The sequence below is a fragment of the Nelumbo lutea genome, chromosome 1, assembly GCF_056320005.1.
Source record: "Nelumbo lutea isolate HS-2025 chromosome 1, American lotus-T2T, whole genome shotgun sequence".
NCBI lineage: Eukaryota > Viridiplantae > Streptophyta > Magnoliopsida > Proteales > Nelumbonaceae > Nelumbo > Nelumbo lutea.
The window spans coordinates 138,474,716-138,546,804 of record NC_142684.1 but is presented as its reverse complement, the minus strand read 5'-3'; the positions used below and the strand labels follow the sequence as shown (position 1 = coordinate 138,546,804).

General features: G+C 41.4%; 2 protein-coding genes and 1 pseudogene across 16 annotated transcripts in view; all 3 read right to left on the bottom strand.

Moving 5' to 3' along the window:
• The window catches only part of LOC148877876 (uncharacterized), a 3,549-nt gene extending 110 nt beyond the window's left edge, over nt 1-3,439 (bottom strand). The window contains exons 1-5 of one of the 4 annotated variants that reach the window (XM_088945785.1): nt 2,823-3,439; nt 2,334-2,383; nt 2,115-2,189; nt 772-1,402; nt 1-655 (exon numbers count right to left, since the gene is read on the bottom strand). The exon at nt 1-655 is cut by the window's left edge and continues 110 nt beyond it. In XM_088945785.1, coding sequence (XP_088801911.1) covers nt 101-655; nt 772-1,402; nt 2,115-2,189; nt 2,334-2,383; nt 2,823-2,963 — 1,452 coding nt within the window. In that variant the 5' untranslated portion in view covers nt 2,964-3,439 and the 3' untranslated portion in view covers nt 1-100. Of the gene's footprint in view, nt 656-771; nt 1,507-2,114; nt 2,193-2,333; nt 2,384-2,822 lie in introns of those variants that run through there. The other 3 variants (XM_088945782.1, XM_088945788.1, XM_088945792.1) reach the window with 3 other exon arrangements.
• Nucleotides 3,440-23,551: 20,112 nt separating this feature from the next.
• LOC148877874 (katanin p80 WD40 repeat-containing subunit B1 homolog KTN80.1-like) lies at nt 23,552-62,629 on the bottom strand. Of its 12 annotated transcripts, none has more exons than XR_016099421.1 (19): nt 62,262-62,629; nt 61,807-61,937; nt 61,331-61,448; nt 60,741-60,967; nt 60,532-60,634; nt 46,338-46,408; nt 43,593-43,667; nt 43,361-43,504; nt 43,072-43,252; nt 41,960-42,481; nt 40,641-40,697; nt 40,402-40,547; nt 27,790-27,915; nt 27,046-27,120; nt 26,799-26,911; nt 25,916-26,032; nt 25,738-25,806; nt 23,928-24,093; nt 23,552-23,815 (listed from the first exon to the last, which is right to left on the bottom strand). XR_016099421.1 is itself a non-coding variant. In XM_088945754.1 (18 exons), the coding sequence occupies exons 1-18, from the start codon at nt 62,284-62,286 to the stop codon at nt 24,033-24,035; spliced, it is 2,361 nt and encodes a 786-aa protein (XP_088801880.1). In that variant the 5' UTR covers nt 62,287-62,629; the 3' UTR covers nt 23,552-24,032. The 12 variants fall into 12 exon arrangements, 4 of the variants coding, with proteins under 4 accessions (XP_088801880.1, XP_088801886.1, XP_088801891.1 ...); XR_016099423.1 differs by having other exon boundaries at nt 23,552-23,807; XR_016099424.1 differs by having other exon boundaries at nt 42,035-42,481.
• Nucleotides 55,444-57,543, bottom strand: LOC148877875 (pentatricopeptide repeat-containing protein At2g21090 pseudogene; annotated as a pseudogene).
• Nucleotides 62,630-72,089: the final 9,460 nt, after the last annotated feature.

The window sequence follows — 72,089 nt, the reverse complement described above, 5'->3', positions numbered from 1 at the left end:
ATCCAGAGGAAAAAATAAAAACAAAAGAATGAGACGGCTCTTGAATTTCTTGAATTTATACAACAAAAGGACAACACAGAATTTCTTCAAGGCCTGACGATTAGGTTCTACGAGCTTTCTTTCTTCCTTTGGCCTGACTTTCAGGCCGTTTGCGTGAACCTCTCCGTCCAACCTTCCCGGGACGACCGACGCTTTTCTTGGCCACCGCCGACGCCTCCATCTGAGAAGCTGCTTCAGGTGACTTCTTGCCTTCCCTCGAAGGATTCTGAGGGACAGATTTTTCCAAATCGTTGACTTTTCTGATAACTTTTCGGTTGCAAGGACGTATACTTCGAGGCTTTACGGGTGGGTTAAACCTCGGTGCTTCCACCACGTGGAGAGCTGCGTCCGTGTTTGCCGTTGCCGAGCTGCCGGTCTCTCGGCCAGAATCACTGAGGAATTGCCGCTGGAATGTTTTCTTGGCGAGTTCTCGTAAGGCGAGGGCTGATTTGTGTTGCCGGGTATTCTTGGGGTAAAAGACCGCGGCGTTGTTGGCCAGCAGAAGCAAATCTCGGAACAACTCTTTGCTCGACATGATCGAACGGTCGATAATCCTTGTTCCTATCGTGTCGAAATCTAGGTGCTGCCGCACGGTCTGCTTGTATCTCGACCGCCTCTGTTTGAAAAAATGCAAATTTAACTTGTAAAAGGGCATTTCTATAAATCACAAGGGTAGCTCAGTGGTTCCAGCTAAATATTGCTTATTTTTGTTCTTCGTATTCTAGCTCTTACCTGGCTATCGAGCCGGCGCCGGAACATTGAGGCACAGTCATTCTCCACAACAGAGTTAAAGATTCCGATAAGATCAGCAACTCCAACCCCACCGTTACGGTCGTTGCGATCGTTTTCGTCGGTGGGTCTGGCGCTCCCGTTGCAATCTCGGGTCGATTCTTCCTTGTCCGGAACGGCAACAATCACATCGGCGGAGCTCATTACATCGCTCTCCGCAACGCTCCCTTCCTTGACGTGCCTACTAATATTACTACTACATTCCTTCCTCTTCCTCTTCCCTCTTCTCTTTCTCAAGTTCCCTCCTCGGCCGGCCACAACAGTAGTGACCTCTAGTTTATCGACAAAGTTCGACTTCTTGTCTCGGTCCGAATCCTCAACTGACTCTGGCTTAATATCAGCTTGTTGAGCTGACACGGGAGCCGGACCCTTGCATTGAGAGGACCAATTAATGGTGGTCTCCTCTGTGAAGCTACCAGCAGATAGTCCATCCTTGGATGATGTTTCTTTGCCGGAGAAATCGACTCCGTCAGAGGTTCCCAGGGTCGCCGGCGATTCTGTCCGGCATGAGCTGGAATCAGTGTTGCGGCCTTCCCTTTCTGCTTTGAGGTTCTCAAGCTTTGATTCCAGAGAACTGAAACACGATTCCCAACAACCCACGTAAGCAATAGGCTCACAAACCATACGTGATACGTGTCCTCTTCATAACTCATACAGATGAAAGGGGTCCTATCAACACTGAACCGCATTACGATTGTAGATATCAGACAACCAATGGTGATGATGAGCACCACCACGAGGGAATTGAATAGAAAAAGCCCAGCCAGATAAAACGCTAACATGTACGAATTACGATACAACAAGATAAAAGGATTAGGTCCCTATCTTTTGACCGATCAAAAAGTGACTCGACCCGACCCAAAACAACTTGGGCGGATTACAATTTGACTATTTCCAAACCAATATTGACCAGATCGTTGAACCATTAAAATCATTGAACATCTATGCATTTTTATCAAAAAAAAAAAAGCATTGACCTGATCAAAACAAAATGACGCATGTGGTTGAACTATTGATCCATCTGACGCGTGGATCAACCCTAAGGGTTATGGTCCAACTTTTAGCGATCCAACCCGAAATGACCCAGACCAAATCTCATTGCCACTTTGCCAGATTCTACACGTCATCTTCCTCTTTCGTGAACATGGGCGTTTTGGGGTTTTCGAAAAACAGGGGTACTTTCGGTACAAAAGATTATCAAAGCAGAACTTCAACTTTTCTACTTTCTTCTTTTGTGTAGGAAGAAGGGAAAAGTGGAAATTAAGAAAGGACGACCAATTACCGACCAAATGGAGTCTTCAGACTTCTCCAATTCTCGCTTCAGTTCGGCAACGCGTTGCTTTCGAAGCTCTTCGAACCAACTTCTGACGAGGAGAGAGAAAGAAATAAATGCTAACAACAATATTTTCACAATATATTCCTAAAAAGAGCAAAAATTGAGAGGCCAACTAAAATTGGAGTGAGGGGCAAATTGGGAATTCTGTTAAGCAAAAATTGGAACTCACGTGCAACCACAATAACGCTCCTGTAAGTCTTCGTATTTGGCTTTACAAATCTACACAGGAAAGTTATTTTGTTAATCAAAAGTAGTAAAGCATAAATATAAAAGTGATTATTACTATTAATATTTTTTTCTCACAATTTGTGTCATTTAAATACGCTACAACAAATTTTGGAAAAGCAAATTACAATAATAGATTAACAGAGACGGCAAGCAAATTTCTTGTTCCTGACTCTTGTGTTTTGTTTTCAAAAGACGAGAAATTCTTGACTCTTGAATTGCCAAATATTAGAAAAACAAAAAAACGTAAATCGATTCTTGTCGTTGAATTAAGAGAGAGAGAGAGAGAGAGAGAGAGCAATTATTCAAGGGGAATGAGTAAAAATTTCTACATTGTAATTCTCGAAGAAATGAACGAAGAAAACTAAAAATGCTTCCGGCGAGAGATACAACGCCGAAATAACGTCGGCAATAAATTGGCAAGAAAGATAACCTCGGCGGTGAAACTGCAGGAATAGATGATCCGGGCCTGGAGCTCCGCAGCGACGGCGTCCCAGTCTTGGGTCCCGTGTCTAAGAACGGCGCCTCCGAGGAGGAGCTCCTCCCATGTACCCCACCTCATCATCGCCATCATCTCCGTCTCCGAAATCCTATCACAGTCCTTTACCTTCACGCGCACTTTTCTTTTCCTCCCAATCAAACCTCTGTTTCTCCGTTCCTATCAAGAAAAGCCCCGAAAGGGGAAAAAACGCCTAGAAAACCACCTCTGAGACGCTCACGGGAAGAAAGATGGGAGAGATGAAAACCGCTTCTGGAATGGTGTTCGGTGGTATTGGGAATGAAGGAGAAGATCTTAGCGTGGTTTTTTGGATGAAAAGAGGCGGTTTCGGGTTTTCACTCTATTTTTGGGTTTTTAATCAGGTAGACAGATAGGTAGAATGACTAGAAACGTGAGACTCAAAGAAGGGGTTGACGTGTTCTAGTCTGTCGAAAATTTAAAAAAAAAAAAAAACATTAAAGAAGGAATGAATGGAAGGAATACCTAATACTTTTATCGAGACCGGATTTGCTCCACACATGGTGCCTCACACCGACTTTACACGTACATCCCACCAAGCATTGGAACATCTCCTGTAAATAATCCCGTTCTTATGTATTATTATTTACGGAGATTTTCTCAATGAACGGTGGGATGTATGTATGAGGTCGTTGTGAGGCGATTATTTACGGAAATAAACGGTGAGATGTATGTGCGAGGTCGTTGTGGGGCGATTATTTACGGAGATGTTTTCAATAAACGGTGGGATGTATGTATGAGGTCGTTGTGGGGCGATTATTTACGGAGATGCTCTCAATGAACGGTGGAATGTATGTGTGAGGTCGTTGTGAGGCGGAGCAGATCCCAATTTACCTTTATCGCTTTTTTCGCCTGTCGCCTCGTCTTTCTCCCCTTTATATTTCCAATCTACGTAATTTATTAAAACATCTCTTATAATTTCACAATTTATTAAAAATTATTTTACTATTTTATATTTATTAAAATTCTCCTATAATTTGCAAAACTTTCAATATTTTATATTGTTGTGTGGAAAAGGTGAATTAACCACCTATGATGAGTGGAAAATGTTTAACGGAGTGGGCTTATGCTATTTGATTCCGAAAGTTACCCATAGCATTTTATATCGGGCTTTTAAAATGAAATATTGTTTGATTTTCAGACTTATTGCATGATATTTAGTTTCAGGAGAATGAAGGAGAGAGAGAGAGCGCATTACTTCCCAGTTGATTAATTGCAATGTGTCTTCCTTCTTCCAATATTTATTTAGGTAGAATAATTATCGTTGCTTGGTCCCGATCCATTCTTCTTTTACTTCATCATCTGCCAATGTAATTTCAAGAGGGAAGAGGATTCAATTGGAGGCTTGATTAGTTAGGCTAAGTGTCTTCTATTTTTTTTTTTTTAATTCCTTTATCTTCGTTTTCCAGATTTGTTTTTCTATTGTAAATGAATGAAAAAGTAACGAACAACAAAAACAGTAAAAAGCTGTAGAATAATAGATTAAAATGGTTTTTTTTTTTATCTGGGTTTTGTCGATGAGAATGAAAAAAACGTATATAACCTGAATCAAATACTCCTAAATTATAGGAGTATTTTAAGAAATTTATCATTTTTTATAAATTAAATATATCAAATAAATGCTAAGGTCAAAACTGTCATTTTCCACTTCAAAGGCAAATTAAGGGGATGTTTGGAATCGTGGCCATTTTTCAAAAGAAACGATGCCACGCCAGATCCACATAGGCGTTTCAATAAACACCCATGTGTCTCATTGTTTGGTTCAGCCAATTATTAAAAAATCGGGCATGCCTCGAAAATCGGTGAACCGTTTCCCGAACAGTTGGCTGATGTGTATCCTATGTAATGCTTACCTATCAGCACATACATGAAAAATAGTAATGAAAATTACCTTACCAAACAGCATAGTATTACTCACTGCCTACGTGGCAGAAGCGTTTTTTTTTTTTTTTTTTTGTGAAAAATAAGTTTTAGAAGCATGAACATTTTTTCTTTAAAATCAGTCTCAAAAACGCCTATACTTCCAAACACCATAAAAATAAATTCATTGCAAACTATAAGAAGTGTTTTAATAACTACATAAATTATAGGATAGGTTTTAATAAATAAATCACCATTTCAATTTCAACCAACTTTATATTTTTGTTTTCGTGTTTGTCCTTTGCCTTTTGTCCAAATTCCATGAAAGTCCCCATGATTTCTCACGGCATGCTGTTGTTTTCTACCCCTCTTTTTTCCCGAATGTTTTTTCGGATCAGTGGGCTACATTATTAATCTGAACTGTCGGATTAAGAGGATGATAGACGGTGAAGATTTTCTCATATCATATGCATGTATGATTCATCGACTTGACCCACTCACATTAAGTTGGGAATGGAGGAAATAAAAGTACTTTGATTCCGTCGCCCTTACCCCCACCCTTGAGCATTCCTCTCTATAAATATGTAACTCTGCCTTTTTGAGATTATTACAAGAATAGTCAACGGGACGGGAGAGATGGATTGGACCCTGGAAAGTGGAAAATGCCTACTGGGCCTTTCCAGAGAAATCCTAAAAAAATTTGGAATATATGCCGTTTATTTGACAAGTGGAAGAAGGGTTAAAGTGCTGAGGCATGCCAGATGGCAGGAGATGAATGTATACAAAGTAAACACGTGGACCAATTATCCTCTACTCGTGTAATGAAGCTATGGAGACAATTAGGTGGGACCAATCAAATGGGAGAATGTATCTGCTCCTACACGGTGCCTCACACCGACATCACACGCACATCTTACCATGCATTGGACTCACATGGAAATCGGATTGGCGCTTCACACACACATCCTATCATTATTGGGAACATCTTCTGTAATTATTGGTTATTATTCATGAGAGATGTTCCCAATGCATGGTGGATGTGGCTGTGAGGCGCCCATTTGTTGTGAGGAGCAGATCCCATCACTCACACCTGAGGTGCCTATGTGTGAGGAGCAGATTCGGTCTCATCAAATGGTGGGTCCGATTTGTTGGTTTAGGATGGGTCATCTTGGTTGTTGCCTCGTGGCTCTTTCCCAATTCCTGCGTCATAGATTTTTCTTGACTTTTTATTTTTTTTAGAATAAATCTATATAAATATATTAAACTGAAATATGTACGTAAGAAGGCCTAAGGATGAAGGAAATGAAATCTTACAATAATTTTTATCTTTTTTTCAAAGAAATTATAAGAATGCCACTCTCTACCAACTCTCTCTCTCTTTTTGCTTTTTCTTTTTCTTTTTTAATTACAAGAATGTCACTTGATGAAGGGTAATTTGACCCGACCTCGTAGCCTGGGGATATGTGTGCATGACCTGGCACGGTGAACAGCTCAGCCTAACAACACGACCACAACTCGATGGGAGAGACACGCCAAGCTCAACACTGGTCACTCGGCGAGCTGCTTAACTCGCCGAGGACTGACACCTGGCCAATTTTGACTCCCACCAAGTGTGAAAGGTCCTGAGCTCCCCCTAAGGGGCCCAGAGCTCTCCTTTCCCAAAGAGGAGGCACCCTGGCTCGTGGTCAAGTGGCCCGAGCACCTCGGGACAGCACCATCCTCCCTCCCCCCAGTGCAAGCACCTCGGCACCTCGGTACAGGGGCAAACCTGCCCCAGACAGTCTGGCGCATGTTAGCTCGGTAGGCTATGGGGAGCTCTATCTGACATCTGTACCCACCGGACCCGATGGCAGGGCTCTGATTCCTCGCTAGAAGGCGTTCTGTTTGCCCCCTCTGGAAAGCATGACACGTCTATCAAGCCCGTACCTGGTGATGATAGTTTGTGGTGGCAACCTGCGCCTGCCACACCTGCCCTAGCAGTAACGGTAAGGGCGGTGGCGGTTATGCCAGGTATGACCAGGCTACAACATAAAAAGAACTCTAACTCGCATAAGAAAAAGGTCTTGAAGCTTAAGCACTTTGAGCACTCTTACTCCCTACTCTCTCCTTGAGATTTTTCCTTAGTTCTAACTTAGCCATCGGAGTGTTCCCACTGGGATAACTCCTCGAAAACCCTTCACTTTCTCCTTCCTCTCAGGTTTCGTTCTTTCTAATTGGAAGCCAGGTCACAGCCAACTAGGAGTGCCCAGATCGTGCAGCATCATTTGGCGCCATCTGTGGAAACGCTTCGAAAAGCCTCCCTTTAATCTCTACGAAACTTCCCTCTTTTGCTGACCAGCACCATTGACACCCATGGCTTCTTCTAGCAACTCTGAACACCGGAGCACCCCAGAGGAGCGACTCCAACTACCCACCGTTTGCATCGGGTAGTTCACTGTCCCCCTCTCTACGAACGGGATTTCTAACCTGAACGCGCCCGTAACGGTGGTACCCATAACCGTCCCGCCGCCCCCGACAACCGGGACAACCTTTGTTGAACCCACCGTTCTCCCTCCGGTGGCCGGCCAAGGCCAACTCGAAGACTTGATGCAGTGCATGCGGGCCATGCAGGCCCAAATGCAGTAGTTCCAACAACTCCAGCTTCACCAGCAACAAGCGCTGCACCAAGTGTCTCAGTACCAGTACCACCAATAGTTCATTCGCTCCCTCCCCGACATCTGGCGGCGCGGCCAACCAAGCCTCAACGCCGCATCGAACTCCCTTCCCAATATGGAGAAGCTTTGGCATCCACTCATGGAAGGAAGGGAAGACTCCCTACCCCCGCCACGTGGCCCGTAGTCAGATCGGGGGCTTCCCAGCCGGTTAGGCCAATGTCACTCCAACACCTACAATTTGAGCCTTTGCTCGTGGAGAATCGGTTTGAGGTGCTAGCCGATGACTTGGAGCAAGGTCCTTCTGTCCGCAACTACAGGAAGCCATCCCTACCTCCCATTGGGCCCATCGAACTCAGCAATACAGAGGCTAGCAGCATCAATGCCGAGCCAGCCAAGAAGCAGCGAAGGCATCACCGGGCCCACCGAACTACCATCGTCCCCAACCTGCCCGAGCTCAAGGGCAAAATAGAAGTAAGTTCGGGAGAGGTGAGAGCCACCCCGCTTCTCTCTGTCCCCAAAGCTCCTCGCAGTCCCCATGCCCAAAGACTTCAAGCTCCCACCGTTGGACAAATACGATGGGTCTTTCTACCCCAATGACCATGTCGACGCCTTCCAGTCTCAGATGCATTTGGCCAAGGCAAGCGAATCATGCATGTGTGTGGCCTTCTCCACTACGTTCAAAGGGGTGGCCTGCACCTGGTACCGAAACCTCTCACCGGGCTCGGTAAGGAGCTGGGCACAGTTCGTGGAGGTCTTTACCTCCCACTTTGTCACTAGCAAGAGATGCCCGAGGACTCAAGAAAGTCTCCTCAACATAGTCCAGAGGGAGGGGGAGTCCATTCGAAGCTATATCAAGAGGTTTAAAGACGCTTGCCTACACATACCCGACCTGGACCCTGCAGTTCGGCTGACGGCGGCAAAACGAGGTATCACCCACAAAGAATTCAGATGGCACGTGGTCGTTAACCAGCCCAAAATCGTGTCCGAGTTCCTCAGGCTCGCAGATCGGTTCATAGGATCAGAACAGGAGATCAACCAAAAGGGCGAGCACCCCCCCGAAAAAAGAAAGAGGGAACTGGAACCCCTGGCACCTAATGACTACAAGAAGAAGAAGGATCAAACTCGGGGGGCGCAGCCAGTCTAGCCTTTCTGAACTTCGGCAGCAGAAAGGGTGTTTACACCCGTCAACACGAAGCAGGTCGAGATCCTCATGGCGATCAAGGACACCCCATATGTGAAGTCGCCACCTCAGCTCAAGGCCGATCCTAGTGTTAGGAACAAGAACTTGTTGGACAGTTTTGTATGCCCTTAGCTTCAATCAAAATGATGCACTTTATGAGTTTATTGTAAATGAATAAAAGTGCATATTTGATTCATGTTCCCTTGGTAGGTTTTTGTGTAATACCCTTAAACTGGACGCTTAATGAGACTCATGTTAGTTTAGAATGTTCACAGCTAGTGGGTCGGTTTGGGGAGACCTATCTTGATAAGGCTGACACTGTTGTGCCACCAAGTCGGTTGGGGTGGCTTGTCTCAACTGCTAGGGTGAGACCCTAGGCACATACAGTGTAGGATTAATTGAATCTTTGAATTGGACCAGATTTTCAGTATTGCCCTGGACCTTGGAGATTAATGGGCAAAACAAGAAAGTTTCACCCGACCCCTAGACTCGATTATGATACTGCACTAGGTGTCATTTTGAGTTGTCTTTGTTGTACCAATCAGTGAGATCCTTAGCGGGGGTTAAAACCTGAGGATGTTGGGATAGTCCGAGAATTCATCTGAGTGGGTGATCATAGTGACAGGATCAGCCCCTTTGTCGAACAAAGGTAATGATCGGGGATGCACTCTCACTGATGGAAACCAAGACTGTCGGCAACCGATTTCAATCGTTGAGATTTGTTTTGCAAAGTATATTTTATATGAGATGTAAAAGTATATATATTATGGTTTCTAAAATGTTTGCAAAAATATTTTAATTCCTGGGATCCATATAAGTAAAGAGTGCAACACTGTTCCTTGCAGCCGAAAGAGAGGTCCTCTCTTGTCGGGCAGTCTATGATCATTATGTGCTGAGAGGTTAAGTGTAAAACCATTAAGGATAATACCTGATGGGCTAATTTTGCATCTGCCCACAGTCCCTTGGTGTTACAAGGTGGCTTGGCCCAGGGACTACTTAGGGTAAGTGTTGGGCCCATAGAGCCCATTTGATGGGTTTCAGGGGGTGCACTGTCCATAGCAGTGTATTCGGCCAGACCTTGTGACAAAGGCTGGGCCGAACCCATGTGGTTAATGTGTAGATCAATGCTTGGGTCCCACGCCATACAAGGAAGCCCAACTGGGCAGCAGTTAGGAAGGTTAAGTGAGCACATAAGCTTAATGGGCCTAAAGCCCATTTCGAACTGGACTTATTCAATAAGTTAAGTATGGGCGAATTCTGAGATGGATTAGTAGATAGGATAGGGCCTTAACCCTATCTGCTCAAAGAGTCCTGATTTAATTGTGATTTGAATCTGAAAACCTCTTAATAAGATTAGGAGAAGGTTGATCCAATCTGCAGATAAGATAAGAGTTTATCCTTATCACCTAAAGAGATGTGTTGATCCAAATAAGATTTGGATCAACAACTCCTAATTGGATTAGGAATTGATCATTTGGGGTTACAAAGAAGGAGGGGGCGACAACCTTTAGAAAAGACACATAATCAAATCCTCTTGAGAGCTGAAATCACAGAAGAAGGATTTATGCAATCCCTACGAAGATCTTTCTTGCCGCCTCCTTCTTGCAACCGCCTGACATATAGTTCGATCTCCAGTTGTGGGAGAAGTCAAGATTTGATCTTGACATAAGTTCTTTGAGAAAGAATTGATAGGAAGCTGTGCTCATGTGCCGTTCTGCTGTTTCTTGTGAAGGACAGAGTTCTTGGAGAAAGACACTGCTGATTCTGCTCCATCCTACACTGCGCCATCTTCAGTGGGAGCAATCTTTGGATCCTTCCTTGGGCATGAACACCTTCGTTAGGAGATATTATTTCTTCGTATTAGGTACAATCCTCTCCTACTCCTTTTGGTTCAGATCTGGTTCAGTTTATGGTTCAAGATTGATCATTGAAAATATGATTTTCTAAATAGGGAATGCGATTCCTAGTTGAAAGGGGGAGAAAATTTTTTGAAATTCGCCCCTTTATTCTGCAAGATTTGGGCGTCCATACGATGGATCTCTCATCCCTTCAGAACTTGTACTGTAGCTTCCATAGAGATCATGGTCATAGCACTGAAAATTGTAATAACCTCCGCGATGAGATAGAAGAGCTCATCCGTCGCGGATATTTGAGAAATTTTGTACAGCATGGCAATAGTAATAATAAAGCAGGTCGGCACGGGGGGCAAAATAAAGAAATCCCTGAGTCTAACAAACAGGCGGAGCAGCCACAGGAATGGCCTCCAAACGAGAGGCCGGTCCAAGGGACCATCCATGTAATCATTGGGGGATTGATTGTCGCGGGCTGCACCTCGACAGCAGCTCGGTCATCAGCCCGCGAAGCCGCTAGAGAAGAGTTAAACCCCCTGAAGCGGCCAAGGGTGGAAGAGCCGATCTTCTTCATTGAAGATGACGCATGAGGAGTCCACTACCACGACGACGACGTGCTCGTCATCAGGATCAAGGTCAACGACTTCGAAGTCAAACCTGTCTTGGTAGATTCGGGCAACTCGGTAGACATCATTTTCAAGGCAGACTTCGATCAGCTCCAGATCCCGGAGAGTGACCTGAAGCCCACAAGTACTCCACTAGTGGGATTCGACAGCGAGTAGTTTAGGCCGTTAGGGAAAGTCACTGTGCCGGTGGTGGTCGGTACTTGGCCCAATGTGGTAAGGCTCAACCACAAGTTCCTAGTGGTTGCAACCCCCTCTCCATACAACGCGATAGTGGGCCGACCTATCACCCACGTCCTGCGAGCAGTAGTCTCCACCTACCACCTAGCGTTGGAGTGGTGCGGGGCGATCAGCTCATGTCCCGCAAATGCTATGTAGCCGCCCTCAAAGGAAAGGCCAAGGTAGTTGGCGACCTTGAACTGGGATGATCCGCAAAGCAGACCGTGGAGCGTGCTACGCCTATCGAGGAGACCATCCCCATCCTGACTTCGGCAGATGATCCAACTCGAGTACTTCAAATTGGCGCTTCCATCGAGGAGCCCCTGCGGTCTCAACTGGTAAGCTTCTTGCTTGAATACCTAGATATTTTTGCATGGTCGGTGACAGAAATGTCCGGCATAGACCCCAACGTTATCACTTACAGACTTAACATTGATCCTTCAGTTAGGCCCGCTAAACAAAAGAAGCGCAACCTACCCCCAGAACGGTGGAGGGCAGTCGACGAGGAGGTCGAGAAACTCCTTGCAGCTGATTTTATCAGGGAAGTCCATTACCCGAGCTAGGTAGCCAACCCCGTTCTGGTAAAAAAGGCAAATGGTAAGTGGTGCATGTGCGTCAACTACACCGACCTGAACCGGGCTTGCCCTAAAGACTGCTTCCCACTTCCCAGGATCGACTGCCTAGTGGACGCGACCTCAGGGCATGAGTTGCTGAGCTTTAGGTTGTAACCAAATAAAAATGGACCCAGCAGACGGGGAGAATACCACCTTCATAACCGAATTTGGCATGTACTTCTACAAGGTCATGCCCTTCGGGTTGAAGAACGCCGAGGATACTTTTCAGAGACTTGTAAATAAGTTGTTTGAGCCACTTGTTGGCACAAAGGTAGAGTGTTATGTAGATGACATGGTTGTCAAAACCCTGTTTTCACATGAACTAATACAAGATTTGCACTCAATCTTTGAAATCTTGCGTAAATTTAATATGAAATTAAATATGAATAAGTGGGTCTTCGGTGTCACCTCGGGTAAATTCCTAGGGTTCATCGTCAACCGGCAAGGCATTGAAGCCAACCCGGACAAAATTATGGCCATCCTGGAAAAGAGACCACCTCGAAAGCTAAAAGTGGTCCAGAAGTCGAATGGCCGATTGACCACCCTAAGTCGATTTTTATCCAAGTCTGCAGATCGTTGCCTGCCTTTCTTTAAGGCCATAAAAAGCAAAGGCTTTGAATGGACTGAAGAGTGCCAGCTCGCGTTCGACGAGCTCAAAAGTCACCTCGCCAGCATCCCAGTCTTGGTCATGCCTGAAGTGGGCGATGTTTTGGAACTATACCTCTCGGCGAGTGACGAGGCAGTCAGCTTGGCACTAATAAGAGAAGTAGATCGGGTCCAATGACCCATCTATTATGTTAGTAAGATGTTGTAGGGAGCGGAGGCGAGATACCCGAAAGCTTCACCCATACTTCCAAGCTCACGTCGTCATTGTCCTTACCAATAAGCCTTTGAGGCAAGTTTTGCTCAAGCCCGAAGTCTCAGGAAGATTGACAAAGTGGGTCATCGAGCTCAGCGAGTATGAGCTCCAGTATAAGCCGTGAACCACTATCAAGGCCCGAGCTTTGGCAGATTTCATCGTAGAATGTACCTTTAGCTCCGAAGTCCCCAGGCTGGTAGAACGCAAGGTGAAGCGGAATACGAAGCACTGCTAGTTGGGTTGGCCCTGGCAAAAGGAAATGAAAGCCAAGCACATCATCGTCTGTAATGACTCCCAGCTCGTGGCAAATCAATTCCTGGGTGAGTACGAAGCCTACGAACCCACTATGGTAGCATACTTAGCCTAAGTGAGAAAAACTCTACTCAACTTCCAGTCACATTTCATCTAGTAAATCCCATGATCAGAGAACGCTGAGGTTGATACCCTATCACGATTAGCCAGCACGGGGGACAATACCATGAGGACTGTGTATATAGAAAATCTACCTCGGCCTAGCATTCTCAAGGGGGCAGAGGAGGTTGCTCCTGTCGTTCAAGTAGAGTCGAGCTGGATTGACCCATTAACGAGCTTTCTGCTACATGGGGCCCTCCCTGTAGACCGTAATGCTGCCAGAAGGGTAGAGCGCCAGGCAGCCAAATACGTCGTAATAGACAGACGGCTATACCGAAGATCCTACACACTCCCCTACCTGCGCTGCCTACAACCATCGGAAGTCGAGCTCGTCCTCTACGACACTCATGAAGGCTTGTGCGGTGGACACTTGGGGGGTAGGGCCCTCGCTCAGAAAGCACTATGATAAGGGTATTACTGGCCAACCATGAAAGCATATGCAACTGAGCTTGTTAAAAAATGTGATAAGTGCCAGAAGCATACTAACATCCACCACCGGCCTGCTGCCAATCTGAAATACCTCAATAGCCCATGGCCATTTGCACAATGGGGGATCGACCTACTCAGGCCATTCCCACCAGCAACAGGGCAAAGAAGGTTCCTAGTGGTGGCAGTGGAATATTTCACAAAATGGGTCGAAGCCGAACCTCTCACGACAATCACAGCTCGGAACGTGCAAGAACTTCTTTTGGAAGAACATAGTGTGCCGCTTCGGATTACCCCGGGTACTGATCTCCGATAATGGAAAGCAGTTCGAGGACATCAAGTTCCAGAACTGGTGTCGAGACATGGGAATTCAGCAGAACTTCACTTTAGTGGGTGCACCCTCAGGCGAATGGCCAAACAGAAGATACGAACAAGGCAACTCTTCGAGGACTGAAAGCGCACCGAGCTAAGGGACTGTGGACGGATGAGCTGCCCAGTGTACTTTGGGCCTACCGTACCACGGAAAGGACTGCCATGGGAGAAACTCCCTTTACCCTTACATAACGGTACCAAAGCAATCATCCCAGCCGAAATTGAAGTTCCCTCGCTAAGATCAGAAGCATACAAAGATAGAGCAAACGAGGATGAGCTACATACCAACCTCAACCTGCTAGATGAAGTGTGGGACCTAGCATATTGGGACTGCAGCCTACCAACAAAGGATAGCTCGGTACTATAACGCCAAGGTCAAAAAGCGAACTCTCCGCGTTGGTGGCTTGGTTCTCCGCAAGGTTATGGTGCATGAGCCCGGTGTTGGCAAGCTCGGTCCGAACTGGGAAGGGTCCTACCGAGTAAAGCAAGTACTCGGGGAAGGAACATACGGAACTCGAAACCCTAGAAGGGAAACAAGTACCTCGGGAGTGGAATATCGTCAACCTAAGACTATACTACCCGTGAACCACTGAATTGAGTGAACCACGAGCCACTCCCTTCTAGCCCTTAGGGCCAATTTGCCAAACTAGCGACAACCTCGGCAGCACGAAGTCCAGTCACTCCCCCAGAAGGGACAAACTCCAGCAAAATAGTTTAGAGTGACCACGAGTCACTATCTCCAACCTAAGGGTCAACACGCTTGATTAAATGAAGACCAAAGGGCTTAGCATGCCGAAAAACCAAAGGCGTCTCAAAGAACAGACTCTCTGACTACTAGCCTACCTTGGTATACGCTACTAGAGGTAAACGCCAACCTAAATAGCCAAACAGGCAGGTCGAGTACGTGCCTTACTATGCCTACCTCGGCGTACGTCGCTAAAACATGATGACCACCCCTACTAAGTGCAGGAAGACAGTCAAGGTGACAACGGTAAAACGTTGCTCACCTCGGGAATCGAATTTACTAACTCAATAGCTCGGATAAAGCAAACACTCCGGCAGAAATAAATCACACAAGTGCTTAACAGAATATACATATACACTTTCATTGCATGAGTGTAATTTCATTACAAAATCCCGAATACAAAGAAATAAGAAAGGAAAATACAAGTAACACACAACTACTTGGAAGGCCTATCAGCCTTACTCAGGGCCTCTTCAGGGGCCCCCTCTGAGGTGTTAGCTGGGTTGGTAGTATCAGCCTCCTCGCTGCCGCCCTCATCGTCGGAGTCTGGGTCCTCCGCGGCCTGACGGGCCATATCGTCGGTGATTTTATAAGTGGTGAAGGCACTCACATCAAGGTGTGTGCCTCATCCACCACCTGCCGAGCTTGAACCCCCTACGGTAGGCCTGTGACATCACGTCGTCAAACCTAGACAACTTGACATAGTCGCAGCCCCCCTACTTCTTTCCAGGCTGATATAGGGATTCATGATGCTCTCCTCCTCCTCCGCAATCCCTGAGCTGGATGCCGCCGTATCTACGATGCAATGGGCCAATCCTTCGAGAACTTTGGTAGTAGCCTCGGCGGGATGTGGGACCTCGGCGACAGCCCCGGTGGGATTTGGGACTTCAGCGGCAGCACCGACTGGCTCAATGATCGACTTTGCCGCCGCTTCAGGCCCCCGAGGTGGTAAGTCCCCCTCCAAATCTATCATGGGAGGGGCATTAGGGAGCTTGGGCCCCAAAGGGAGATCAGGTTCAGGGGTATGGGTCCTTGAGGGTTCCACATGCGCTTTCTTGGCAGCCCACTTCTTCCTCTTCTTCATCTGACGGAGGAGCCTCGGACCTATAATCCTCTCTTCCTCCATGGGACCTGCAACAGAGCTCGGCGTTAGTAAAATTCGAAGACACTAGGCTGATTGAACAAAATGCTAAAGTGGAAATTGACCTACCTGGGCTCAAACCGACTTGAATGAGATTTTCTTCAGCAATGTAGTCCTTGTGATCGAACCCAGCCTGAGCCCATGAATGAGAGGTCTCCCACGTCTTCCGGTTCAGAGCAATGCTGGGAGCTTGAGTGGCCACTCTCTAGTTGGTAAGGAATGGCCACTTTGTGTTGCTCCGAACTACAAAGTAGTCCCACCTCCAGGCTGGGACCTTGCTTGGGAACTTGTGTAGCATTTTGAAAACCCGGGTGAGGGGACAAGTAGTAGGTCTACTCGTACTCGGGTGGAGCGCTTGAGGCACTCTTTTTTATTAACAAGATGGAGTAGAGAATATCTGCGTCTAGAGAGAAGTTTTGTTCGGAACAGAGGGAGATAGTCTCGACCAGGTTCCGAATAGAATTGGGGTGGAGTTGGTCCAACGTGATGCTGAAGCGCCTCAACACCTCGGAAATAAGGTGGTGGAGTGGGAGACGAAACCCACCAACTAGTTGTTCCTTGAAGATCAAGATCTCATTTGGATTGTGCTCCCAAGGGAAGTTGTCGTTAGGAAGACTGTACGAGTACTCCTAGGATAGGTTAAACTGATGGATGAGGTGCTGAAGCCTCTCCTGCGTCATGACAAATGGACCGAACTGGTCCGACACCTGACCTCGATGAGAGGTAGATGCCAGTTTGCCTGAAGTCACCTGAGCCTCGTGAGAAGGACGGGCGGCGACAGGGTCACCCTGACCCGAGGTACCCACCTCGGGTTCGTCTAAAAGACTATCCTCGCTAGACATCAAAGGGAATGAACTGGGAAAGAAAGAGAGAGAAAGGGAAGCTCGGGGACTCACCAGGAAAATGACGCAAGCGGACTAGAAGACCCGAGCTGAAGACCCCAGACGCGAGCTCACGGTAGATGAAAGGTACTTAGTGGCGAAAGAAAGTGACCAAGGTCCCCTAGTATTTAGCCAATGGGCCCGGGCGCCTATAGCCAGGATCGAAGCGATCTGACGGTCCTCAAGAAAATCGGCTACGAGACTCCCAAGGAAAAATCAGTTTAGCGCATTTTTTCGCATTCACGAAGTCTAGATCACGTGGCATCCGTGCGTAAGCTGTACGCGACCCAGGTTTTCTCTTTGAACGAACCGGATGCCAGATCGGTTCGGCCAACGAGTTGCCCAACAGGGTGGCATGAAGACTAAGCCAAATCCACCCAGCGCGTCATGAACTCTCCGCGCTGGGTCACCACCCCCAGCACGGGGAGTGGGGGGCAATTGATGAAGGGTAATTTGGCCTGACCTCGTAGCCCAGGGACACGTGTGCATGACCTAGCATAGTGAACAGCTTAGCCTGGCAACACGACCGCAACTCGACGGGAGAGACACACCAAGGCCAACGCTGGCCACTCGGCGAGTTAAGCAACTCGCCGAGGACTGACGCCTGGCCAATTTTGACTCCCACCAAGTGTGGAAGGTCCCGAGCTCCCCCTAAGGGGCCCGGAGCTCTCCTTTCCCAAAGAGGAGGCACCCTGGCTCATGGTCAAGTGGCCCGAGCACCTCGGGACAACACCATCCTCCCTCCCCCCAGTGCAAGTACCTCGGCACCTCGGTACAGGGACAAACTTGCCCCAGACAGTCTGGCGTGCGTTAGCTCGGTAGGCTGCGGGGAGCCCTGTCTGACATCTGTACCCATCGGACTCAATGGTAGGGCTCTGATTCCTCGCCAAGCGGCGTTCAGTTTGCCCCTTCTGGAAAGCATGACACATCTGTCAAGCCTGTACCTAGTGATGACAATTTGTGGCGGCAACCTACGTTTACCACACCTGCCCTGGTAGTAACGGTAAGGGCGATGGCGGTTATGCCAGGTATGACCAGGCTCCAACATAAAAAGAACTCTAACTCACACAAGAAAAAGGTATTGAAGATTAAGCACTTTGAGCACTCTTACTCCCTACTCTCTCCTTGAGATTTTCCTCAGTTCTAACTTAGCCATCGGAGTGTTCCCACCGGGATAACTCCCTGGGAACTCTTCACTTTCTCCTTCCTCTCAGGTGCCGTTCTTTCCAGTTAGAAGCCAGGTCACAGCCAACTAGGAGTGCCCAGATCGTGCAGCATCACCACTCTCTCCTACCAACTCTCTCTCTCTCTCTCTCTCTCTCTCTCTCTCTCTCTCTCTCTCTCTCTCTCTCCCCCTTATAAATTATAATAATGCCACTCTCTCTCCAACTGAGGGAAACCTCAGCTCAGCTGCTAGGGGACTTGCAATCAAAGGTAGTTGAGTTTGAGTCAAACTGAGTAGAGCTCAAACTTTTGAGCTTAAGCTCAAGTCTCTAATTTGAATCGAGCTCAAGCTCTAGCTAGACGACACATCGACCATTTAGGGAGACCTCGGCTCGGCACCTTGATCACTAAGGGAGATCTTGGCTCAGCACTTCAATAACTAAGGGAGACCTCAGCTCGACACCTTATCGACTAAGGGAGACCTTAGCTCGACACCTCGCCTAGTAGGAAAACCTCAACTCGACACTTCAGTAGATGAGGGAGACCTCGATTTGGCACCTCGACAATTGAAGGAGACCTTGGCTTGGAACCTCGGTTGCTTGAGAGACCTACAATCAAAGGTAGTCGAGCTCGAACTTCTAAGCTTTTGACTCGATCCAAGCTCGAGCTTGAGCTCAATTCTCTAATTCGATTTGAGCTTGAGCCTGATAGTATATGAGTGAGCCTCTGCAACTTGGGCCCCCTCCGCTAGTTATTAGATTAAAGGAACAAAAATGGCAAACCAAATTACGACATGTGGTGAGTAGACAACGGATGCCACATAAACAACCAATATGTTCCATGTGTCACTTGAATAAGCCACACACCATGGCTCACAATCCACCTCAGAAATCTGAAATTACAGCCCCCTCCTAGTCCACTTGTAGACCCCCCTATAAACTGCATCTTGCTCGTGAATTTTGCATCAATCCACGGGCATGATTCAGTCCACCCCTAGAAATCCTAGCTTTATCCTAGGGGTGGACTGATTTATAAAAACCCTTTTCTAAGGGATTTTTAGCCTACACTCTACCTCAGAATTCTGATTTGCAGCCCCCTCCTAGTCTACTAGTAGCCCCCTTCTATAAACCACATCCTACCCATGAATTTGGCATCAATCCACGGGCAGGATTCAGTCCACCCCTAAAAAAAATCCTAGCTCCACCTAGGGGTGGACTAAACCATAACCCCCCCCCCTGCCTTTTTTTTTTTAAATCCACAGACTCTTATCACATCTTTGCACTTATCCACTAGTGTGTATATATACTAGTGGGGCCCATGTGATGTATGGAAAAAAGATGTTAAGACTGCTTCATGGGCTACACAATGCAGAGGTTCATTTCTCAAACCCATAACTAATAATTATGAAAATTATTAATTCTAATTATTTATTTGAATAATTAAAAATTTTATAATTGAACTTTCACTAAATTAAATTATCAAATCTAGTAATTTTTAGTAAGAAATTAGAAAAAATATTAAAGATCATTGATATGAATAAAGTAATTCTCAAAAATTTCTGTATTTATGAATAATTAATTACTAAAAATGTCAGAATAAATTGATATTTTAATTATTGTAATTAACATAATTTTCTGGAAATAATTATTGTCAATTTTATATAATAATAGTAATTTTAATTAATTTCATACAATAATAAAAAATTAATTAAAATGTCGAATATTTTCATTAACATCTTCATATAGTAATATCAGTAAATTACTGCAACAACAATTTAGTAATTTGGATTAAGGGATTTATTTTAATTAATTTTATTTATGATGACTATCCCCTCTTGTGTAGCTCATTACCCAAAAAATGTGGTGTCTTAACTACACATAGATCTACAACATACATGAATCAGAGATTCAATTAACCATATAAGAAGCAAAACAATACATGTTTCAATTTACAAAAACCTAGCAATATACAAAAAAAAAAAAAACAAAAACAAAAACAAAAACAAACAAACAAACAAGCACTTAGTTGCAATGATACTTCAAATGTTCAATATTCAAGGAAAAATATAATGGAGTGGAAATGTTTAGGTAAGCATCCATTTTTTTTTGGTTATATAAGATATTAAAATGATAGCAATCTTCAAATAAGCCCTTCTGAAATGTACCCCCCAAAAATATAAGCAACTCCAACTTATGATTTAGATTTTTTTTTTTGGTAAAGTACTTATGATTTAGATTCAACTAACCAAATAAGAAGAAACAGTACCTGTTTCAATATACGAATAGCCCAGCAATATACAAAAAAAAAAAAAAAAAAAAACTTAATCACAATGGCATTCAAGGAAAAATATAATGGAGTGGAAATTTTAAGGTAAGCATTCACCCATTTGTTAAAAAAGGTACATTAAGCAAATCTTAATAACCAAAATATAAAACGTCACAGGAAAGTGACGATGGCATATAAAATGGCAATGCATTTTTAGTTTTATTAAATTGTTTTTAATTTTTATTTAATTGTTATTAATTTTTGTTATTTCTAAATAGAATTTATGGGAATTTAAATTAATAATAATAATTAAATCTAAACGTAATAATTTTGTTAATTATTTCTTAATTTTTATATTACAAATTTATAGTAGTATTTATTGTTATCTCAATCTTCTAATCTTTGCACACAACTTCTACCCACAAACTTTGAATTTGGGGATTAATATCCAAAGTCCAAAAACGCCAAGAAAATAGAATGGTGAACCAAACTTAACCTTTTGTTCCATCAATTAAATCAGTAAATGAGAGGCATCTTAAATAAGACTTGTCTCGAATTCATAATTCACATATTTACACCAACAAAAAGTTTAGGAGAATACTACCATAACCAATTGCTTAAAAGCGAAAAATTATGGAACCTACATGATAATTCCACAGCCGTGTCTCTCTCAATCCTCAGTTTTGGTTGGCTCTCCAAGGAGCTCAACGTCAAGTGGTAGAGATATATAGTATTTGGCTCTCGTTTGTGGGATGTGGTAACTGAAATTTCACATGGTACACATAGGACAGGTGTTCTTTCTTTGGTACAAGACCTACCTCTGCTCTAGCAAATTGGCTAGTTCTCAGTCCCACATTTTGTTTTCAATGGATCCAACTCCACATGAAAACACGAATCTAATTTCGGGTAAGGGTCAAAATTTTGTTACATATTGTATCGGAGCCTTTTCAATATAACCCTATAGAGAGTGTTTCGGGTTGGCGAGTGGTTCAGAAGGTAGACCGGTCCCTTTAAACGAGTTTCAAAAAAAAAGAAACATAAAAAATAATATCGATACAGGCCGATATGCCCTACCGATATTGATAGCTTTTTTTACTTCTTTCAAAACCGGTTCAAGGGGGCCGGTTTAGGGCTCCTCCACCCCCTGAACAGATCAGACCCCTGATACACCCACTGTAAGAGCATATAGGAGAGGTCCCGGAATGATACATATTAGCCAATATGTAACAGTTTTTGAATCCTTGTTTGAACCTTGGTTTCGGGTTCAATTTTAGCCTGGACCGCTTTTTATGAAAAAAATGTTAATTTTTTCAAAAAATCGCTGACCCAAGTAATCATATTGCTAAACCGTTCGACCTAGACAACGGTTTGAGGTTGAAATCAAATTCAAAATTTGAAAAAGACAGATTCCTCTCAGTCTCATACAGAAAAGCTAACCGATTATAATGTCAATCAACTTACCTCTCTCTCTCCCCGAAAAACTGTGGCTGTTGGGGGCCAACAGCATAGATTGTCGAGAGCATTTTTTAAAATGTCACGTTACCATGAGAGTGGGTAAATTAGTAATTGCCCTTATTTTATTTTGACCAAAAACAAAGACATGGGTGCGTGTGTAGGTGAAAGAGCCCAGCCTAAAAACACTGTCAACTGGCCTGTTGCCCCAAAGCAGCCAAAGTTATCCCCCTATTTCTAGGTAGGTACCTATCATCAAGTATCAACCTCTCAAGTCTCTTTTTCTGACACCTCTCTCTAAACATCAGTTCCACTGTTATTACACATTACAATATGCATGCATAATATCAGGTATATTTTTCAGACATTTGGTGTTACAGGTATATCCGTTTGACCCATTAACAAATGACAGTGTGCTAAATGGCTATTTTCACATGATCAAATTTGTTGTTTTTGTTTATAACAGCAAAAACCTTTTCATCATCTCTTCTACACATGCCCTTATGCTAGGGCTGTTTGGTGGGAAGCACAAATTGGAATCAATCCAGACGCAATGGTGATGCAACCTCACAGAGTGGCTCAGGTCTTTGTAATTTCAAATGACCAAGCAAGAAATCTCTTCTTACTTTGGAAATTCTGTGTAATGGTTTACATAATATGGCAAGCACGCAACAAGAAATTTTTTGATGGAGTTGATAACAATCTAATGGCAAGGGGTATGCAAGCACAATGCATCAACATGATTGGAATAGGGAATTGTACTACTCTTCACATAGATGGCTCATTTGACCCAAACACAGGTGCTGCAGGACAAGCTTTCGTTCTTCAAGACACCGATTGAAACCTCACAATAGCAGAAGGCAGAATTTGTTAGGCCGTAAAAAGTTATGATGCAGAGCTTCGTGCCTTAACTAGTGGTCTAGAAGCAGCCTCAACAGCCAATATAATTGATATAACAATATATTCTGATTGTCAAAAACTTGTTAATCTCTTCACAATTCACACCAGACCAAGTTCATGGGTAGAACAGATTCACTGGGCTCACATCCGGAATCTGCTGATTAGTTTCCAATCCTTATTGCTTATTCATGTAAATAGACAGTTAAATTCAATGGCCCATCTTTTTGCTTGTAAGGGTAAAGTCACTCAAGCATGTAGAAGCATATCATTCTACTACCCAAAATCATGTAAAATTATTTTCTAATCAATGAAGCTGTTTTTCTTGTGCAAAAAAAAAAAAGAAAGTATATCCGTTTGACTCAACTAGTTAAACCGCTAACCTGAACATCGGTGGCTATGGTGGTTCCATTTCTGAGTCAATTTTTAAAATATTGGAGAAAACTTTTGCTAATTGGAAAGTTGTCAAGAACGCTCTCAGACATGACAGGTTAACCCGAGACTGGATCTGCTCCTCACACGGGCGCCACACACCCACATCCTACCATGCATTGAGAACATCTCCTATACTTATTATTCACGGTGGATGTGCCTGTGAGGCGCCCCTGTGAGGAGCAAATCCCGTCTCAGTTAACCCATTGATGCCCTTATTTGTCTTTTTAATTAAAATGGGGGAATTTACGCTTTTACCCCACACCCATGGTAACGTATCATGCCTGAGAACATTCTCAACAGCCTAGGCTGCCCCATCAACAGCCAAAGTTTTTCCTGTGAAGCTAATACATTTACTATCTACTCCTTGTAAGTCAGATTTATTTCTCTCCTATTGACCATTCAAATAATTATGTAGTTTGTTAATTTTTCCAGAGTCAAAGACCTAATAGAGGTCCTAAAATTGACCTAAAAGTTGGATCCTACCAAGTGAAGCAGAGCAAAAAGAAAGGGGATTTTAAATCCAAAATCAAAACCGTACAATTGATAAATTAGGAAAAAAAAGAAAAAGAAAAGGAAAAACCATGAAAAGAGAGGCGGTTCAAAAAATTGAATATGTAATTTCAATTGAAGATTACAACTGTGACTAACAAAACTTACTACTTTGAATAACATGCAAAACTCATACACAATTACATACAAATAATGCCCGCGATACATGTCATCAACCCTAGTAATAATAGCAGGAGTTGCATCTCACGGTCAGGCAATCAAAATTTTTGGGAATCACCGCATGATGAAACATTGAGCGCAACAGTGAGTGAAACTGGCAATGATTCGAGCTTCACCTCTTGAGCTGTATTGCTTGGTTACCAGAAACAACAGGAGGCAGTAGAAGAGATTTGAAAACAGAATGTCAAAATTTCAGAACTCCCGGACAAACACCAAGAAATATAGCATTCACAAGAACTAATACCTGTGGGTGGAATAGAGTGACTTTTATGTTTATCCTGTTAAATGGTTTAAGATGAACAATCTTATCAGTCCGCAGGTTCGAATCAGTTGGCATAGCAAGATGAAGTTACAGTTCTTGAAGAACTAGATGCAATTCTTCAGCACACTTGGCAATCAACCCTCCCCTCCTAAACCAAAAGCAGAACATGGAAATGTTAAGCTTCTGCATTCAATTTTATTTTGCAGCTAGGTAATCTTGGAACAACATATTTAAACAGGCCATTCAATCAATAAGATATAAAACCAAATGTCATCAAGCATTTAGGAAACTAGAAGTAACATGCAGACAACTTGCTTCAAAACTTTATTATTTATTATTAAAACCCCAGACCTTCGCCAATGAGCTGCTTGCTGATAGTTTATCATAACTGAAACACCCAAAGATTAGATGATGTAGAAAACATTTTGTTCCCTTTATGCATTATGAAGTACTACTGCTAATATCACAGACAAAGAAAATCCATTTGACATAATACGATGATAAAACATGGAAACTGCACCTAACTGTGACGATCAGGGTTTAAAATTTCGACATATTTCCTAATATTTCCAATTCCATGGTACTGAATAATAATATATTACTGGAATCAACATATTCCTCAGTGGAAACTACTAGCATGATGTTGAGTATAGAAGGTGGTGTTGTGACATGAGGAATTGGTAACAGTATTGTAGATATGCAGAGCAATGGTATTATCACACACCTAAGGGAAATGATGGGCCACTTTGAGCCATATTGGTTTTTTTTATGTGACGTTAAATCTTAGTTTTTGTTTGTGAAATAGATTATTTTGTTGATATATTAGAATTGTCTGCATATTTTGAGTATGAATTTTGCTTCAGCTAACTTTATCATGTAATTTTAACTCTTAAAAGTGCATAGAACGGCCTTGTAGTGTATTATTTTGTCTAAAAACCACAATTTTTTGTTAGAAGGTCTAACCACCATAGTTTTTCTTTGTTTTGTTTGTTTGGAACAACATAATAATCTAAAGGGGTGTATTTATGCTTCTTTTATCATTTCATAAGATATCATTGTATATTTTTGCATATTTCACAATGATTTCAACATGTCTATAATTTTTATAATTCTTCAATACGACATTTCTGACATACTTCTTACATTTCAATGACTAAAATTTTCACCAACAGAGAAATTTTAAACCTTGAGTATGACTAAGCTTTACATGCCATAGTGATGCACGAAGGTGTGCCACTATAAATATTAATTCATAATAAGCACAAAAAGGCAAGGGCATAAATAGGAACAATGAAAATAAAGTAACAAAAATGGTGGTATATTAATTTAAAAAATATTAGAAGTTGTAATAAAAAACAAAAAAAATCCAGGGTCCAGGCATCAAACAAGTAAAGTTGTCTCCCTGTAATATTACAACCAATGGAATCTAAACCAATAAAAAAAACATAAAAGCTGGTAAAGAAATAAATCATCCAATCGCTATCTCAGACCCCCAAAACCCTGGATAGCTAGGATCAACATTAAGTAAACCTTAGGATCTTGATAAAGGATTCAAGATAAATTTTGATATCAGTACCACATTTGCAAAATTCTAAAAATATACTTCTTACAAAACAAACTTGAAATTTGATCATTTTTGAAAGATCAGCTCAAGACCAAAGCCTTTCTGCCCTTCCAGCTTATCCAACAAGTAGCAAGTTGTTCCACCAACCAATGCAACATTTATGCAGGCATTTCATCAATTAAATTCACACCTTTACAAAGTTAACACTTAAAAGAAAAGTACGCTTACCTAGTCACTGTAGGAAGAACTTGCTTGATCTTCTGCAACTGCAAAAAGCACTGCTTGCAACATTCCCGTCTGTTCCCATTTGTTCAGATTCAGATATAGGAAATGGAAACCAAACTGGTAGAAAACCAGAAAGGGAACAAAAGAAGGTCAGTGAGGGAGAAAAAATAAAGAAAGGCACCTGTGCTCTGCTTGAATATCAACCCCAACAGATGGAGAGGCTGACAGGGTTGAGCGGATTACTGGCCCAAATACGGTGACAAGCTTAAGCAGCATTTCCAATGAGACACTTGTGTACCTGTTCATTTATGAAATAATGTCAGCACAACCCTCTCATGAAATTTGCTAGTTAAGTCCCAGAGAAATAGGGTGCAACACTCTAGTTTCATAGTCCTAATTATGCTAAGGTCTTTCTATCATACTTCCATCTAAGGCTCCTAATTATGCAACACTCTCATGAATGTGTGTCTTTGTTATTGCATGTTCAAACAAAAAATGTAGAGGTGCCTATAAATTTAAAGGTGTAACTTTTTGTTGTTTTCAAATTATAGCCCCTCTCAATTTGTAATATGCAAGCTTGCACATGTGTCTTTACTAACAAAAGTAAATAAACAAAATATCAGAAATTAAGAATATAAACTATATGCATAATTATTTTGTCCTTTTTGGATGTACAGCTAATTTTTACTCTGTTTGTAGAAGAACCATTAGCCGCGTTCTTTGGAGCTCTGCACTACAACCTTTGAGCCCATGGGTTAAAATACTAGACAATGAAATTTCCTATTCAGATATTTCCTTTACCACACTCCACATTCTTTTCTTCCTCTAGTAGCCGATTCCTTATATACAAGAGATAAGCAACACTGGGTTTATCATAAAACCTGTGGACATTTCAAACTATATCCATTTTTAAAGATATTTTCGTTCTTCTTTCCTCTGCAGTCTTGACAAACAGCCTATTGCATTTTATTCAACACTTCTCTTCATATGTCTAAGATCACAACTTGACAAGTCTTCCAAAGTTCAAGGCCAAGATTTCTCATAATGAATTTATTCATGTTTACCTATCTGTCATGCTATCCAGTAAGCTTGTAAGCACAGGTAACAAACAAGAGAAGAGATCCAATGTAACACTCTCCATTTTTTCCATGAGAGCACTTGTAACATCAGCTTGCACCTATACCATGGACCAGATGATCACGAATTAACATTTGCAACAGAGAAGAGGTAGTAAAATAAAACCACTAGTTTCCACTTCGACTGTCAAACTAGAAATAAACAACAACCAAGTAACTCAAATAGAACACTTACAGAATGATCAGGCAACTTCCTCATTGCATTTATGGCACCCTTAATGTCCTTCCTTTCCCAAAAATGCCGTACAACCTGCAAATTTGGGTCAGAATAAGTGCCCCCAAGACCCTAACAAGGCAACAACACATTTAAGCAGAAATGTTGCTAAAATATATTTTTATAACGCATATGATGGAAACATTAAAAATATTGAAAAACGAGGGAGTCTCACCAAAAACCAATATGCTTGACTAACTGCATATTCTAATGAGAGACAGAATTTCAGCACCATGTTTAAGGTTATCTGTGCATAAATATAGCTTGAGCAATATATTATATAAATGTCTTGATGTGTCAAAATATAAGGTCATTCATGCTCATTTTTGGACACTTGGACCCCAAGTTGTAGAGTGAAGAACGTAATAGGTTTTCTTCCTCTTGACATGTGGTACAGAAGTGAACCACAATGTATGTAGAGGCAGTTGCAGCCAAATATAAGGAGATCTATTATCAAACTAAATGTTGAGCAGGGCCATTTAAAGGCAGTTTTCATACATTACTGCTCTCTAAAGACACTCCACACACTGGAGCTTTGCCTACATCAGAAATTTTGTGCAACATCCCTGACATGCATATCCACATTCAACTTGCATACCAATCACTACAAGTAAGAACAAGGATGCAGGGACAGACAATAAACTAATACCATCCATTTCATGGAAGTCATATCCCAGAAGCATTTTTGCAGGAAAGAGATGATACCTGCAATTTGGTCAGACGAGATCTGAGTGTACTTAAAAATATCTCATGATTTAGCATTAGAGCTTCAGCAACATCATTGTCATTTCCAGATGTAGACTCCCTTCCAGAGGTTCGAGATTCTCCCTTCTGTTCATAAAAAATATGATGAATCAGTGGGTTATTTTGAAAAATACAATCCACATATATGAACATTCTCCCCCTCCCCCAAACAAGAAACAAGAAACTATACGCAGACGCTAGGGACTTATAGAATCCATGAAAAGCCTGATGCAAGAATTGCATTTACCAATCAATGAAACTAAATTGGCCAAAGACAATGACTTACAAGTTACGAAAGACAACTTGAAGCAATCATCATGAAAGGCTAAAAAGGAAAGTTATTGGAACAAAGACTACTCCCTTTGACAAAGATGTAAATCAGTCCTCAAATATTAGGTGTAAATTTGAAGATTAGAGGGAAAAAAAAAAGAAGAGAAGTAAGAGCAGCAGTACAAGAGAAGATGGAGAAAAGAGAAGGAAGAAGAAGAAGATTCAAATTATCTTCCCTTTCTCCTCTAATCTTTTTTATTAAGAATTAATGTTAGAGTAATGACAAGTATGCCCTTAAGTGGGCGGCCAGCTAGGCAGTAACATAAAGAGATTAAACAAAATGAAATAACAGGCCCATTAGCCAACAAGAAAAGAAAAGATATTACAAGAGAAGATACTAGGACCCATTCGGCCCAATCTCTTTACACTCCCCCTCAAGCTGAGCATAGATGTCAATCATGCCCAGCTTGCTTATGTAGTGTGTCATTTTCCCTCTTGAAACTCCCTTGGTCAAGATATCAGCCAATTGTTCGTCTGATGTGATGAATGGCAAACAAACTTCTCCCGAGGAAACTCTTTCCCTTATAAAATGTCTATCAACCTCAATGTGCTTAGTTCTGCCATGTTGAACAGGATTATGTGCAATGTTGATAGCTGCTTGGTTGTCACAATAGAGCATCATTGGCTTCTCGTAGTCAACCCCCAATTCTTCTAAAAGGGATCATAGCCACAGTCTTACTCCTCCATGACACAATGTTCCCAGCGACTAGAGCACAATAACCTGAGGTGGATCTCCTATCATCAATACATCCTACACAATCAGCATCAGTAAAAGCTTCCAGCTTCATGTGTCCATGTTTGGCAAATAGAATACCTTTCCCTGGAGTACCTTTCAAGTAACACAGAACCCTTTTTGCAACAGCTAAATGAGTATCTCTAGGAGAATGCATAAATTGAATAATAACACTTACTGCATAGGAAATATCTAGCCGAGTCATGCAAAGATATAACAACTTCCCAAGCAGTCTCTGAAACACCCACTTATCAGATAAAAGCTCACCATCTGTAGCAGAAAGCTTATGATTGGGATCAATAGGAGTGGAGATTGGTTTAGCTCCAAATTTACCAGTCTCAGCAAGGAGGTCAAGGACATATTTACGCTAAGAAATAAATATACATCCTTAGATCTAGCAACTTCGGTGCCCAAAAATACCGAAGATCTCCCAAATCCTTGAGATCAAATTCAGAGTTGAGAAATCTTTTTAGTTTACTGACCTCTTGAGTGTCATTACCCGTGACCACAATATCATCAACATAAACCATCAAGGTCACCAGAGAGTCATTTCTCTTCAAGAACAATGTATGATCAGATTGAGTTTGTGTATAACCAAAGGAGACAAGAGCAGTCCTGAACCTCTCAAACCAAGCCTGAGGAGACTGTTTGAGACCATAAATAGATTTCTGCAGTTTACACACCTTGCCTTGCATTTCCTTCCCATACACCCCTGGAGGCAAAGACATATAGACCTCTTCATGTAGGTCTCCATTCAAGAAGGCATTTTTAACATCAAATTGGTGTAGGGGCCAATCAAGAGTAGCGGCTAGAGATAACAAAACCCTGATTGAGGTCATCTTAGCTACAGGAGCAAATGTCTCAAGATAGTCAATACCATACATCTGAGTGTAGCCCTTAGCAACCAGCCTAGCCTTAAACCTCTCAATAGATCCATCAGAGTGATATTTAATGGTAATCACCCATTTACAACCCACTGGTTCCTTCCCTTCAAGCAGGTCAACAATATCCCAGGTATGGTTCTTATGCAAAGCATCCAGTTCAGCCATCATAGCATCCCTCCATTCAGGTTTAGATAAGGCTTCTGGTACGGACCTGGGTATCACATGGGAAGAAACAGAAGCAAGAAAATAGTAGTAGGAAGGAGAGAGAAGGCTGTAAGACATGTGTTTGGAGATACAATGGGTGGCCGTACACTTCCGCTTGCCCTTGCGGAGAGCAGTAGGAAGGTCAAGGTCTAGGAAAGATGGGTCAGAAGAAGGCTGACCTGTTATCTCAGTAATGATGGGAGGAGCAAGAGGCTCTTCTGTAGGAGTGGAAACAACTTGCCCATGTCTGAATCTGTGCCTTTGGTACCACCATTGGAGAAAGGATGAGGAGGAATTATAGGAGAATGACATGGAGGAGGAGGAATAGGAATATCGAAGGTAGGTCCAATGGGAGAAGTAGACACCTCATGATAGGACTCAAGAGGAATGGGAAGAAGAACAGTTGGAGACGTAGCAAAGGGCTCTTCAGATTTCTCCCACTCAGGAGAAATGCTAAAGAAAGGAGTCAACTCAACAAATGTGACATCCCGAGATACAAAGCAAGTGTCACTAACTGGATCAAAACAGCAACATCCCTTCTGTGTGGAAGTATAACCCAGAAAAACACATTTACGAGCCTTAGGTTCAAACTTGTGCCTTTGATGACTATGAATATGCACATAGCAAGTGCACCCAAAAACACGAAGAGGAAGAGAAAAGATATCCTCATCCGGGAAGAGAAGGCTCCCAGGAGGGCATACGGTTGATCAAAAAAGTAGCAGTAAGAACAACATCTCCCCAAAATTTTATAGAAACATGGGATGCAAACAAGAGGGATCTGGCAACTTCAACCACATGTCTGTTCTTCCTTTCCGCCACCCCGTTCTGTTGTGGAGTGTAGGAACAAGAACTTTGATGAATAACCCCAAAAGTTTCAAGATAGGCGAAGAGGGTTTTCTCAAAATACTCCTTAGCATTATCAGAACGGAATATTTTGATCCAAGTGTTAAACTAGATCAGGATGAGTTCATGAAATTTTTGCACAATAGCTGGTACTTCACCCCTGGATTTCATGAGATAAATCCAAGTGTAACGAGAGTAGTCATCAATAAAAAGGATAAAGTACCTGTAACCCCCCATAGTTGGCAAATGATATGGCCCCCACACGTCAAAGTGAACAATATGAAAAGGAGAAAGAGATCTTTTATTGGTTACTGAATAAGAATGTCTACAATGCTTTGCCAGTTCACACGACTCACAATGAAGACTCGATAAAGACACTCCCTTAAACATATATGGAAAAAAATGACTCAAAGCAAAAAAAGACAAATGACCAAACCGAAAGTGACATAACAAGACTTTGTTAACAGACTCTAACAAAACTGACTCTAAGGCAACTCCATGAGGTGGTCCAAAAACTCTATATGGTCAGTGTCCAGCAAGTATATTTTGTTTGCCTCATGGCCACTCCCAATCATCCTCTAAGATTGCAGGTCCTAAAAAACACAATGAGTGGGAAAAAAGGTTATGCTACAATTCATAGGTTTAGTTAAGCTGCTAACAGATAAAAGGTTTGTGTTAAGTTTAGAGACATGAAGGACAGAGGATAAATAAAAGGTGTCAAAGGTCTTTATATCTACTTTACCAGAGATGGGAGCAAGAGACCCATCAGCAAGGGATATTTTCTCTTTGTCAGAGAGAATGTGGTATGAGCAAAAGAGATTAGACAGGCTGGTCATATAGTCTGATGCACTGGAATAAATAATCCAAGGGATTTTATGATTACTTGAAACTGAAGCATGATTTGCAGAAGCACGAATACCTGAGTGAGCAAATGCAAATGAAGATGATGTGTTGTTATTGGAAGAGTGAGATGAAGAAACAGTAGCTTCGAAGTGATTTTTCACTTCATTGCTGCCAACTGCTCAATGGTTGATTTTTCACTCTCCTTATTTCCTCATTCAGGTAATGTAGCAACATTAGTTGTCTTAGGCTTTCCTACCTGACTGCCCTTCTTAGAGTTGTTGTTATTCTTAAACCTATCAAGAAGAAGCTTAGGATGAAGCTTCCAGCAAGTGTCCTTTGTATGCCTCGGTTTCTTGCAATATTCACATATCAGCTCCTTTTTCTCAGTAGGACCCTTTGGCTTTATTCCAGCATGTGCAAAGTGTTTTGTAGGTGGACTCTGCAACTGAACCTGCCACCTACTCTCCTCACTTCTTATCATAGCATATGATGTCAAACTCATCTCTGGCCAGGATATTTTGCCTAATGATGTCAAACTCAGGGTTGAGTCCAGTGAGAAATTCAAACACCCTATTTCTCTCCACCAACTTCCTATACATTTCAGCATCATTCTTACTCTCCCATACAACCGTCTCCATAACATCAATTTCTTGCCATAGAGGTTTCAGTATAGAGTAGTAGATTGCTACATTCTTCTCCCCCTGTCCTAGGTTCATCACATCACTTCTCAACTTATAGACTCTGGCTACATTCAACTTCTGTGAATAGGTCTCAGTAACATTGTCCCATATCTCCTTAGCCGAAGACATCCAGAGATAATGTTGACTTATATGAGGTTGCATAGAATTGACCAACCATCCTATGATATTATAATTATCTTGCATCCATCTCTCAAATTCAGGGTCTGTCTCTTCGGGTTTCACTTTACTACGTGTGAGATACTCGAGTTTTCCTCTATTATAGAATGGGTCCTAGTATCTTCTCTTGTAATATCTTTTCTTTTCCTATTGGCTAATGGGCCTGTTATTTCTTTTTGTTTAATCTCTTTATGTTACTGCCTAGCTGGCCACCCACTTAAGGGCATACTTGTCATTACTCTAACATTAATTCTTAATATAAAAAGGATTAGAGGAGAAAGGGAAGATAATTCAAATCTTCTTCTTCCTTCTCTTTTCGCCATCTTCTTCTCTTGTACTGCTGCTCTTACTTCTCTTCTTCCTTTTTTCCCTCTAATCTTCAAATTTACACCTAATATTTGAGGACTGATTTACATCTTGGTATCAGAGCAGGTCTATTTCTTCATTTTTTTTGTCTTCTTCCTCTTTTCCCATACACCCTTAGATTAAGAGAGTGTATGGAGAGATAGGTTCTCTATAGTTCAGAGGATCTCTGGCCTAGTTGGTAGAGGGCTTGGAGAGTTTAAATCTGGCTGGATATTGCCAAGAAGTGTTATTCTGTTGCTGCCCAAAACCCTAGCCGATTAGAGATTTTCGAAGGTACAGGTAAAGGTGAAGCTTTGGGTGTGGCGCTCTGTGCTTGGAAGGTGTCTTTTGACTCCTAAAGGAGGGCGGTTCAGGTTTGGAAGAGATTGGGAAGCTCTGGTAGGAGCGGCTACATCTTCTCTCTTCCTCCCCAACAGTTGGACGGAATAAAACCCTAGTTTTCAAGCATATGGGTTTTGGTTTGACTTCAAGTAAGTTTATATAGACAAAATTTCTGGTTCTTTGATTTTCGTTTGATTAATGGAGCCATACGGAAGTAGTTCAAGCAAGTGCTGGTTTCCGGCCTTGGCTTGGTAGATTCCGTTTTGACTGGTGTGACCACAATCAAGCTAGATGGGCCAAATTATCTTGCTTCGGCCCAGTCTCTTTACAGACAAGATTATATAAAAGAACTTCACAAGACCATTGCACTCTACACATTATGCCCCCAAAAAATCCTATTGATTATATAAAAGCACTAAATCATAATATTATCAATTAAATTGGTTGAAAACTGTGGATATCTTTGATGACTTCTCCTTTGATGATTTGTGGAGAAATTGGCTAGTAATAGCTAACACTTCAACAAAGAATGATAGAATTCTGTTAGAATGGATTCCGCCGTTGGAAGGTGTCATCAAGCTGAACTTTGATGGAAGCAGCCAAGGCAACCCCAGGCCTTCGGGTATAGGGGGTATCCTGAGAAATAAGGACAGCAACATAATTTCCCTACTCTCAGGACCGATGGGAGTGGGGAATTCCACAAGGGCAGAAATCCTTGCTGCAGTACAAAGAATTCATATCGCCAACCAACTTGGGGTGGAGCATCTCCTAGTTGAAAGGGACTCTCAGGTGGTAACTAGGTGGCTCCTAAACTTGGATACCACCATTTGGGGCTACAAAGATCTCATCAAAAAAGTAAAGTGGTTAACCAGCAATATGAGAGTTGAGGTAAAATGGGTTAGTAGGTCTGCTAATTCTTTGGCTAATGCTTTAGCCAAACAGGGGGTTTCTAGGGAAGATCTTTTTTGTGCTTCTATGTAAGTTGTTATTAATTTGGAAATCTGTACTTAACTAGCCCGGAGAGGTTGCAACTCGTACCTTTCCTTGAGGACTGTAGGTGTTCAAGACTGCTATCAGTCTTGATCACTAAGAAGTTTCAGATTCGATGAGAAGAGAAAGTGAAGAAGTAGAAGAAAGAGTGGTGAGAGAGCAGTAGAACACAGATTTTGAGGAAAATAACAAAATGTCAATCATTCTGCCGCCGTCACTTTAATTTATTATATATATATATATGTTTGCTAGTTACATGAAAGGACATATCCGCCCTTGGTGTTTACATCATAACTACTAACATATAACAAACAATATAAAACTGAAAAATAAATAGCAACTAGGAATAACAGAATAACAAATTGACCACAACTGTGACTAAATACATTCTACCCTACGGACACAGTGGGACCACAGCTGTGGGGCCCACATCAATGTTCTCTACACTCCCCCTCAAGTTGGGAGTATATGTTCATCATTCCCAACTTGGATAGATCCGCTTCTATCTTCTTTCTTGATACAGCTTTAGTGAGGATGTCTGCTAGTTGCATACTGGATGTGATGTAAGGGAGGCATACTTCATGAGATGAGACCCTCTCTCGTACAAAGTGGCGGCCAACTTCAATGTGTTTGGTTCTATCATACTGTACTGGATTATGTGCTATATTAATGGCGATTTGATTATCACAGTACAGTATCAGAGGCTTCTCATACTCAATACCCAACTCCTCAAGTAGAGATCTTAGCCATAGGATTTCAGCCACTCCGTTGGCCATGGACTTGTATTATGCTTCAGCACTTGACCGGGAGACAACACTTTGTTTCTTACTTCTCCAGGAGACAAGATTTCCTCCCACAAGGGCACAATATCCTGAGGTAGACCTTCTTTCATCAACACTCCCAGCCCAATCAGCATTCGTATAGACCTCCACCTTCATGTGATTGTTGTTCTTGAATAGTATACCCCTACCTGGGCATCTCTTCAAGTAGGCTAAGATTCTTTCTACCACAAGAAGATGTGTGGTTCTAGGAGAATGCATGTACTAACTGACAACACTAACATCATAAATAATATCTGGCTGAGTGAGGCAGAGATATAGGAGCTTTCCAACCAATTGTTGGAACATAACTTTGTCTTCAAGAAGCTCCCCACTCTCGGCACTAATCTTGTGGTTCTGTTTAATTGGTGTATCTGCAGGCTTGACACCTAATTTTCTAGTTTCTGCCAACAGGTTTATGACATATTTCCTCTGAGAAATAAAGATCCCATGTTTGGATCTAGCAACCTCAATACCCAAAAAATACCGGAGTACACCAAGGTCCTTCACCTCAAATTCTTGATGAAGAAGCTGTTTAAGAGACTCAATCTCATGGCCATCATTCCCTGTGACCACAATATCATCAACATATACTACCAGTAGTGTCAAAGAGAACTCCACCCTCTTGATGAATAGGGTATGATCTGACTAGGCATGTACATAACCAAACTTCACAAGAGCTAGTCTGAATCTATCGAACCAAACCCTAGGTGACTGTTTCAAACCATACAAAGCCTTGTTGAGCCAGCAGACCTTCTTACCTATTTCTACATCATAGAATCCAGGAGGCAAACGCATGTAAACTTCTTCCTGTAGATCTCCATTCAGAAAGGCATTTTCCACGTCCATTTGGTATAAAGGCCAAGTGTGACTTGCTGCAAGGGACAATAGGACTCAAATAGTAGTCATCATGGCTACCGGTGCAAAGGTCTCCAAGTAATCTATGCCATAAATTTGTGTAAATCCTCTTGCAACTAACCGAGCTTTATACCTGTCAATAGATCCATCTGCATTATGCTTCACCGTAAATACCCATCTGCATCCAAGTGGTTTCTTCATTTGGGCAAATCAACTACCTCCCAGGTGTTGTTTTTCAACAGGGCATCCATCTCAACTTGCATTGCATCTTTCAATTCAGGGACGGATAGGGCTTCTTGCACTATTCTTGGAATAGAGACATTGGAAATGAAACTAAGGTAGGACCTATAGGTAGGAAATAGGCGATCATAGGATAAAAAATGGGAAATACAATGGGTTGTGGATGTGGTACAACGTCGTTTCCCTTTACGGACTGCAATCGAAAGGTCAAGATCATTTGTAGGGGAAGCTTCTATGGGCTCTGGGACTGTAGTATCTGGACCTGGAGCTGCAGATGAGATTAGAGTTGGCCTAGACTGCTGATGATCATGATCAGCGACCTGCTTGCACCGCCTGTGATAAACCCGTAATTCCTGATCCCTCTGACTACCCTCACCATTGCAGCTCTCCCTCAACTCCTGATTCCTCTTATTACCCTCACCATTGCAGCTCTCATCACCCAATGGAATAGATAAAGGAACTGCCCCACTCTCACTGCTCTCCCCCTAAAGACAAGAACTCAAACCCCCACTCTCACTGCTCTCCCCCTGAGGGGAAACCCGAGGATAATAGGGTGTCCCCTCAAAGAAAGTGACATCCATGGAGACAAACTTCCTCCCGGAGACAGGATCATAGCAGCAATAACCCTTTTGAGTTTGTGCATAACCAAGGAAGATGCATTTGGAGGCTTTGGGTTCGAACTTGGAGTGACGGGGTCCGAGAAGCTGAACAAAGCAAGTACAACCGAATGTCTTAAGAGGAATAGAAAACAAGTCCTCACGTGGGTGTAGGAGGGAAAAAGAAGATCGCATATCAAGGACCCTGGAAGGAACCCGATTAATAAGGTATACTGACGTGAGGATAGCATCACCCTAGAAGCGAATAGGAACATTGGAAGTAAACATGAGGCTTCTAGCCACTTCCAAAATGTGCCTATTCTTCCTTTCGGCAACTCCATTCTGCTGAGGTGTATGAGGGCAAGAGCTCTGGTGGATAACCCCATGATGAAGAAGATAAGATGTCAATGATTTAGCAAAGTATTCATTTGCGTTATCAGATCTGAGAACTTTGATCTTGGCATCAAACTGGGTTAGGATCATTTGGTGAAAATTTTGGGTTAGGGAAGGTACCTCATCTCGTGAACGCATGAGATAAACCCAAGAAAAATGGGTATGGTTATCAACAAATAACAAAAAATATCTGTACCCACCCATGGAAGGGATATGATAAGGCCCCCAAACGTCAGTATGCACAATATCAAAAGAATTATCACTCCTTTTATTACTCAATAAATAAGGCTTTCTACAATGCTTAGCAAACTCACAACTTTCACATTGTAACTGAGACAACTTAATAGACTCAAATAAAGCAAGAAACAGACTCTGTAAATATCGAAAAGACAAATGACCTAATCGGTTATGCCAAAGCATAACCGGACTCACACTCTAAGAAACAAAAGACATCTTCTCAACTAACTCTCCCTGACAGAACCGCTCCCCGAGCAGATAGATCCCATTCGCCTCACGGCCAATCCCAATCACCTTCTGCGTCTCCAAGTCCTGAAAAACACATCAGTCAGGGAAGAAGGTTACTGAGCAGTTCATATGCTTGGTAATACTACTGACTGAAAGAAGGTTAGTATCAAGCTTAGGAACATGCAAGACAGATGATAGGGAGATAGTATCTGAAAGCTTGATGTCACCCTTCCCAGAAATAGGAACCAGGGAGCCATCAGCAATAGATAACCTATCCCTACCAGAAGACAAATGGTAAATAGTAAACAATGAAGGCAAACTAGTCATGTGATCAGATGCACCTACGTCTATTACCCAACAAGGCTCAGTAGTACCTAGAGCTGAGGCATGATAGGCTGAAGCTCGAGTACCTGAATGGGCGAAGGCAGATGTGGCAGGGGCTGATGGAGGCTGCGGTGGCTGAGCTGAATTTCCAACTTCCTTTTCTAGTTGTATTAGGGCAGCCTGAACTGCAGCTAAGGTCTCCAAAGATGTTCCTTTTGTCCCAGATGAGGATGCTAAATCAGTGTTCACGGCTAGATGAGCAGTGCCCTTCTTGTTTCTCAACTTCACAGGAACCAAGTGAGGATGCAGTTTCCAACATGTCTCTTTTGTATGTTTGGGCTTCTTACAATGTTCACATACCACATCCTTCTTGTCTTCCTTCCTCCTGTCCTTTTCTGAATCACCCCCTGATTTGGGTGTAACCGCTACAAAGGCTGGTGTGGGCGGCTAAGGTTGCATCATAACCTTCCTTCTGGTCTCTTCACTGTGTACAAATGAGTATGCCTGAGAGAGAGAGTTACACTGTCTCTAGTCAAAATCTGTTGCCGGACAATATCATAATCTGAATTTAAGCCTGCCAAAAACTCAAATACCCGGTTTGTCTCAACCTGCTTTCTATATATCTGTGCATCTTTGGGACTCTCCCACTCAAGAGTCTCTAAGTGATCAATCTCACGCCACAGGGACTGTAAGGTAGAGAAATATACTGAAACCGGTCTCTCTCCTTGTCTAAGATTTTTCACTTCACATTTCAATTCATATGCTCTGGCAACATTAAGGGGTTGGGAATAAGTTTCTTTCATAACATCCCATATCTCCTTGGCTGTCTTTGCCCACAAATAATTCTGGCTAATATGAGGCTACATAGAATTATACAGCCATGTCATAACCAAGTAGTTTTCTAGCATCCACTTGGTATATGTCGGGTCTCCCTTGGGAGGTTTTTTCATGTCTCCCAAGGGGTACCCTAATTTACCTCTTTCACCAATAGCCGTCATGGCTGATTGGGCCCATTCCAAATAGTTTGATCCATCAAATTTTACGGTCGTAATCTGACCACCCATCTCAGAAACACTACCATAACTGATGTTCCCAAGGCTGCCTTTTGCCTGATTTTTAAACTCCATTTCTGTCAAGTCTCAAAACAACACTTGAACTACCAATCTCAATCAAAACAGTATAGGCCTGATCTGTATTCTCAGTGTATGTGCACAAAATTGAGATAATTCTGATCTGAAACCAACTAGCCAACACAGCAGTAGCTGTCCGTAGAGCTCTAAACCCTTAGGACTCTGAGAACAGCTTAAAAAAAATGTGATATGCTTGCAGTAGGGTTTAATCAGTCCTTAAGTAAGCAATTCAGTTGCACAACCCAAACAAAACTGTATAGATAGGCTTGCAGTAGGGTTAATAAGAAACCCTAGAATCTGATCAGACCTACCAATAAACTTAAGGGTAGCTCTAGGTAGATCACAGGGTTCAGTCAAACACTAGGGCTTGCTGCAAGATCACTTTCAAGCTCTAGAGTAGAGAGAAACACAGTTGAGACAGTTCGGTCTAGGGTTTGCTGTAAAACCCTAGTGAATCGAAGAGAGAAAAACCTAGAATGGTTCGGCCTTCCCCTCCAGATAGGTCCAACCTATCTTTTCTTATAGAACTTCTCTTAGAAAGTAAACAACTTACAAGGAAAATTTGTTCGTTGCCTTCTAGGGTTACCCGAACCCTAGTCTTCTCTGATCCTTCCTGACCACCAACACTCTGCAACCCTAGCAAGTTTCCAATAGCTGCTAGCACCTCTGGCGATCTCCAAGAATCAGTCTGCGAACTCCTCCTTTTCAGCTTCCAGTCCTAGGAGATACTCATGTGGTCGGCTAGTATTAGGCTCACATGAGAAACCCTAACTTGGCTTTGATACCATGTAGGTGTTCAAGACTGCTATCAGTCTTGATCACTAAGAAGTTTCAAATTCGATGAGAAGAAAAAGTGAAGAAGAAGTGGAAGAAAGAGTGGTGAGAGAGCAGTAGAACACAGATTTTGAGGAAAAGAACAGAATGTCAATCATTCTGCCGCCACCACTTTAATTTAATATATATATGTTATGCTAGTTACATGAAAGGACATATCTGCCCTTGGTGTTTACATCATAACTGCTAACACATAACAAACAATATAGAACTGAAAAATAAATAGCAACTAGGAATAACAGAATAACAAATTGACCACAGCTGTGACTAGATACATTCTACCCTACGGACAGAGTGGGACCACATCTGTGGGGCCCACATCAATGTTCTCTACAAGGACTTTGTACTATTGTCTGTTGCTGTTTTATAAAATCATTTCAATTATCAAAAAAATAATAATATTATCAGTTAAATATCTACTGGTACATCATTATCTAGTATCGACCTCTTGAAGGTTGAGCATCAAGTATTTCTACTTAAGGTACAAATGGTGCTGGTTGAAGAAGTTAAGCAGTTAAATCCTATAAAAGTAAAACAATCATACCGCACTGGGAGGTAGAGTATCAGTTTCAGGTATCATGTTAGAGGCCGGAGTCGCTGGACTAGTTGTTGGAGCATCAATGTTAGTACACCTCTCTCTCCTTTCAAATCTCTCAACCAGAGAACGTGTCCTTCCTGGTACAACAGCCACTGCCAAAGTAGAAAACTGAACAACTCAACTACCATTCAGAGCATTTTTTTCCACAAAAAGGGGGGAAAACAACTAGAATTTAACGGCCAAACCTCCATTAACAAACTTCACAGAATTTACTCCTTTGTCATAACTGAGTGCATCATCACCTGAAAAATTAAGTAATTTTGAGATACAACTCGAGCTTTTTGAGCTACCAAAAGTAATCCTCCTCAAAATTTCAGCAAAAACTATGTAGTTGCATCCCTTATAAAAGGTTCCCAAACAGAATGGCACTTGGATGGACAAACATGAAACATGACATAAATGTTTAGGAACAAAGATATAAATGCTAACATCACGGGATTGACCACCATAAAGCCCTTAAAAAAAGATATCACATCTCCATAAACCCCTGTAGTTGCACAAAAAACCATGTTCATTTTGTCATTGTGTGATTTAAGGGCTCCATGACACACAAGGGTCATGATGCTGGCATTACTCAAAACAACATACTAAATTAAAAGAACGTTCATCTTCAGCAAGGACTCCAGTTGCTTCCTTTTTGTGACCTCCCGAAATGGACCAACTCAAATTGAACTTTGATGGAAGTAGAATGGGAACCCAGTCAGATGAGATATTGGTGTTGTGATCAAAGAAGGAATGAGTCGATATCGGCAGTATATTCTGGCCCAATAGAAGGAGACTCTTTATAGGCAGAATTATCAGCCTATCTTTTGGCTTAAAGCTTGCTGTATATCTAAACCACACAGGCATCTTGGTGGAAGGAAACTCACACATAACAGTGGAATGTTTAAGACAACAATCCAGGACTGTGGAGGTACAGGAATCTGGTTCTGTTAAGGGATATCAAGAGTTTAATGAGGGAATTAGGAGCTATCATTGGGTGGACACCAAAGGAAACAAACAATTTGGCTGATTCACTAGCCAAACAAGGGGTGAACACAACTGATATATTTTGGGGGACTAGTAAACAGTGTACAAACAAACTAGCAAGTATAAAAAAGGTATAACTGGGTTAGTAGCAGGGACCAGGGGGTACCAGGTTGAGGGGCGCTCAGCAAATCACTTGTACATAACACATTCTTTTCCACAATTCAATAAAGTCAACAATTACCAATCAAAAACACAAAGCTCATGTAACAATGTAAAACAGAACAAACTGGTTTTAATTAAAATAAGAGAAACTTCAATAGGAATTCCATTGTGTGTACTGGTAGCTATCTCGCTAAAGTTTATATTTCTTATAATAACAAGCACAATCTAGTAACTAGTAAATAAAATATATAAATATATAAAAGTAAAAGACTGCATTTTATTTATGTATTTCGGTGACAGACACAAGCAGAGAGAGATAATAAAAATAGCAATGAAATAATGGTAATATGGCACTCAGGTAAAATGACTTTACAGTTTTCATTTTTGGAGGACAATGGAGGCTCCGGTGTTAGAATCTTTTCAAACTTCTTTGCTACATGCCTGATACCTGAGGGTTTCACTTCACAGGTTTCTGTATCTTCATCTTCTGTAACAAGTTTTGAATGGTCGTTTGGATCATCTAAACCACTTTTCTTGCTTCTGCAATAATCAGATTCGACTTCCAGCGGCAACCTCTCCATATCACATTTACTATTTGATAGCCTGCGAATGTGAGATGGCTTGGGTAACATACCAGGTGTGCTTCTTTCACTAATGACAGATTCTCTTCTGGAATTGGTAACATTTTCTCCACTTGGACTGTTTCTAGGTACAACAACAGGAACTGTGAAAGGTCTACTAGTCACTTGGCTACCAGTTCTACCTTTCACCTCCACTGGAGGACTCTTCTTCAGAGTTGACAGATAACGGTTTTCATCAGAATCCACGGGGAGTGCCACCTTTGAAGAATTGATTGATCCAAGTCGTTGTAGACTCCTCTGAATGCCATTACTTGCTTTTCAATGGAACACCAATATAGAGACCAAGTAAGGAAAAAAAGTCATATAAAGAGAACCATGCATCAGAAAACAAGGATCAAATATTTAGTATTTATGGTATTGATTTGCTCAAAAGAATGAAGAGCATTGAAACTATACTCAATGTGGCTATCTTAGAAAAGGTGTATCCAACACAACCCAAAATTTTCCATATGTATGGCAATTTTGTGGTAAAATCTTGGGCTGACAAGCATGATAATGTGGGTTTGAATCTGAGAGTAGCCACTTTGTGCAAGAGATGCTAGAGGTTGGGTCTGTACCAAGTCTACCCCACCCAAGACCCCAAAATGCCAGTACCAACATTGAAAAATGGCCCTTGTGGCATTTTTATAAGTAGGAGGGGAATTAAATTCCCAACTCCCTTGAAAATCTGATTCTTCTAACCCCCTTGAAGTTTATTAAACTGACAAGATGTGCAGGATTAGCAGCTCTCCCCCTTTTACCCTCCTCATTGCATGCAAATTAGAATTTGTGAGACAAGGAACACAGAACCTATGATCTTATGAGCCCAACCCACTTATTTACAACTTTTGCAAAATTGACTTACAATCCACATATATATTCTTTATCTCTTTGCTGTCATAATCCTGTGGCATGCTCAGCACTCCCGCATTAGACTTTATACTACTCCCTGATTTTTGTACAGAATGGTTTTCTTGAAGGTCAAATTTCTGCTCCATATGACTATGCGACCGGGGTACGACCCCAACTCCATATGGCCCAATGAGCTGAAGAATGCAACCATTAAAATCTTGAGTTACTAAAATTATGTTTGTGTTATATATCGAAAAGGACACACTTGATCAAATTGGCATGGAAGAAAAAGCAAAAAGTACCGAAGTATCCGCAACCCACACTCCGACACTATTTCGATGGTGTGAGCAGCCCAAGAGTTTTCCATCATGAATACAGAGGTCAGCCAGTGTAGACCATCCCATGTCAACAGCATTATGACATATTATGGGCTCCCACGAAAAAACCTTGAGTTAGAGAAAACAAAGACAATGTCATCAATCACTCATTCCCAGTTACATCCTCAGAAAATTACATTTATGAACAGATACATGCCTTCAAACCATCTTCCAGTCCACAAAACAGGGTCCTTCCATCAGGATGGAAGATCATAGAGCGAACCCCTGTAGCCTGGGAATGAAACAAAGCCAATCTGTTAGAAATTTAATGAAACTTGACAATAGTCTATATTCAACTCTCTATATATTTTTTATCTATGTAACCAAGAATACAGTGTAATTTTACCGAGTAAATAGAGGAAATAAACAATGGATCACAGTATATAAGAAAAAGGGTGCTAGGCAAATCTGGGCAACATTGGGGCGCCTAGTCGCCTAGGCAATAAAAAATTTATAATATAAAGAAATAACTTTTTGGTTGGTTTCCTATTTTACATACCATTCAGCATGCATATTAATTGAAACAATATAGCAAGTTTCTTCATTAAGAACATTAAAATTCCTCTAAAAATGTGGAAAATTATCATATCTAAAAGAGCTGTTTCATATTAATTAGCAGCTAAAGAAGGTTATCAACTTTATAAGGTAAAAATTCAAGATGATAAAGTTAGATAGAAAGAAGCAAGGATAGAGTTGCTACCTTATTTAATTGATGAAAGGGAGAGAGAGAGAGAGAGAATAAAAAACCCTCTCTATTCTTCTATTCATTCTTTCTTTTTCTCTTCTCAAAACCATTTGATCTTTTAAATTTCAATAATAAAACATTAAAACAAAATGTGTGTGTATATAAACATACTGTATAGTAGAATGTATTAATACAAATATTAACAAGATTCAGCAATATAAATTATATTACAAATTTACAATAACGTGTCCGCCTTGTCATTTTGTCACCTAGGGCGGGCGCCTAGTTGCTATAACTCAAGGCATTTAGGCAAGGCACCCAGTCAAGGGTGCCTAGGCAACGCCTTGACAACTATGGAAAGAACATAAAAAATCTGCAAAAACGATAAAAAATAAAATACATGTATTACTACCTCATAGTTCCAAAGGGAAATTCTTTATTGCCAATTGCATAAAATATTCTAATTGTTAATGTAATGGTAATTGTGATTATTCTCATGTTTCTTTACCTTTTCACTCTTTTAATATGCCTTTTGCTAGTAGGCATTTATGTCATACACTCTATTTTATTCACAGTCCAACCTCATGAATAGGGCAGTAAATGGTATCTGTTAGTCTGAATTTGAATTCAAATCCAATCCAGTTAAGGTGATCTTAAATGAATCCATTTATAATTGGATCAGACATGGATCCACCCCTATCCAATCCAACATGATCAGATCTATATCTTCATAAAATTAATATGTGTCTATTAGTAAAGTTGGTCTAATTGTTGTATGATTATTAAAGTCACTGTTTCGAGTCTCATAAGTTATTTTCGAGTCATTTTGTTCATGATATAGAATATCGAAGTCATGGTCAGTTTTTTTATTTATTATATACAATATTCTTATAATTTTTAGTTAAATTTATAAATGGTATTCAATATCTGAAACCAATCCAAGTTCAATCTTTCTCCGATATATAAGATTTTATTTGAATCGTGAGGTTAATAGACCAAATTTGGATCTAGATGTCTCAGGTTCAATCTGATCCATTCGCATCCCTATTAATGAAATCCATATTGTTTAGAATAGGCCACAGGGAGAAGGATAAAGCACCTCACTTCAACAACTCAAGTTAAACTGCAGATCCTTACAATTTAGTATCTTCTTTATAGTCTCAATCCCTATAATAATCAAGACAAGAACTTGGGCCTGAGCTTTGAAACAAAAGTTGTGGCATATAAAGCACCATGGGCTAATAGGAGTGCAAGTAAGATATGATACACATCCCTATCCATGTTCTTGAACTCAAGAAATGGAAAGTCATATCCAAATACTGTGTTTTTACCCATATCTGAGCATCCTACCTAGAGTGTCCAAATACTTTAGCACTATCGGAAGCTTATTTGTTTAGATTCACAACAAAAGCCAGTATGCATGGCATGGGTATGAGTTGCTACTTGCTAGATTTACGTGAAAACATCAACACCCACACATCTATAGTGGTATATACACGGAACTGCAAGTAATATCCTCAAGTGAATGACACCAACAAGCTTTAAAGAGCATCAACAATAAGCAATCTACATTGGGTCACACTGAGTCAATGTAGATATATTTAGCAAGATAAAATTTGTAAGGTGTAAGATCAAGTAATAATTAGATAGAAATAGAGAATAAGATTCAAATATTACTCTGGCCAGTCAGGCCTGTCCAAGTGGTCTAACCTCTAAATCCAATTCATCCTGTAGTATGGGATGTAAGGTCAATTGGAGTTGCAGGCCATTGGATTAGGCCACAAGCACCTTTTGCTTAAACATGTACTTCTGTATAATTCTTTTGGTTGAGGCAATAAACACTTTTTGGTTAAGCACTGTACTTTTATATAATTTTCATTCCTTTCTGCATAATGGAACACAAAGTAATCAGGAGGACATGAACCCAGGTCACTAGGATGGCATGTGAAAACATGCCTTCCTAGTGACCTGGACAAGGGTTACAACCCATTATCCAATATTCATCCCAGATACCAGGGGTCTTGGGAGGGGTAGAGTGGATACAGTCCCTAACTTTTGACATTTTTTGCACAAAGTGGCTGCTCTTAAACTCAAACCCACATTCTCACACTTGCCAGTCCAAGATTTTTCCACTAAACCAAGAAATGGTCCTGGCGAAGAGACTTCAATAATTAACATTTTAAGGAAGACTGGAAGCACAACAAACAGTTTGTTTACCTCTGGTCCTGCAGATCCAATCAGTTCGAATGTTTCTAGATCCCAGAATTTTACTGTCCTGTCTGCAGAACCTGTAAAAGTAAATCTTATATTAACCCTAATCATTTCAACAAAGGAATGAAACTTGCTACTTGCAACTACATTATATGAGGCATAAGTTATTTCAAGCCAGTTTATTGACCATTTGTAACACATACAATTCAAGAAGGGAAAGAATGGGTTTCCATGTACAGAACAGAACAATAAAAATGAACTACCCACTAGGCTGCATCTTATCAACCACAGTTGTCTGAAATTGAAATACTTCTGTATTAACTTGGTTGTCAACTCAACTCAATGAAGATTTATCTGAATAAAGTTTTGCAAAACCTACACTGTAAATACTTATGCACTCTTGGTTATAACAAATAGACATCAGTGTCTATGCATGACTAAGTGACTGTCTTTTTTTATCTACAACTGTATGTTTTATTGACATTAAAATATATGGTAAGCAAATGCAATCGGTATAGTCAGTATATGTACAACAGATACAGCCCGCTGCTGCTCTCCTAGTTCCAGGAGGAGCTGAAACTCCACCAACAAAGCTTATTTCATCCCAGAGGATACTTCCTCCACGTCATTGATTGCAATTAACTCCTTTAATTAGCTAAAGAATCAGCATGTAAGTCAGCAAGTCTTGGAATCCATCTAAAAATAGATTCTAAGGTACATGTTAGTGATCTCACTTATCTAATCTATGGCCCTTTGACTCCTTCATTTCTCCTTTTAACCAAGCAGTATTGACCTGTGAGTCCCTTTCTACATTTTTTAGTTTTCCTATACCTGTTGGACTAAGTGGATTTGTTTATATGCATTTATATGTATCTACACAAGAATAGTGTGTATCACTTATTTCATCTCTTTCAACCAGTGAGTGGTTTGGGCAAAAAACAGGAATCAAGGATCATGCTATTACATTTGACATGGCAATGTCCTGACATGTACTTATGGGAAGCTAAGCCTTGATTGCAAGGAAAAAAGGCATCCTCTTAGAGTCTTTGAGAAATAAAAGGAAAGGAGAGGAAGGAAACTCAGGCCTAAAAAGTTGGCATTGGGCCTAATAAGCTCATAAAAAAACCCAAAAGGTCAGTTAGAAGACAACTAGAAGACTACTCTCAAAAAACTGATAAGAAAAGTTTTTGATTGGAATCCTTTAACTTTTTGAACATTACAAAAAAAAGGACAGGAACTGAAAGTTACCAAACATCAAAATTCAAATAACTTCATGATCATTTTTCTGTAAACAAAAAGCATAAGATTTTGTGTGACTGAGTCTGGAAACTTATGGACCGGACCAACCACTTCATTTAATTTTTTTTATCAGCAACACAGAAAAGATTCATTAATTAGAAAAATCAAGTACAACAAGAAGTTGTGGGTGGACGAGCAATCCACACTGTCCCACTAAATACATCACAGCCCAAAGCAAACCGAAAAGACAATCCCTTTAATTTTTTTTTTTTTATCAATAACAGATAAACAGGCTTAACTCTCTCCGGGAAGATAACAAAAAAGAAAAACTTACAGAACAGCCCAAAACATTTGATCCCTTCCCACCCCCTGCTTTGCCAAAGCATCAGTAAATGCATTTGCTGTTCTCTTGACCCACTGAAACTTGATTTCCAGTCCTCTAGTTAGCCACTTAATCTCCCTCCTCTCATTAGCATATTTCCAAAGTCCACTACCTTCTTGTAACCAACTTAAGACCAGCTTTGAGTCCCCTTCAACGACTAACTTTTGTATATTCAGTTCCTTAGACTTCCTTATACCCTCCAGTACTGCATAGACCTCAGCTTTGAGAGAGTCTCCAAACCCAATGGAACCTGAATTCAAAGCAAGCACCTTCCCATCCTCATCTCTGAAAACCCCTCCTACACCTGATAGACCTGGATTTCCTTCACTACTTCAATCGAAGTTTAGCTTTGCAAGTCCACTTCCTGGTGGTGACCACACAGGACAAATTAAAGAATGAGCAGGAGCAGAATTTGCCACCTCCAGCCAGCTATTCAGCAACATATCCGTAGAAATATCAACAAACAGGTCCAAGGATTTCAGCCAATGTACCATCCTCACTGTTACTACTTCAATAAGGCATTCTTTACTTCTTTCAATTTCAAAGAAAATTCTGGTGTTCCTTTCCTCCCAAAGAGTCCAACAAACAGCAGCCCTCACACATCTCCACATTATCCTTCCCCTTTTGTTTGGCCAACCAAAGAATGAGGGGCTAAACAAACTTCGAATGTTTGGCAGTGGGGTCCACCTGCAACCAAAAGAGGAAAGAAACCATTTCCAAAGATCAGTAGCAAAGGGGCAAGAAACTAATAAGTGGTAGAAGCTTTCACCATTAGCTTGCAAAGAATGCACCAATTCAGAGACAAGCACCTAAAAGGCCTTTTTCTTTGGAGTACGTAACATGTATTACATCTTCCGAGGAAGGCTTCCCAACAAAAGGCTCCAACCCTTGGAGGAATCGGTTTACCCCAAACATCCTTAACTGAAAAGTTTTGTACAAATGGACTGGATGAAGGCAGTACGAACTTGAAGAAAGAGGCACAAGAGAAGGTTCTAGGAGTTAGGGTCCACAGTCTCTTATCCCTCTCAAAGGGATCCAACACCACCCGGTCTAAGATCTGAACTAGACTCATGGCATTTTCAACCTCTACATCCGTTAAGCCTCTTCTAAGCCCTAGATCCCAATCAAACCCAAAATTAGACTGAGAAGGAACTAGAAAACTAGACACAACCTTGCCCTTAAATCGGGAGAGTGAAAACAAGCAAGGGAAGTGGTCTTTCAAAGGTATCTCACCCACCCAAATGTGTTCCCAAAACTTTACTTGATTCCCAGAGCAGAGGTCATACCTGATGTGCTGCAAAAATGAAGGAAGAATGGCATGTATGGATTTCCAAGGACAGGCACCAACAGACCTTGCCAAAGTCCCAGTGTCCCAGCCATCACCTGCTTGACCGTGAATACTTAAAATTACCCTTGTCCACAGTTTATTCCTCTCACCTCCCAACCTCCGCAGCCATTTCCCCAACAAGGCTTCATTTTTCCTCCGAATATTACCTAAACCTAACCCTCCGTCAACCCTACTCCTAGAGACTAGATCCCAATTCACCTAGTGATCCTTCCTCTCCTCCCTTGGTTCCCACAAGAAGTCTCTCATTAACTTCTCCAAACTCCTACTTATCTTCACTAGGATCCTAAAAACCAATAAGTAATACACAGGCAAACTAGCTAGTGTAGACTTGATCAAAGTAATTCTACCACCCAGAGATAAATAGTTCTTCTTCCAAGAGGCTAGCTTCTTAGCAAATCTATCAATTACGGGGGCTCCAAAAGCTCTCTTTCCTCGGGTTATCCCCTAAGGGCATCCCCAAATAGTTTAGCGGCCATTGAGACACCGTACAACCCAAAGCTTCAGCCCTCTCCAATATAACTCTTTCTTCCACATATTGATCCCCACCACACAGCTCTTATCGAAGTTCACCTTCATATTTGACATTTGTTCAAACACTTGAATCACCAACTTCAAGTTTTTGGCCCATTTCACATCCTCCCCCTCACAAAATAGAATTGTATCATCAACAAACTGTAAGTGGGTGATAGGAATGTTGTCTTTTCCAACTCTCCAACCCCTCACAAGACTTCTTGAATATGCTTTCTCAATTAGCCTCCCCAACACTTCAGTGATTAAGGTGAAAAGAAATGGAGAGATGGGGTCCCCTTGTCTAATTCCCCTAATAGTCGGGAAGTGATCCACTACCTTTCCATTTACCAGGATGGAGTAAATGACAAGTCTCTATACAACCCAGGATCCATTTACACCATTTCTCCCCAAAACCAAAGACATCTAACACTTGCATCAAAAAAGACCAATCAACCATTTCGTAAGCCTTCTCTAAATCCAACTTGCACACAATCCCTTTCCTCCTTGTTCTCCGCTTATCCTCCACACACTCATTGGCAATTAGAATTTGATCCACAATCTGCCTATTTCAAACAAAAGCCCCTTGATTCTATGAGATTAGCTCCGGAAACACCTCTCTAATTCAGACAAGACCTTCGCAATGATTTTATACAAGCTATTAACCAAACTAATGTCTCTAAAGTCTCTTGGATGACTTGCTCCCACTTTCTTTGGGACCAAAGCAATAAAAGTTGAGTTCAACCCCAGATTTATTACTCCCCTCTGGGAAAATTCAGAAAACACTTTAAGGATATCCTCCTTTAATATCTCCCAACAATCTTGGTAAAAAGCCATGGTAAAGCCATCCGGTCCTGGTGCTTTAGCTCGATCCATTGAAAAAACCGCTTCCCTTATTTCCTCCAACTCAAAATTTCTTTCAAGCCACATCTTCTCCTCGAACAATTTTGGCCAATCTAACCCTTCCACCCAGATTCTCTAGTTTAAAGGCCTTCTAAATAAAGACTTAAATTCTCCACAAAGGCCCTAGCAATCTCATCCTGTTGAGATATTGACACCCCATCTATCTCCAAGATTTTCCCTTCTTCTACCATCGGCCATTGCATGAAAAATTTTGGTGTTTTTATCACCTTCTTTCACCCACTTATGTCTAGACTTTTGCCTCCAGCTGACTTCCTCCTTGAATAGGATGTCTTCTAGTTGCTTCCTGAGCTTCCATCGTTCTTGTTTGTCTCTCACTTCAAAATTGCCTCCCCTTTCTTTGGCATATAACTCCTCAATCTAATTGATCACTTCAATTTTTCTCTCTTCTATCCTTCCAAACTATAGAATATTCCACTCTTTAATCTTCCTTTTTAACTCCTTCAACTTCCAATGAAATTTCATCCCCTCCCAAATAGCACTTGGGTTAGCGTCATTCCACCAATTTTCCACCAACTCAATAAACCCAGGGTGAGATAGCCACATGTTCTCAAATATGAAAGGAGTGGGCCCTCTAGTACCGAGATCCTCACTCGTTAAGGTAATAGGCCAATGATCTGATGTTACCCTAGGCAATGCTCTAGAAATAATAGTCCCCCAGTGCTCCTCCCAATCTGTTGTGAATAAAAATCTATCCGACTTAGAGCATATAGGGTTCTCTTGGAGATTGGACCAAGTAAATAGACCATGTAGCAGAGGAACCTCTTTCAACTCAAAACTGTTTATGAAGCTGTTAAACCTTCTCATGCTAGTGCTACCACCTCTCCTCACCCTATTAGTCTCCTATGTGAATCTAATGACATTGAAATCTCCTCCTAAACACCAAGGGCCTTCCCAAAGTCCTCCAATGTCTCCTAATTCCTCCCAAAATTCACTTCTTTCTCTATAACCAGTTGGACCATACACATTAGTTGATACCCACTCAAATCCATCTACCTTGTGTCTTAACTTGATAGAATCAGTAAACTTCCCAATCAACTTCTCCACTCCCTCAAAAACCTCTTCTTTCCACATTGTCACTAAACCTCCTGACCTTCCCCACAAAGGACAAAAAGCCCAATTGATGCCCCTTACTTTCCACACCGATCTAGCCCATCTCCTATCAAACTCCATCAGCTTAGACTCCTGAATCAGCCCCAAATCTGGATTCTCTTTTCTTAGTACTTCTTTTATTAAAGGCCTTTTCCTAGCCCCCTTAACCCCCTAACATTCCAACTGAGAATCTTCATCATCACTTTCTAAAAAAACCCTTACCTGTCCTCTTTTCAATTGGTTCCTTTTTCTTCTGTCCTTTCTCTCACTGAACTCCTTATCTTCTTCTACATCTCGCTTTAGCCTGTCTGACTCACTCAACTTCCTCTTCCTTGGTTTTGTCTTTACCTTTCCTTTCCTCAAAAATACCTTCAACTCATTTGGATCCTTTATTTTACAGCTCATTTGCTCAACAAACCGTGCAACCGAGTCCTCCTTACAATTTTTTTTTATCAATAACACTTTCATTAATTCATCGGTAGAAAATTTACAAGTGGAAGACCCCCGATCCCTGATTGTCCCGGGTTTCCCCTATTGCATCCATCAAAGTTTAACTTCAAGAATCCACTAGGTGGGGGGTCCAAGCCACACTCATTACTGACTTGATCTGCGTGCAACTTGCAATTTCACCCCACTTCCTCAACATGTCATCCACAGTGTAATCTGTGAATATTTCCAGAGATTTCAGCCATTGTTCCGCCCTAACCTGTATGATAGCCCTCAAATCTATTGTCCCTCTCTGAGTTTCTAAGAATATCCTGGAGTTCCTTTCTTCCCACAGTGTCCAACATACTGCAGCCCTTAGTCCTCTCCACATTGTCCTTCCCCTTTTTAATCGCCACCTGAAGAAGGAGGGAGCAAAAAGGCCCTACATGTCTGATGGGGGATTCCAGCTGCATCCAAATAAGGAGAAAGCCCAATCCCACAATGACCTCGCGAAGTGGCACGACACCATTAGGTGAAAACCAGTCTCCCCATCTGCTTTACACAGAACACACCACTGAGGTGACAAGCAAGTATTTGGTCTCTTCTTTTGGAGTAAATCACCAAAGTTGATTCTTTCCAGATAGGCTTCCCAACAAAAACTACCAACCCTAGGAGGTATAGCTCTGCACCAAACCTCACCAATAGAAAAAGGGGACAGGGTAGGACTGGTGGACTGACTTAAGACTTTGAAGAACAAAGCACAAGAGAAAATGCCATTGGGGTTAGGTGTCCAAATTCTAGAATCCGCCCTAGTGGGGTCTAAGACTACGTTATCAAGAAGTGCAAGAAGGCTCGAAATACAATCGAAGTCTGAATCCCTCAAATCCCTTCTTAGACCCAAGTTCCACCCAATCCCAGAAGTGGAAGAGGGCAGGGTGGTGAAAGACGAGATCGGCTCATTTTTCAAATCAGAAAGAGCGTACAAAGACAGAAATCGATCCTTTAGAGGGGCGCTCCCCACCCAGGTTGGTTCCCAAAATTTTATGGAGTTACCGGAATTCAAGTCATACCTGATATCAGGAATGAAAACTGGAAGCAAGTCATGAATAACTTTCCAAGGAGAGTTGCTTGTGATCCGAGCTCTAATTCCAGCATCCCATCCGTTGTGCTCTAGTCCATGAATACTTGCCACTATTCTAGCCCATAGCTTCTCCTTCTCCATAGGAAACCTCCACAGCCACTTCCCCAGCAGAGTCATATTCCTTCTCCTAATACTCCCAAGCCCCAAACCACCACACAACTTACTCCTGCACACTATTTTCCAACTAACTCTATGATCCCTCTTCTCTTCTCCCGGCTCCCACAGGAAATTTCTCATTAACTTCTCTAATCTGTTAGCAATCTTCACTGGGATTTTAAACACCGACATGAAGAAGATGGGTAAGTTATCAAGTGTGGCCTTAATTAATGTAATTCTCCCGCCAAGAGAGGTAATTCTTTTTCCAGGATACCAATCTTTTTTCAAACCTTTCCATCACCGGGTTCCAGAAGCTCTCTCTCTTGGGATTATCACCTAATGGTAATCCTAAATAGTTCAGAGGCCACCCCGTGACTTCACACCCCAGCACTTCAGCACTCTCCCTGATCTCTCCCTCCTCCAAATTCACCCCTACTACACAGCTTTTCCCAAGGTTAACCTTCAAATTGGACAGTTGCTCAAACAGTTGTATCACCGACTTTAAATTATTGATAAACGTCATATTACCACCTTCACAAAACAGAATTGTGTCATCAGCAAACTGTAAATGTGTGAGGGGGGTTTCCATCCTCCCAACCCTCCAGCCTCTAATGAGCCCCCTAGAATCTGCTCAGTGAATCAATTTCCCCAAAACCTCCGCAATTAAAATGAACAAGAAAGGAGAAAGGGGGTCTCCTTGTCTTATACCCCTACTGGCTGGAAATAAATCTACCACTGTCCCGTTCACTAGCACTGAATAATGATAATTCCGGACACAGCCCATGATCCACTTACACCATCTAGCCCCAAACCCGAATTTGGTTAAAACTTTCCTCAAGAACTCCCAGTCCACCAAGTCATAAGCCTTTTCCAAGTCCAACTTACAGACCACTCCCTTCTTCTTATCCCTCTTAAAGTTCTCCACACTCTCATTAGTAGTTAAAATCTGGTCTATAATTTGTCTTCCACTCACAAAAGCTCCTTGATAGTGTTCAATGATATCCAGCATTACCTTTTTCAGCCTCAAAAACAACACTTTTACAATGATCTTGTACAAGCTATTCACCAATTTCATCACCTAGTGTTCAATGATATCCTCCTTATCAATTTCGTTTGCACCTACTAACTAGAACATAGCCCAAAACGTAGATTGTCTTTGAACTCCTTGCTTAGCTAAACCATCAGTCATGTTGTTAGTTGATCTTCTAATCCATCTTATTTGAATCACCACGTCTTTGGTAAGCCAGGTAGACTGGACTGAGAGGAAGAATTTATGGGTGAATGTGGGCCTTGGATGGTGGGCCTCTGATGATGGAGACCACAAAATTCAGGAAAGACTAAGGACTATTAAAGGCCCATGGGATCCACTGATCACCTCTTTCTTCATTGCCCAAAAACAAGGAAAATCTGGTTCTATTTCCTTAATCCTTTTTTTCTATTGGAAACGGTTACTTTCATTAAGACAATTAAACACAAATATAACTATCAACCACCTAATTATACCCAAACTCACAAACTTTGTGATTGCACCCACCCAATTACTAGCTTAGAATCCCTTCTACCTCGATTTGATGAAGCCCCATCTGCTTAGCCAGCCTCAAGCCTTGTAGTACAGCCAACACTTCCACTCTTAGTGAATCCCACACTCCTATTGGCCCAGAAAATAAAGCAATTAGTCTGCCCTCTGCATTGCTTAGAACTCCACCTATTCCAGAAGGGCCCGGGTTGCCTAAAGAGTTTCCATCAAAGTTCAGTTTTACCCTTTGGACAGTAGGAGTCCAAATATCCTGAGATTCAGCCTTCAAAGAAGTAGACTATATTCCAACCTCTTAAGATGTCATAAACTGAGAAGTTTATGGTGGAGCAGTGGTCTTGGAAGCAGGGGGAATTTTTTTTCGCACATGATAACCAAATTTAATTTTCATTAAGAAAGGGTATCTAAAAGTATCTCGCTATTGAGACCAACTCCTACAGCATGACCTTCCATAAAGGAGAGCCTATAACCTGCCAGGAACAAGCAAAATGGTACAGCCTCTGTGCTACTTCTTCAGTACGCTCCTTGCTGAGTTAAGAAATAATAACAGAATCAGAATCTTGTAGTCTCATGTAATAGAAGTATCTTCTTCCATCTGACCAGCTAATTGTTCCAAAATTGAGTATATTTCATCTTTCAAGGGGTGTGATCGATCTGATACACTGAATGTGTGCATTCTATTCTCAATTTCTATCCAACTGATGGCTCGTTCTTTTCTCACCTGTCTCTCATTCATGAGGTGTCTCACCTTCTCTACTGACTCCCACCTCCCAACTGCAGCATATATGTTTGAAAGCAACACATATCCTGCAGATGATTGAGGCTCCAACACATATCCTTCTCTACTGACTCCAACTCTGCTGCTTGCCTTCCTAAATCTATATTTCCATGAATCCTACAAAACCAAGTAGTGCATTCCAAACTCTGCCATCGGGTTTGCAAGGCATGTTCTCAAGCAGATCCAACACCTCATCAAAACGTCCTGCACGGCCCAAAAGATCAATCAAGCATGCATAGTGCTCTTGGTTTGGAACATTACCACCATCATAGGTCATGCAGTTAAAATAGCCAATTCCTTCTTGCACGAGACCTGAATGACAACATGCATCGAGAATGACAACCGAGGTGATCTCATCTGGATTTGTCCCTGCTTGCACCATGTTGTGCAACACTTGTATAGCCTCTTCTCCACAGCCATGCTGTGCCAAGGCCGAGATCATCGTGTTCCATAGCACAGTGTCTTGCTTATTACCCATGAGATCAAAAACCCGTAAACTAAGCTCCAAACTTCCACATTTTGAATACATATCAATGAGTGAACTGACAACTATCGTATTAGGCTTGAAACCAGTCCTTACCATAAAGGCATGGATTTGTTTCCCATGCCTGAGTGAAGAAATACTTGCACTAGCACAAAGACAACTACTGAAAGTGAACTGATCCGGTCTAATGCACATAGTCATCGTTTTCCTGAAGAGCTCAAGTGCCACATGGCCCATACCACTCCAAGCATAGCCAGAAAGCAAAGCTGTCCATGACACAGGATTTTTCTCTGGCATCTCATCAAACAATTTTGTAGCTGATTCAAGATCCCCCAATTTGGCATACCCTGAAACCAAAGTTGTCCAAGCAAGCACATCCCTTGTAGGCATGTCATTGAATAATTTTCTAGCATCACCAATCACCCCACATCTGGCATAAGCATCAACAATACAGCTCGAGAGAACCACATTTGAAAGGAACCCAACAACTAAAACCTGGCTGTGTACCTGCCTAGTCAGAGACAAATTCTCCAACTTCACACATGCAGTCAAAACACCAGCTAAGCTGAAGTGATTGAACCCAAGTGAAAAACGACGTAACTGAGCATAAAACCTCAAAGCTTCACCGCAAAATCCATGTTGGGCCAATTAAATTATCAGGGTGTTTCAAGACACAACATCCCTTTCAGGCATTCTGTCAAATAATCTCCTTGCTGGCTTGAGCATTCTGAGCTTCGCATAGCCAGCGAGCATATTGTTCCAAGAGTACAAATTTCTTACCCGCATTTTGTCGAAAACCCGGTGGGCTTCGAGGTCATTGCCGGATTTAAAGTACATATTAATTAAATGACTCGACAAGAACGTTTTCGGGTTCTTGAGGCCGGTCAACTTTAAATGGACGTGAATCCATTTTCCTTCTCTGAGAGATCTAGAGCTCGCACACTGTTGAAGGAGAAAAGCAATCGTCCTATGGTCTAAGCAGAGACCAAGGCGGGATAGGAGCTCTAAGGACACGACTGCTTCTTTGAGCTTCCCTTGCGAGCAGAGATCGATGAGGCGTTGGACGACACAGGGACGGTTGGATTTCTTCTTTCGGGTCCAACTGATTGAGAGTGCGATTTGGGGAGGGGAGAGAGGGCATTGCAGAAGATCATGTGAGGTGTCATCATCTATGAATCCGGTTCAAAGTTGCCAAGTTTTGGACGCTCCACCCTGGGCACCACCGCCAGCCGGCTGTGACAGAACACGAAGTTGACCCACCATTCATCGAGTGGACCTGATTGACAGTGTCTGATCTGCTTATAGCCATCGACATAGTCCACGTGCAATTGGTAGGCCCCATTTCACCTTGGGAAGGGTTTTGACGATTTTTCTGTGAGACCCAGCAGGGGAAAATTTTACTGGTGCACAATCTATGGACTCTGCAGATTTGAAAACACAACCAGATCTTTTGAAGATTTACTCTTCCACATTATTTTCTTGGGCAATCTATGGACTCTGCAGAACTGATTCTGTAAGTTTGGTATCAGAACTGATTCTAAATTTTGATGGAAGTGATTTGGGAAACCCTGGAGTTGCTGGGATTGGCAGAGTTTTTAGAGGAAGTAAAGAAAGCATTAAGTGGGCATTTAGTGGCCCAATCGGGGTTGCTGATTCACCAAAAGCAGAAATCTTGGCTGCACTCACAGGTCTTCGAATTGCTAAAGAAAAAGGCTGGTCTGTTCTAACTTTGATTGTGTTTGGTATGGCTTCCATTTATTCGATAAACAGTGCCAGCTCATCGCCATGTAGGCGTTTGTCCCAAATTGTTATTTGGTGGGCCAGTTTATCTGATAAACGTTTGTATCGCTTTACGTGCAAGCCAACCATTGAGGGAAACTTCATTTTAACGTTTCCCCTAACACAAAGGTGTTTATTTACTGTTCTGCTTATGTGGCGCCTAGCTGTCAACAAACACTAGAAAAATGTTTATCAACCAATTTTTCTCGGTTTTGAAGACAAATCAAGTACAAATGTTTATTTAATAAACAGAAGCCATACCAAACATCCCCTTTAAAAGGAGACTTTGCAAACACAATAAGATGGTTAGGGGAGGAGGGGCCCTTGGAGACTAGCCCATTACCCATCTGAGGCCAGAGACATATTGAACACCTTGACTGTAAATCTAATCTGGATTCCCAGAGAACTGAATACTACAGCTGATGGTTTAGCTAAATCAGGTACCTTTAGGGAAAATCTGTATAGTGAAAGAAGTCTGCCTCTGTAATTTCTTTTTGCTGGTTTTGTTGTAGTCTGTACATCTCCTCATGTTCTTTTCCTTTTATCAATACAATCAATTAACTCTTATTTCAAAAAAAAAAAAAAACAAATTAAAGGCCCATGGGCCACATGGACTTAAGAAACAGTCAAGCTGAAACTTAGACAACAAGGCACCCATGAAGGGTTGCCTTACTTAAGTGCCAAGCTATTTGTATATGAAATACCATTATATTCTTTATTTTTTGAGATTATAATACCAAATAGACATAACTAAATTAAGTTATTAATTTTGAAGGTTTATATTTTTTTGGGGGGAAAGTGAGAAAGAAATTGTATTACTGGTGAGGGAGAGGGTTCTTGGCCACTCTGTAGAAAACAGAGTTAGTTGGGTGTTATTTTCTTATTTGTTGTCTTGAACCCTTGAAGACTTCAAAACCTAAGCCGATAAAGCAACTAAGCAAGTAAGAACATAAATTGTTGTCCAATCAATACATTCTTCTTCTGTATTTTAGATGATTGCTATATTTTTTTAATTTTCTTTTCTTTCATTCTATCCCTCTCGTGAATATTGATTTTCTATATTTTAATATGAAGTTTATACTTTTCTATGAAGATTATATATAATTACTAGTGAAAGATACTTGCTGGGTGCTATGGAACCTAGGGAAATTACCCTAGGATTCATAGTTTTCATTCAAAAAAAAAAAAAATCAATCATCCGGGTGACACCTAGGGTGCCTAGGCAACAAGATGCCCCCCTGTTGCCTGCCTTGCCTTTTGGCACCTTGAAAACTATGAACTGAAACTGCAATTTTCGAGAATGATGGAGCACCTGGGAATGACATAGGAAACTTGATCTTATACATAAATGGACAACCATCTTGGGAGAGTTTATCCAAATTCAGCACGCATCCACCCAGCTGTTGTGGTTGCAGTTTCTTGTTCATCTTCTTCTGCAGAAGAAAAATCATGGTTGGTTTGGTCAGGGGCAGGTGAAATCTCTCGTATCCTACATTTAATGCATCTGATACCGCTTCTAAGGGAGGGGATAATCCTACAACCTATAAGCACATATTATTATGGAAGTTATTGAAGAGGTGTTGGGTTTAGTTGGGGAGGGGAGGGGACAGGAGGATACTTGAGATGGTTCAGCTGTAGAAGTGGGAAGAGTAACCCAGATATGGAGTAGATGATGTTGGATGAGGTCTCGCTAAAGAAAGAACAGTTCCTGTGGCTTTGGACCAAGTTGTGCAATGTGAGGTCTTGGTGGCAAGACCATTGAATTTATTATTTACAGATGAGGATGGATTTGCTGAAGAAACAATTTGAAAAACTGTAAGAGGAGCTTGTCACAAATGCACATCTGACTTGGACAAGGGCTAAGGTAGCAAGGGGGAACATGTGAAACAACAAAGCAGGTTTTTAACATCCTAACCTGAGAGATGTTCATATTAGGAATAGAGAAAGGACAACAGGAAACTTAAAAGAGAGAATTCAAGAAGAATGAAGGAGAGATGGCAGGTGGTAGGGGGGAGTCACGGGAGTGACTCAGCTATCTTGAGAATGGAATTCAGTCATATTAATCATTAGGGGTGAGGTCTGGAGGGTCCAGAAGTCGCGTGCTTTATTGAGTTTGATTTGGTTGTTACTTTCCTTCTTTATAATTATAAGAGGTCCTGCTTTATCCCTCTACAGTCTATTTGTAGGTGCATAGATCTTTCTGTAAACAGACAACCATCTCCATACAGAAGGAGATTCCTAAGTTCATAAGAAGCCTAATTGCCAGTTCACTTCTTGAAAACCAAGTCGACAAATGTGCATAAACTTTTATAAATGGAAATGCATTCGATATGATAAATAAGGTGATCATTAAACTATGGATATGTATCAAGTCTTGGCATCTCAAACGGAACAAGAAAACATAATATACACTATACATACATAATATACACATATGCATATGTCACAGAGATGACCTAAAAGTCATACTTACCTGTGGCTAGCAGGAACTCAAGGGGATGAAAATCTATGCAGGTAATTCGTCCTTCGTGGAATGTAAAATCATGTAGAAGCTTTCCAGCTGTTAGATCCCATACCTGTTCAGATAATTTTAGAAGCTGTTATTTACAGTTTTATTCATTCATTTATTTATCTATTTATTTGGGGAGAGGGGATGGAGTATATCAATGGCTTTATGGTTACCTTCACAACATTATCAAGTCCACCAGAAACAACCCAGCGTCCATCAGGAGTGAATCTAATGGTACTAATTCCCCGAGTATGGCCCTTGTATGTGTGAATGCATCCCTTCTTTCTGATGTCCCAGATCTTTAGATTAGCATCCAGAGAACCAGATGCAAAGAACTCACCAAATGGATGGAATTCAACAGCAGTGCAATTAATTCTGTGTCCAGTAAGGGTGCGAACAACTACACTTCAACAAGAATCATAAAACAAATTAGAAAATGCCAAAAATTCTCCGAATACAAGCCTTAGTTTAAAAAGTAAAGGAATTGCTATGTGAAGATCTTAATCAACAAAATTAATGAGTCAGACTTGGGATGCAAGCGATTACGTTCCCAAGCCCAACTGAGACCAAACAACAGGATTATTTCAATTATATGCTTCCTTGAGTCATTAACTCATGCGTTCTATTACAGTGCATGTGTCATGAGTTCCAATTTTCAGGTGCCATATCTTGGTACTTAAACTACCTAGCAAGCTGTGCCACCAACTGTTTAGCAAGTGTTTTCCAACTTAAACAATCAATGGGGTGAAAAGAATAGACCTACTCTTTGCTTCTTCCAAATCCCACAGCTTTATTGCACCAGTAGAAGCTCCAGCAACCACCAAAACCTCTGCTGAATCAAAAGCTACACATTCAACTGGACTTGTGTGACCAGACAGGCTCTGCATATTTACACAAAAAAAAAAAAAAGAAGGGTGATATCCTGTCACAGCAGGTAATTATGTACCTAAACGTCAGATCTCCTTGCCAAATTAGATAAAGTTGCAGACAATGAGAAGTTATAGGATTAACATTAGCATGCAATTAAAAGGAAAATAAGTGGCCCGTTTAAGTCCATCAAAGAATTATCCTTTGGTTAACTAAACCGTGTATATTTCAATTCGGTTTGAGTTATTAGTTTATATTTACCACAAGATGTAGAAACAAAAGTACCTATTAGAAGCCATGAGTTCAAAAATTATGACAAATTCAGAGAAGCACGAATGTGCAGCCGAAGAGAATTTCGGAATTTGAACTGACCGGTAATGAGTTCGGTTTCCCAATCGCCCACAAATTGACCCTATGATCTTCTCCTCCGGTCACAAGAAGTCTACACGATTTTTTTCCGATACTTAAACAGTTCACACTCGATGCATGGGCAACGAATTCTTCTAAAGTAAGTTGGTCAAGCAAAATAAACAATCCAATGGAGCAAAATGAATCCACCGAACAGAAGAACTTAATGAATCGGATTATACAAAGTCTAAAACATTCCTCCTCACCAATTCGTGGGGCAACATTCAAGAGAACAAAAACTAAGCAAGAGATATAAAAAAATAAATATAAAAAAATGAAAGCCACCCCGCTAAACCAAGTAACATTCTCTTCGAGCTAAAATCTTAGCTAAGTAACACAAACCCTAAGTTTAGACAAATGCATCTAAATGCAGAACTCATTCAAAACCAAACACTTAGCTAAATCAAATGAACGGATACGCAGCTTATAACCTCGCTTCGCCATCAACCAACGAGCAGCAAATTTCTCTTGTCAAATCCTAGCGACAGAACGAGATCGGAGACCGACAACGATGTGCTGGAGATACCCAAATTCATCCAACACCGGCGCGGTTGCGAAAGCCAAAAAACAAGAGCAATCGTGGGGCGGAATACGAGCTCCGCCTCTAAAAGCAAGACTCGATTCAGAGAGTATATTTGGAAGAATTGCAGAGAAATCCTAGAATTTTCCTTGGTTTACTGTGTGTGAGAGAGAGAGAGAAGGGGGGGATCCGCTGAAGACAGTTTTTTAATGTTTTTTTATCTCCCTCTCTGCTTTTTAGACGCGCCAAGTAAGAAAAGGAGGAGGAGAGAGAAAGAAGGCCACCACTCGAGGAAAACTCTTCACAGCTTCGGTATTCAGACCATGATTGGGACTGTTCTGTTCTGTTTACTTGTTTTGACCGAAATGCCCCTCCATTTGAGTTGGTTTGAAGATAGCACAATTTTACCAAACTGCCCTCGAACTCGCATTCGCACATGCAGTCGACGACGAATCGAATAAGACACCTAACGACCGATTGGACTGAATCAACTGACTCGATATCATTGGTCGGTCGGTGGACCGTAAACTGCTAAACTTTTTCTTTTGTTGGTAGAACCGTAGAACTGTAGAAGTGTACCGTCAACCCTGAGAGTATTTTTTTACAGAGACATTGGTCCGAGATGGTTTTTTACTCTTTTTCTTCTTAGCTGACCTCGGTGTGAATCATCTCGGATAAATTACAAGTAGCCACCCTATGTTTAGGGGTGATAATTATGCAGATTTGTATAAATAGAGAATTGTAAAAATAAGCGTCGATTTTTGTGCACGTTTATCGTTGGTGAAATTTTCATTTTAAGGATTCCTCAAACATGCAGGCATTTATTTACTGTTTTGCTGATGATAACACTTAAATATTGATAAACGGGCTTATTATTTTTCTTGATTTTACAAATAAATCAAATACAAATATTTAGTGAATAAACATCCGCGGTTCCAAATACATACGAAATGATGACTCTCAACATGTTTTTAAATGAACTTTGTTAAAAGAAAATTGAGAAACATGTTACACCTAAGATTTCATAAAAAACTAAAGTTTAAAAAGACAATTTGGTCTCACAAATAACATAAGGGTAATATTGAGTTTTCCTTTTTTTGCATGTCTTTAAACGTGGCTAACATGACTTAAATTTGCATCTCCACTAGGACTACCTAGCAAATGTACCTTTTCAGGTCATGGTTGAGTTGGCCTTAGATGATACTAGCCGTCCAATCATCGCCTGGTCATCTCCGGCCATGTCAGCATGGCCCGTCCAGCTCCACAGTTGTGGCCGCGCTACACTATTACTATAGCCCCCCATCTTATCCTCTCAGCCATATCAGCTACACGTCATGCGGATAAGCACAACTATGGATAAGAGGAGGGAGGAGGACAACTCCACTGGGGAATAGAACTCTATCCCAAAGACCTCGGCGGTTAACCTCATCTCGGCAACCCTAGAAGCCCAATCCGACCAGGACACGGACCTTCGGCTATAAAGAGGTATCTTCTTCTCAAGGTAAGGGTTTCCAATTTCTAGCATCCATATTGTTACTCTGCTCAGACCTGCACCATTATTGCTCGGCCCGACCATCCACCACCTTCTACTGACTTGAGCGTCGGAGTATCTACCCAGGGATAACTCCTCGGGCCTCTGACATCCTTTCTTGATCACAGGTCTTGAAGCGTAGCTCTGTCCTACCACCTCGGCTCCGCCCTGTTGGCAAAGACTATCTGACTGCAACGTCGGTTTGTGCACCACCTCGGATTGAGCAGCATCAGATTGGTGTCGTTTGTGGAAAACACACAAAAAGCCTTTCCTGAAATCTCTTCCTTACCGCGCAACCAAGAAAGTGATCAAGATGCCCATGAACCAGTCCGAACGATCGACAGGCCGATCCCCTTCTCGGGAATCTCACCGTCGTAGCCCTCTACACCAAGAAATCCTGCAACCCCCAATCGCGGTTAACCCTGCGCAATTCCAAGTAATGCAAGAAAAGGTCGACAAGATCGTTGAGATGATGCAAACGATGGGCTCTACGACATTGCCCAACTAGGTTGTCCCCCCTCACGCCCCAACGCGTATGAAGGACAACCCTCGCCCTGAGGACCCCAAAACGCGTTGAAGCACAATACACGCCGCACAACACCCGCTGTGTAACACACACCGCGCAACACAAGCCGTGCAACACACACGTAGCTCAGCACACAACACTGACTCGGTTGATCTTTGAACGGCCTAAGCCCATGATGTGTAGCTCGGCAATGTATCGCCGACCAAGTAAACTGCCTCGGTTGTCCATGGTCCGAGCCTAAAGCGGAGAAGAATGCCTCCGCCCATTAGGGCCTGAGGGTGGTCATTGAACTCCACAGTCCACTGATTAACAATCAGACCAGAGTTAGTTGAGCAACTGCTAGCCCTCAAAGAGCCAAAAAGCTCCTAAGACCAGTAACTGAGCGTCCCAAAGATGAGAGCTCGGAACATACTTTGGCCCCACTAACCGAAGATTGAAGATCTCGACCAAACCCATACCTCGACCACGACAAGACCGAGAACCCAAATAGAAAAAAAAAAGGAGAGAGAGAAGTGGTACGCAAGTTTAGAACAAAAAGAGTACATTTTCATTAAGTTAACATCATTAGTACATGATTCCAAGCTAAGCATATCGAGCCATTACAAAAAGAACAAAAGAAACAAAAGAAACCCCACGGCAACTCAATCCTCGGTGGGAGGATCAGCAACCTCTTCTCCTTCCTCACCGTACTCACCCCCATCACCCTCATCAGCAATAAGGTTGTCCTCGGTGGGTGGGGTCTCGTCGTCATACGCACCCCAAGCCTGCACAATGTCAGCCAACTCTGGATAGTGACGCAGTGCCTTCCACCGGAAGACGTTGAGCCCTGCTTCATAGGAGCTCAAGGCATACTCGTCATCTCTTGTCGGTACTCAACCGAGCCCATGAACTGAGCCACCGCCGCTTCGGTGGCCCTCCTACTTCAGTCGCTCCCTCTCCGCCTTCAGCTCGGCGATCTGCTGCTTCAGGCTATGAACAACATTTTCCTACTCGACTATCTGGCTACGAACAACACCGTGCAATGCCTCGGCCGAGCACTCCTCCCACGACCGCGCAATGCCACAACCGAGCACTCCTCCTATGACTGCACAATACCTCGACCGAGCACTACTCTCCGACCGTGCAATGCCTTAGCCGAGCACTCCTCCTACGACCGCGCAATGCCTTGGCCGAGCACTTCAGTCCTCGACTTCAGAACTTGGGGAGTGTTGTTTGGGTCATGGTTGAGCTGGCCTTAGACGACACAGAGCCGCCCAATCATCCCCAGCCAGCTTTGCAACATACATTGACTACGCGGTTGTGGCCGCGCTATGCTATTACTATAGCCCCCCATCTTATCCTCTCAGCCACGTCAGCTACACATTACACGGATAAGCACGACTAAGGATAGGAGAAGGGAGGAGGACAACTCTGTTGGGGAATAGGACTCTATCCCAAAGACCTCGGCGATTAACCTCATCCTGGCAACCTTGGAAGCCCAATCTAACCAAGACACAGACCTTCGGCTATAAAGAGGTATCTCTTGCTCAAGGTAAGGGATTCCAACTTCTAGCATCCATACTATTACTCTGCTCGGACTAGCACCCTTATTGCTCGGCCCGACTATGTTAGATACTTGTATGCCCTTAGCTTCAATAAAAAATATGTACATTATGAATTTATTGTAAATGAATAAAGTACACATTTGATTCATGTTTCTGTGGTGTGTTTCTGTGTAATACCCTTAAACTGGACACTTAATGAGACTTGTGTTAGTTTAGAATGTTCACAGCCATTGGGTAAGTTTGGGGAGATTTATCCTGCCAAGGCTAACACTGGTGTGCTGCCAACTGTTGGGGTGGCTTGTCTCAGCTACCAGGGTGAGACCCAAAGCACATGTAGTGTAGGATTAGTAGAACCTTTGAACCGGACCAGATTTCCAGTATTGCCCTGGGCCTTGGAGATAGATGGGCAAAAGTGGAAAGTTACACCTGACCCCTAGACTCGATTATGATACTACACTAGGTGTCGGATTGGGCTGTCTTTGATGTATCAATCAGTGAGATCCTTAGCGGGGGTCAACTTGGGTATGTTGGGATAGTTTGAGAATTCATCTGAGTGGGTGATCATAGTGACAGGATCAGCCCCTTTGTCGGACAAAGGTAATGATCGGGGATGCACTCTCTCTGATGGAAACCAAGACTGCTGGCAGCCGATTTCAATTGTTGAAATTTTGTTTTGCAAAAGATATATATATATATATATATATATTATATATTGTGTGTGTGCGTGTGTGTGTGTTTGTGTGTGTGTGTGTGTTATGGTTTCGAAATGATTTGCAAAAGGTTTTAATTCCCGGGATCCATGTAAGTAGAGAGTGCAACACTGTTCCTTGTAGTCGAGGGAGAGGTCCTCCCATGTTGGGCAGTGTTTGATCATTATGGGCTGAGAGGTTAAGTGTAAGACCTTTGAGAATAATACCTGATGGGCTAATCTTGCATCTGCCCACAGTCCTTGGGTGTTACAAGGTGGCTTGGCCCAGGGACCACTTAGGGTAAGTGTTAGGCCCATAGAGCCCATAAGATGGATTTCAGGGGGTGCACTGTTCATAACAGTGTATTCGGCTAGGCCTTGTAACAAAGGTTGGACTAAACCCATGTGGCTGATGTGTAGATCAATGTTTGGGTCCCATGCCATATAAGGAAGCCCAACTGGGCAACAGTTTGGAAGGGTAAGTGAGTACATAACCTTAAATGGGCCTTAAGCCCATTTTGAACTGGGCTGATTTGATCAGTCAATTAAAATGGGTGAATTCTGAGATGGATCAGCTGATAGGATTGGGCCTAGACCCTATCCACTTAGAGAGTCCAAGATCTAAATGAGATTTAGATTTGGAAGCCTCCTAATTAGATTAGGAGATGGCTTATCTGATCTGCAAATAAGATAAGGGTTCTCCCTTATCACTTAAAAGGACTTTTAATCCAAATATGATTCGGATCAGCAACTCCTAATAGGATTAGGAGCTGATCCCTTTAAATCTATAAAAGGAGGAAGGGCGGCAACCTTTAAAGATTGATGTTCAATTTTTTTTAGAGCTGAAATCATAGAAGAGATATTTCTGCAACCTCTGCAAAATCTCTCTTGCCGCCTCCTTCTTGCCGCTGTCATTACCTTCAGTTCGATCTCCAGTTCTTTGGAGAAATCAAGATCTGATCTTGATACCAATTTTTTGGGAAAAGATTGATTGGAGCTGTACTCACAAACCATCCAGTTGATTCTTGCGAAGGGTCAAGTTCTTTTGGAAGAACATTGCTGATTTTGCTTCATCCTGCACTGCGCCATTTTCAGTGGGAGCAGTCTTTGGATCCTTCCTTGGGCGTGAACACCTCCATTGGGAGATACTAATTCTCTGTATTAGGTACATCCTCCCTCCTACTCCTTTTGGTTCAGATCTGGTTTAGTTCATGATTCAAGATTGATCCTTGAAAAATATATTTTCTAAAATAGGAAATTCGATCCCCTACAAAGATGAAAAAAATTTTTGAAATTTGCTCAGTCTATTCCGCAAGACTTGGGCATCCATGTGATGGATATCCCATCCCTTCAGCCCATTCACCATCTTCTACTGACTTGAGCATCGGAGTATCTACTCGGGGATAACTCCTTAGGCCTCTGACATCATTTCTTGATCACAGGTCTTGAAGCGCGGTTCCGTCCTACCACCTCGGCTCTGCCCTGTTGGCAAGGACTATCTGACAGCAACCTTGGTTCATGCACTACCTCGAATTCAGCAACATCACTACCAACTGAACCGCCACTCATTTGTAAAGATAATATGAGGTTTGGAAAACGTTTAATAAAATATTCTAAGAAGTTATCTGACCGAATGCCAAGAACAAGTACAAATTGCTAGAATTGGGGGGATTTTTGTCGCAATGCAAAGTTTGGGGGTGTTAAAAGTCACTAACCCTTAAGTATAGGGTGGCTGTCCACAATTTATCCTAATTATTATTGACTATTCTTATTAGGTCTGGCCGGTAGTTGAACATGTATTACCTTGAGCTTTGAACATATAATTAATTTTTATGTATTTGAGAAGTAATATTCATTTGTTTTTCAGTAAACTGAAGTCCTTTGTGTGCAAAGTATTAATGGTTGTGGTTGTTATTTTTCTACTATTTTCTAAAAATTATTTATTTGCTGGCTGATTTGAATTTTGAAGTGGAGTGGATAATATGCCTTTTTTTTTTCTTTTTTGGTAATCAACCGGATAATATAGTAAAGACACATGTCACTACATCTATGTGAAAACAAACCCGGGATGTTTTTAATCCTGAGCCCTACCGCTGCATGTGAATGATCTAAGTGGTGTTTGGCATGGTTGTGTCTTTTATTTTTTATGATCTTTATATTGCATATATGGATTTGCCATGTCAACATGTTGGAAGAAATAAACTAAAAACGGATTTTTCAATGTGGAGTCTGACCTTATACAATCCAAATTGAATTTGCAGGTTTGCAGTCACTGGTGCTCTTATGGAAGGATTTGTTACTATAAAAAACAGTTGCCATGTCAGCAATAAATAATTATTTTTTACTAATATGAAAATTGTTGTTATTTAGAAAAAAAAAATCGTCCACAATATTATTGGTCAATGAAAATTTATTGTTTACCATTCTCTTTGCCCCCAGGTTTTACATTTTTTTATATGTAAAAAAAATGATATAATAGGCCATGGCAAACACCACCTATTAACTGGATTAAGTACCTATTTTGGGATTTTGGAAGGGTTTTCACATGGTGGTTTATGACATCCAATGAGCTTAAAAACCCGAAAAGCTGCTAAGCTATATTTGGTAAGCAAACGAAAAACTAAAAATAGGTTTATATATGCCAAAAAATGGATTTTTTGGTGAAACTATATTATCTTAAGCCTTGTTCGTTTTTTGGTAAGTTATTTATCCGGATAAATGCATTTATTTGGATAAGTTTTCTTGGGAAACACTTATATGGGTAAGTGTATTTACCCATGTTATTTTATTTCCCATGTAAATAAGACAATGACCATTTTAGCCATAAAAATCTATTACTAAAAATGACATTTTTGTCCCATTCAAGTGTTGACAATTTTTCCCTAGATGGGAAAGCTATTTACCCACCTAGGAAGATAAACGATACCCAAAAAATAAATAAATTTTCCCTGATTTCTACATAAATCTGAAGAAAGAACATGAAATTATTGATCAATAGGAACCAAAATCCCATTGACCAACTTTTTCGCTTTCAAAATCCTTAAAAAATAACTTCTCCAATGCGATTCACGTAGTGAGTGGCATAAGTCGAATTGGAGCTCCTTGTGGTATAGAAAACGTCCAAGTAAAATACAGGTGGCCATACATGACCGTTAGTATTATAAGCCACACGTAATTTGTAAGGTGACAAGTGAGGAAAGCAGTTGATTTATTTGTGGAGTAGTATAATATTACAAGCAGAGAGAAAGAAAGTGATTGGCTGTTGAGCTTTTATGGAATTACTTCACATCAGATTTGCGTAGGGGAAAAGCTAAACCTAAAAACAAGTCAGCATTATTAAAAGGTACAGTTAAAACTGCCACCCATTTGGTAGGTATGAGGATTGGATCTGTCTGGTGCAAGGTGCAACCAGATTTTCCAACCATGCTTCGCCTGCTGTGATCTGACAGCAACCGAAATACTGAATCTTCATTTCTACTCCCTCAGTTGCTTTCTTTAAATTATTTTTCCCTCAAACTGAACGACAAATTTAGTGATCTTATGGGCATTGGGCAGCCCATATAAGATTTTCCATTGGATCGGATAAAAGGGATACCCATCGACTCAATAGGTGGATTGGATTATATAAGTGAGAGTTAGGTTGGATTGAGTATATAACTAATTATGTGATTGATGGATGTGAGTGCAGAGTAGTTAGTGGGTAGGTTGCTCTTCGACCAGTACCCAGTCCCAATGCACTTGAGACCCACACCACTCCATTCTTAACAACTTCGTGGGGTATTTCTCAACAATTAAAACAAAATATGATCAGTATTCATCATGGTTTTCAAAATCGGACCGGACGGTCGCACAGTGAAAATTGGGAATCGGTCGGGTGATCAGTTATATTTTACCCCAAAACTTTTATTTTGTCAAGACTCATTGATTTGGTCAATAAACTGCTGATTCAGGCGGTTAAATCTTTTAAACTGTTTTTTATCTTTTTTAGAACGGACTGTTCGTTTAGTTTGAATAATTAGGCCATTCAACTTGGGAACCGGTTCCCTGACCATTCGTTGTCCGGTTCAATTTTAAAAACCTTGGTATTATTTACATGTCGTTTCCACCGATCACATCCATCTCATTCTTAAGCAATTTGTAAGGCATTTGTCAACAATTTTCTTCGCTTTTTTTCAATACACAAAACATGATTCAAATCATTTATCGTATGTATCATACGTCACATATTGATTTTCAGACCACAAAGTATCAATTGTTGAAAACTCGGGATATATGTTTCTTTATGTTTGTGTATCCAAATATAACATCAATACTTCTAGCCATGAAAAAAGAAACTTTTGATATTTTTCTTACACAGCGCTTGTTTTATCATATCATACACACTAGCAGGGACCCGTGCGATGTACAAGAAAATCTAAAAGATTTAATAATTTTATTTACTATTAATTAATATTAAATTAATAATCAAAATATATTGTTAATTAACTAAAAGTATTCAAAGTTATTGTTAATATCTAAAATTTTAATAATTGTATTTTCATTTAATGTTGATTTACAGAAAATAATTATTGTAAATTTAATGTGAACAAATATTTCTAATAAATTTAGTTTTATTAATAATTTATAGTAATTTTAATAATTAACATTTTATTAATTTCACTAATAATTAACAATTATATAGGAATGAAAACGGGGTGGGTTCAGGGTAGAGCACCCCATCCTTGTCCCTGCCCCATAGTCAATACACTCTACCCCATCCCCGCTTAGTCCCCAATGTCAGGTAGGTCCAAGGCAAGGCAACCACTCTTCAATGTCGAGCAAGTTCAGGGGCAAGGCACCCCACTCCTCATCCAAGATGGGAAATCCTCGAATTTTCCTCCCCCGTCCTCGGTATTGGATGGTTCAAGTAGAGGTGTAAATCGGGTCATACTGGGTCGAGCCTTGGGCTAGGCCAAGCTGTGGACTGGGTCAAGCTATGAGAGGTTCATTTAAAAAAAATTGAAAAAGATGTTTAAAATTTTATTTCATATGATTTTTTATGTATACAATTGTTTATATATACAATTAGACCTATTCATGGGGTAGATAGCTCAACGGCCTGGCCCAACCCGACCTAACCCATTAATTTTTAGGCTTGGACAAAATTTTAGGCTCATGGGTTCGAGCTTTCTCAAATAAGCCTAGCCCGGTACTATTACATATATAAAAAAATACATTTGTTATATATAATAAATATATATGCTTCAAAATTATCAATAAATATCAATTTACTATTAGGAAATATAAATTAGTTTACTAATTTATTAAATTACTAAATTAATATAATATAATTTTTTATTTAATATAAAACTATGCTTTTCTTACAAATTAAATTTTTTATTTAATTCTAGTCTAGTAAAAAAATATATAACATTTCTATATATATTAATATAAAATTT

Bases quoted from the DNA above. Each gene is read 5' to 3' on its own strand.
- LOC148877874 (XM_088945754.1), bottom strand. From the start codon at position 62,286: ATGGCGAAGCGAGGTTATAAGCTGC. The intron at 60,635-60,740 runs GTAACCATAAAG...TTATCTGAACAG, and splicing joins GACTTGATAATGTTGTGAAG to GTATGGGATCTAACAGCTGG. The intron at 46,409-60,531 runs GTAAGTATGACT...TTACTTTTACAG, and splicing joins TGAGTTCCTGCTAGCCACAG to GTTCTGCAGACAGGACAGTA.